The sequence below is a fragment of the Ptychodera flava genome, chromosome 13, assembly GCF_041260155.1.
Source record: "Ptychodera flava strain L36383 chromosome 13, AS_Pfla_20210202, whole genome shotgun sequence".
NCBI classification, from domain to species: Eukaryota; Metazoa; Hemichordata; class Enteropneusta; family Ptychoderidae; genus Ptychodera; species Ptychodera flava.
Genome location: NC_091940.1, coordinates 23,019,643 through 23,083,645, shown reverse-complemented (window position 1 = coordinate 23,083,645; position 64,003 = coordinate 23,019,643). Strand labels below are relative to the sequence as shown.

The window sequence follows — 64,003 nt, the reverse complement described above, 5'->3', positions numbered from 1 at the left end:
ATTATCGTCACATCATCATCATCACCACCACCATCAACAACAACAACAACAACAACAACAACAACAACAACAACAACAAGATTACTAAGTTCCCTGTGGTCTGAAGACTGTCATTGTGTAAGCCTGTCGGCATTTTCCTTGCATTTTTTCTCATTTAATTTTGCAAAATATCGGCGAGTACCTCAATATTTCAAGATAACCCTTTCTTCCCAATCGTTTCCTGGAGTTTCAGAGTCATATGAACGAAAATGAGCGAAAGTTTTAGACAGGAAAATCGGACGTCGGCCACGTTCAATGTGTACGGTACAATCAGAAGTTTAAGTGGAGGAATTAAACCAACAAACACAGGAGTGTTCATGATGCCCGCCCTCTAGAGGCAGACCCTCCTATATGAAGTACCACATTTGATGCTTGTGGAAAGCTTGACCACACAATGGAGCATTTAAACTTTTAGAAAATGACAAACTAAATAAGAAGGTATTCAGAAAATGTCAAATACCGAGGAAAAATGCGCAAATATTCAAATAAACAGGTTAACTGATTGGTCAGCTATAAAAAACAATGAAAATGTTTATGATCAAAAGTTTTTGAGATGCGCACATTTTAACAAATAGAGAAATTATTGACATTATAAATGTAAGACCAAACTATTTTTCAGGGATGGGACAGGTTGGAAATGAGGGGTGAGAGACAAAGGCACTCCTATTGCTGCATGTGGATGCAGCCACACCATTTCATTTACAGCATACTTATTCACTGTGTTGTGTTCAAGTTCCATATTGTACTGACTGTCATACAAGGATAACATAAGCAAATCAAATCAAATTAGAAAAGGATCAATGCTGTTGTGTGGATTTTGCTGAACATGGCTGATATTTCGCCCTATATATTTGGTATCCAGCAAAGGCATATTTTGATGTAAAGTCAAAATTAACACTACATTGCTGACAATATATTTTACCGTTTCTGCATGAATTTTTCTTTTTAAATTATAGTATATTAGTACTTCAAACAGATTAACAGTTATCGTGATGTCAACCCATAATTTTACATCACAAAGACTGTAATTCTGCCAATTTTTTTTGTTTTTCAGTCATTTTATAAATTTTGCACTGCACAAGTTGATTGAACAAATTGCAATGTTTGAATTTGTAAACTCAAAGAATAAAAATCCTTTGGTCACAAATTAAATTATTTTTTGAAAAGAAATTTACTCTAAACACTTTTAGCATATATTCTTTACACGGTCATGTATTTCAAGGAAAATATGCCTATTAAAACATTAATTTCTTCACTTTCAATTTTTTTTCAATACTATGACAATTATCAGCCATGAGGTTATACAAACACAAGACCAGATAGGCGTTTTTCATCATTTCCACAGGACTCTTTGGAAAATCCATTAAAAACAGTTAAAAGTGACTGGAAATGATCACTTGGTATACATTTAATTTACAGATGCCAGGTTGTGTATTTCACATGCACTCAGGTCAGTAAGGAAGTGCGTCATTACTATTTTGGACTGTTAATTCTTATTTCTGAATTGTTTAACTTTTTTCCACATTGAACTATCTTTAGGCAGTTTATACAGTAGCTTAGAATTTTTTTGATTGATGTATTTAATCATCTTTTGGGTTCTTTGGGTCCATATCCCACCTCATGCCCTACATCATCAACTATTTACCAACAACTCCATGCCAACAACCAATTACCTGACCTGGCCACACATTAGAGAAGGTACAGCGTCATTGACGGTATTTTTTTAATTTATCATCATTTGTGATACTTGTTGCTGTGTTTACTGTCATGTGTGTTGAGATAGCTCCAGGAACAGTAAATGTTTATGCATCTTCCATTATTTCCCCATCTTTTTATTTGAAGTAGAGATTCATAGAAAGCATGTCAAAACGTGCTTTATTTGACTTGTCACCAGGTAGAGTACATTGGTAATGTCTAAAATTGTTAATGTTGTGGACAAGCAAATTTTAGTCCAGACTAGAACTCATTTGTTAAAATTTATTGAATGCGTCAGTGAATAGAATCCATGTCATTGATAAATTATATCTGTACGTCATGCGTTGGAGATATGAATGAATTGCAGGATGCTTTTGCCCCGAGGGAACATTAATAATTCACGATGAGAAGTCTGCCATCGTCAAACATGTTTTAGTTTGCAGTTACAAACGCTTGCAAGGTTTTACTCAGCCTATTGATCTTGACATTGGAAGTCTTTTGATGTTCATGAGATAAAATTTTGTAATCTGCTGTTTGTTTCCACAAAATGGACTAGCTTACTTGAAATGTTATATAGTTTGTTTCTCTAGTGCCAAAATTTGCATGGTTACTCCTGATTTTTATATTTGATTAGGTAAGAGAGTTATTGAAAGTTTCAGGAAAGTGTGAGCAAACGGTTAGGTCTCACTTTAGAGGCACACACTACCATATAATGATGATTTGTGTAAACAGTAAAATTTGTACAAACATTTTTTGGACCATGTTTTCTCATTTTCAATCAGAATACACTTGCCCTGAAATGACTTTCAATTTCCTTCTTCATTTTTGGCCAAAACATCTCTGAATCTATTTGTATGATATCTGTCAGTGCTAGTCAAATTGAGGTATCAGTTTTATTGACATTTTTTTCTGTAGATATAACAAATGTGCTGTCACTGAGTAAAAAACTCTGACTTCTTACATCACACAAACTGCAGGAAATTATATTTGTCAGGTTGGTATGTAATGTATTCACACTTGTCAGTGTAACACTACAACAGCGAGATTTCAATTTTATTTGTATAAACGAGTCATAAAGAGCCATCGTCATTAGCTCACCATTATCTTCATTTCTGTCATCATCACCATTTAATGCGATGATCATAAGGAAATTTCAGTAGCGATAACTTTTGTCACATAGCATGAATGAAGGCAAAAGAAACAAAGAGAAAGAAAAAAGAAACGAAGAGACTTGATTGTTGTCTAGAACTTCTCCATTGTTTCGACATCGTTTCCCAAAACTTACTCTAAAAGTTTTAGGGCACGACACCAAAACTACGGAGAGGTTCTTGGCAAACTTGACATTGATGTTCAAAAATTAAAAAAAATAATTCCGAGCTCAATAAATATAAATCACCTTTGGTATAGTACTGTCACTGAGTCAATGTAGCCTCTTACTACGCATAAGCTTAAATGTCAAAAAATAAATTCATAAGCTTATTATTCATAAAGTTTTCGAGTCACAAACGCAATAGTTGGCTCAGTAGGCCTACTTAGTTATTGAGGTCGGATAAAACGAATACCACATTTTCTTACATTTAAATTGAGACTCGGAAACTTAGTCTGCAATCAATGCGAAACCATAGAGCGTCGTATAAAATACGTACATGTATTTGCACGTTTGGAGAAAGCTTCGTAATTAGGTTATCGGTTCAAACGGAAACTCATACACCTTAATAGCAAGGCCCATTATGTGTGTCCTATCTATGTACGCTCGGGCAACAAACCATACGACGTACTGAATCTTCGTATTCCCCATAGCCATGACATATACGTAACGTCATCTCCAGTTACCCGTTTGTTTCTCGTTGCCTTGCTATTATTGATATCATAATTATTTTCATTAGTTCTTGAGTGAAATGAAAGTGTTCATGAAGTGCGCCAATATTTCACTCGTCACCTATTGCTCTCGAGTGCTACAAAACGTCACACAGATCCGACCCTTCACACGAATGTAAACATTCGTACTGTTGTGTACGCCGCAAATTTAAACGATCTTCCTCGTAAAGGTTCCCAGAGCTAGCGATGATACAACGTGATTCGAATAAACATCATTATCGGGAGAAGTTTCCAAGTAGCTCGTATCTGGATTAAAAGTAGGCGGAGCCGGTTCAATGGCGGTGTTACAAAAGCTATTTGTTTGTCTGTCACTTGGGGATTGTTTAATTTTGCATAATTGATCGGTCGGCGCATTGGCCGCTGTGGGTTGCTAGGCTGAGGCTCGTAACTCTGAATCGGCGCATATCGTCTATTGATTTCTTTTCAGCTGGCTTCTACTTAATTATTCATATAGGTGAGTTTTCAGTGATTATTTACCTTTTGTGGAATATTGAATAGAATTTGCTAGGGAGACGGGGACTCGGAAACTTGGGAAGAACGTTGCAACCCGCGTTCGCCACGGGTCAACTGACTGGCTGGAAACACAAACATGGCCATGTTTGGAAGTAGGACGTAAGTTTAGCAAGTCATGTTCTCTCAAATTTCGTGGTGCCGATACTTTTAACACTGTGTAGGGGGTTTCTATGACATTTAAAGACACCGTTTGCCTGAAAAGTAATGGATTTCTGCCCCGAATCTATCCGCATGCGGCGCTTTAAATGTGGTTGAGTGTAGCGTAGAAGTTTCAAAGATGGCGCGCGTTCAATATTTATAGTGTCTGGCACCAGCGCTGAATCCTACCCGGGGCATTGAGGCTTTAGTTATGGACAAGTGAGTGGCGTTTATGTATGAGAAGACTTTTCGAACTTTATTCTGTCAGTACATAAAAGTGAAAAAGACCATAAATTACACGTTCTTGTTTGGTGCGATTGCTGACCTATATGCAATTCTGTAAAATTCGGTTAACCGCTATGTATGGGACGGTGCATAATCCTTTCGTCCGGTGCATGAACTTGTAATTTTGTAAAGGTTGTTGTTGTTGCATGGCAATGTATTATCTTGAGTCGACCATCGAAGTAAACACATCATCAGAGTCCAAAGTCCACGACCGACCACCATACTAAAACGATTTAGCTTATTTTAGTCTGTCGGCCAGAGAAAGCGATATTTTTGGACGTCCACCAGTGGGATATATCACACAGGGAAATATTTTCAGTCCTCTGTCGCATGTGTCGAGAGTGACTTTGCGAACGTTGCCTGGGATCGAAAGCTCGCAAATCATTTTCGGCGTGTTGTTCGGCTTTGCAACGTCTTAGCACCGGAATCCGAGCATAAACCTTCACATCTGGACGTCTTTTGTGCCGGCGATAATAGAACCGCCGTCATGCATGTGTGTGTGTATCTGAACCCGACGTAATTCGGTTGCAGGGACTCATGCTATGCCGTTATCCAGTCAGTGTTTGAGTATTACTTTAAAATCAAATTAAATGATGTTGGCTTACCGGTTTCATCATTTGGATGTGTGCTGGAGTAAGATCTACCTTTTGATATGTTGGCTTCTGTTTGGTAAAAAATATTCCCCTATCTTATCTATCATGTAGAGATTTTAGCATCAATAATTTCTGTTGCATTTCATTTTTTTTTTACATTTTATGAAAAAGTAAAATTTACATTATTAAAATCTATGTGGGTGTGAAATTTGAAGTTATGAACAGTTTCAGTGTCGGCTTTAGACATGTTTAATGCTTTGTACAGCTGTTTCGTTGTTTATATTTAGTTAAATACCAGAGTCCTCGCCATGGAGGTTCAGTGAATACACCCCCCATGCTATAACCATGCCTGTTCAGTGAGGGACTCTATGTATACAGGGTGAACGGGATTAATGTTTAAAATCTTGATTTGATGCCATCAAAACTCAAAATCAATGCACTACAATTTAGTGGAGGGTTTCATATAATTTTTTTTGGTTTGATTATAAAAATTGTTCAAACAGTTTCAAAGAATTGAAGTTCTCAATAATAGTACATACACCTAAAGTTTCTAATTTTACTCTTTGGAAACATTAACCATTTTCTTTCAATATCATAAAGAAAATTTGGTAGTCACTGTCAAATTTCACAAATTTCACAAACTTTCATATAATTCAACAAAATTTCCAAACTTCGCTATTATTTTGAAATTCAATATTGCTGCTATTTCCCCATGTTACTGTGACTCGTTGGAGGAAAATTCAATGATGTGCATTTTCACGAAAAACAAAAAAAAACTTCATGTGCTCAACAGGCTTCAAAATGAGTCTACGCTACAAATTATTGTAACACTTTGAAGGTCTGAACATCTGTCCCCGAGGTGCAATCTAGCTCTGAATACAGGTTTTACAAAAGCTACAGGCATTCGGCTCTGAAAAATCCTTCCAAAGTGGGGTTACTTCTCGCTACAAGGCAGTTTTCACGTCACAATGTTTGTGGTCCAATTCTTTCATATTTTCATTAATGAAGACTAACAAAACCTCTTTGTGCCTTTAATTAAATTAAGTGCTTTCAAAAGTCACAGGTTTGAATACACATTCAGTTTTTGACAAGGGCATCAGCGCACACACAAATTCTAATTATCTGATTTTCTATCGTAATTGAATTTCTGCCCAAAACGATATCACTGCAAAGGTGTCATAAACCACAAGATATTGACTCATATTTCACAATTTTCCACATTTTTGTTACTGACCATTTAGCCACAGCAGGGAGGAATTGATAAATTTTGTTGATGTGGAATAAGTTAATAAAATGCCAGGCTTAGTGACACCAAGCAGACAAGTAAAATAAGGGCACACTCCACCAATAGGTTATCGTTATGTTTTGCAGCTAATGTAACAAGATTAATAGCTCTGAAACCAAAATTTAAATATATACCTCTACGTTACAAACATTTCATTACTCATGCAGAAGTTTACACAATATATCCTGCATTTTTCATCCTATTTTACAGGAAAATAGAAATGAAACAGTTTTATTCGTAAACACAAATGTCTGTAAGTTGTCAGGTAGGATGTGAAAAATATTCTGTTTGGCATATTTATCACATTCCTAGCAACAGAGAAAATGTCACAGTGCCATTTAGTTAATTGACCCAGGACATTCAGAACGATTAAATCTTCTCTTTAGGTTGAAAATGATTAATTTCCACCATTTCATTGTTTATACTGCGAGGCAAGTAAATGTCATAAATACATTGGATACCATAGAGTATGTTCTCTGGTGCCAAAGTATTAATCCTGGCTAATGATGAATCTTCTCAGGGAACTGTAAAGATGCCAAGGAATTATGAAGAATTATGTTTAATTTGCATCAAGTCCGTGATATTTGATGACATTAACTTATGCCGGGGTCAAGGATGTTGCAGGCGCAGCAAAATGCCAGAGAGATCCTGTCCTAAATCTTGTTGATACTTCTAAAGAGTCGCATTATACAGTATTTTCAACATACTTTTGCTTTGATGTGAAACCACTTATATATTGACCTGTTTACCGAAGCTGTAAAAACATTCTTTTTTGAAAATGTCCAATTTCAGATGAAAGCATTTGCCTCGTTAAAATGGAAAAATGTTTTTCTGAAATTTATCAAGAGACTTTTTTGATTTAACGAGTACATGAATAACAAAATTGGTACTATAATTGTACAAGTAATATGATGGTTTAAATTAACTTGATTACGACCTACATAAATTGACACAGGTGCAAAACAGGCAAAATTAGTCGGCGATTTCATCAGCAAATGCCAGTGTTGTGCATGCATTGCTATATTTGCTCACAAATCTGCCAGTACAATTAGCATAATTTCAGCCGAGGATGGATTCATATCCGGTAAACCATGACCAAGTAATTTACTTTAGAGAAAATTGAAACAAAGTTTTCATATTGAAACATTGCAAGGAAAATATTGTTTCACCCAAGGAGTAATGTGTTCAGCCATTGGATGCTGATATGTAGTTGACAAAAACTTTTGTCTTTACACTTTTTACATATCATGGTCGAAAGCTGGGCTTGACTTAATTTGCTCAGTAACGATGTTTAAGTTCGTAGATTAATTACAAAAATTATATTTACTGTGCTGTAAGCATGTAAATTTGTCAGTGTGAGATATGTTTTGTAATTTTCAGCATTGTGTTGTCATGTTTTTTGATTACCGTATAAATTTTCTTTCCTCTTTTAGGGGTGTTGGGACTTCCACTGGAAGGACCTGGGCAAGTGCTGAACAAGAAAAGGACGAGTACGCAAAGGAAAAGGCCATCATGAACGAGCTGGATGAGAAAGGCTGGAGTCATATCCACCATGCCGCTGCCAGGGGTTACAACAAATCCATCACAAGGTTTGTCAGTGCCAGCGAAGATCAACTGGAATTTCCGACAGCAGACGACCGGCACATGACACCGCTGCTGTTGGCGGTGGAAAGCGGGATCCTGGACACCGTGAAGTGTCTGGTGGATCTGGGCTCAGACTTGCGATATGTGAACCACTACAACCAGGGCGTCATTGAGATCTGCTGCGCACACCAGTATGAAACCATCGTCAGGTACTTCATAGAATTGGACCACAAGGACCTGCCGACGTGGAAATTAATCCTGAAGATCACGTCTTCTGACACAGATGAGGAGGCGGAAGGAGGGGCCAAGATGCTTTCCAGGCTAACGGCAAAAGACGATGACCAGACATGCCCGTTCTGGGAAACGTTCATGAACAATAACGGTGTTCCTACACTCGTGAAAGTGATCAAAAGCACTGTATCGGACATAGCAAAGGTTCACGTTTTTCAGGTCTTGCTCAATGTCATTGACCCTAGGGTGATCAAGGAACAAGCGGTGAAGGCAGGTATTATTTCAGCAATACTGAAGCTGTTCAAAACAAGCGACAAGGACTTACTTCTGGTTTCTGCCAAACTCCTGTGCCACATCGCCAGGGTGAGTGACTACGTAGACTTGATGGTGAATAATTCCGCAATCCCTGCCTTGGTGAAGATCTGCCAGACGGTCTCTGATCCGGATGTCCTGGTGCAGGCGGTTACCACGTTGGGTTTGATTGCAGAGGGCAATCCAGCCCACAAGCCTACCATCGGCAACACTCACGGCTGTTTCAGTGTTCTTGTCGGATTGTACGAAGACTGCACCTCCAAGCCTCTCCTTCTGGCTCTGACTCACGCCGTCGCACAGATCGTGAAAAACGAACAGCAGAACCAGACCGCGTTCATAGACGAAGGAGGGGCCTCTCCCATGATAATGCTGGCCAGCGTTAAGAACAGGGAACTGCAGATATGTGCCATCGAGGCGATTCACATGCTGGCCCAGGACAATCCACACTCTCAGAAGGCAATCCTGGAAGAGGGGGGTGTTATGCCACTGATGCAGCTGTTGAAACGGAGCCGAGCGCCCAAAGTCCAAGTGAGCACTGCATGCGCCCTTTGGGCTCTAGCGGGCGAGGACTTAGAAGAACGCAGGACCATGGCTGGCATGATAGGCATCAGCCTCCTCATCGAATTTCTCAGTGAGCCCGAACACGACGTCCTTCACTACATCGGTGCCGAAGGACTAGGTGTTCTAGCGCAGGGACCTTTGAACAAACAAGACCAGATTTCTCAGTCAAACGGTGTGCAACCGCTCGTGCGACTGTTGCGCTCCCCAAAGGAACACATCGTGCTAAGCGCCATACGAGCTCTCAGGTATCTGTGTGTTGGAGTAGGCTATGTTCCCCATGAAGCGAATCAAAACACACTGGCCAATTCCAGGGGTATCCGATATTTAGTTCCATTGATGATCTATTCCAAGAATGAACTTATACAAGTGGAAGCCGCCTTGTCACTTGGATCATCGGCATTAGGTAAGTCATGTTGGTTACAATCTTTGAGAAATCCAGAAATTTTGAAGGATTCTTTTTTGCGTTGAGTTCTGCCAAAAGACTTTTTGTTCAGCTCAGATATAATTATTGATTGAAAACAGACCAAGCGATGTCAGCGGCAGAGCATGATATACCCAGATTGTGACTGAATCCCAAACCTGAATTGGCTTACTTGAAATGTCTCGCCTTGGTTATGTAATCTGTCTAACTCAAACATGAGGCGAGAGTGAGACAGCAGTTTCTGTGAAAATAGCAAATTTGAACTGCATGTGTGTTATCAAGGAGAGAACAGGTTCCAATTGATATTGGTTCCAATATGATATCGGTGTATGCATAGTGTTGCTGTTATACCGGTATGTGCGTGTCTTTGTCAAGTTGATGTGCACATTCTGAATCCAGGTGAATGCAAATGTGCAAGTATTGTACTTGAAATGACTAAATTTCCTATCAAATTCTCCAACCAAGTAAACAATTGTTGCAGTCTTGAAATCACAGGAATGACAAGTGCTACGTACTGAATCATCATCACGCAAAGTTATTAACTAGTTGCCAATACTTACCTTTAGGTATGGATGTTGTATTGATAAAATTATTTAGAAGTTATAGTTCTAGGCACCTCAAAAGGTTAATTTGTAAATTTTTACTTAATCTTTCCTCAAGGAAACTTTTAAGCCAGTCTCTTTGATGATCAAGTAATATAAATCAAAAGTCACCAATCAAGGTTTGGAACCAGAGAAACATTACCTAAAATTGCTGATTTTACATCTTATTAAAAATGCAAAGGGAAAGTTTAATGTCTTCGTGTTTCAAAAGTGTTGGTTGAACTGCCGTGAATATTTACTTCAGTTTTCCTTGTCTTTACCATGGAAGCCTATTAAAATGTGAAAACTGCACTTTCCTAGATGTGATTACATTCGTGAGAAAAGGAAAGGTTATATTCAAAACATGCAAACTGAAAGGTTCTGCAAAGTCACTGGTGTGTAATTTCTAAAAGAGGGAGTTATAGCCATGACAGCTAACACAAAGGTAATACTGTCAAAAGGGTCAAAGGTGAAATTAGGTTCTGAAATGGAAGTTGACAGTTGATTTACTCTCTACACCGTTTGTCCAGATTTAGCAAATTCCACACTATAATTGAAAAATGTATGTTGTCAGTCTCAGAGAATTTGTATGGGCACGCTCAGTTGATTGCCAGTGAGTGTGGTGGAACAGATAGTCTGGTTGGCAAGGAAACAGCAGGTACCTGCTAATGGTATTACCATTATCTCTCTGCTGGGACAGGCTGTCTAACACATTGATATTGCCAAATACCATCCTTTCTATGGAGGCTTCATGAGTCTGAATATTAAAATAAGAATCTTTCCATTTATCAAGTTCTATATAATTTAAGAATTATTAAGATTGGATAACAAACAAATGAATTCCTTCATCCCCGACATCTATCTTGTAAGAGTATTGTAGAGCTGACACACGAAAATGACATGATACTTGTTTATTGCTCATAAAATCCATTATAGCTCAAACATGTGAATGAGAGAATGTAATCATACCCGGTACATATAGCGCTGTTCACGGTTACAGGTGTGTTACTAAATATAGCTGTACGCGCGCGACATCGGACACGCAGCTTGAAATGCGGACAAATTTTATCAATGTTGCATGCGTGGCTGTTTTTGCAGCTTGTACTGTGAGTCGTGAATATGTTTTTTAGTATTCACTGTTACACTAGCAGTCGCCCCCTGAGATGTATTTTCGTCGTCTTTGCATGCGTAATTTTCAAAAGCGTAATCTAAAAATGCGGACAAATATTTATTTTTGCATATTAATGAGAGAACAGTGACGTAAACTCTGAACGGCCCTATTCAGGCTACAGATAATATTGGAGCAGTGTTCATCAATGCACACTGTAATATGTGCAAGTGAAATTCTGTTCTACCAGTGCATGTAAAAACTTTCTCTGTAAAGGTCTATCACACACTGAGCATTCTCAGCTTCTGTTACTGAATGACAAAAGTTTGTGGCACATTTACATACCGGTATGATATTAACCCTCTTAGCGCCAAAGTCAATTTTTGTCACCTTTAGAAAATATACTCCAGTCAATTTTTTTCAGATTTTTGTCAAAATTTTGATAACAAACTGTACCCAATGAAATACGATGTCCATTTGGTCCAAAATTATCAAAAAATTACAGAAAAATTCATAAAAATTGGTGAAAATGTTGCATTAAAATTTTGGTGGGAACAATTACAGAACTCAAAGGGTTAATACACTGCAGTTTTCCAAATACAAATAAAAAAACATACAAATACATACATACAGACAGACAGACACATACACACACACACATATATACATACACACATACACACATCCATCCATCCATCCATCCATACATACATACATGTACACACATACCGGTACATACATAAATACATACCGGTACATACATGATACATACATATATACATACATACATGCATACATACATACTGTACATACATACAGGCCATGTCGATGTACGAGAAATAGCTCTGTCTGATTGAATAGTATTCTGTGGTGAACGCCAAACTGATATGATAATATCTTTCCTTTGCCTTCCCCTGTGTATCACTATCAGACATGGAGGCATCAAAAACACTTGTTTATCCCTGAGGGGAGGATTTTCTCATTTGGGCAAGAAAGTTTTAATCTCCTTAAATCTTTTTCAGTTCCTTTTTAAGAGATGGTGATTAAAAGATTTTGGGAAGAACTGGTAGAACTACTGCATACCACAGATGACTCGTGTATTGTGGTAGATGGTAGCACAGTAGAATAGCTTAGGATAGGATAGGATAGGATAGAGTTAAACTAATCCTACCTGTATGACGATTCTGCTTTTAAAAGTAATGTGTGCATTATAGACTGCTAAGTGCATTGTGTCATTTCAAAAATGGAGCTGACTTAAACATTTTCAAGGCCCTTTGTCAGTATAACAATTCCATCTCAATTCTAACCCAATAAGCCAGTACGTTCCAGGCCATTAAACCGGTCAACATCACTCTTCTTGACTGGAATCGCAGGCCAGTTTAATAGTCCACCCTGTTGACAGTTTGAAAAGATCAAACTGTACATGTAGGTCATAACCGGTAGAATAGCAAAGCCATAAACCATGTCCTTTTGATTCCTGGATCAGTCTAACTGGCAGATAAGGCCAAGGAGTCAGTCTCTGAGATTGACTTCAATCTACATTTTAAAGCTCCTGTAAAGTAATTTAGTTTCCAATTTTGTTCTTTTTTAGAAATACTGTTTACTTTTTTCACTCCCAAAATCAATTTCAAAATGCCTAGTTCAACTCATCGACACAGTGGTATGTGCGTAACATCCAACTTTATGATTTAAAACATTTTGAAGTCCAGACTGAGAATTTGTGTGTTAACAGTAACCTATTATATACTGGTATATCATTGTACACAATGCAACATGCTGGCAAGGCTACCCGTATATATCTGAATTTATATATGCTTTAAAGCAATAGAATAAGAAAAAGTCTGCTCACTTTATAGAGCACAAATCGCAAAAAATCTTACTTGTAAAGTTCAACTATTGTCCCTGAGGGGGAGTGGGGTGGTGATTTATTCTCCTGTTGTCATCGTGAAAAATAAAACAGTGGATATTCTGTGTATGAACAAACCTGACACCTAAAGCTGTACATGTAGATATGAATCAGTGCAGTGCAGCCCACATCCATGAAACACAGAGGTTCATTGTGCCAGCAGATAGTTGGGAGACAAAATGATATACATCAGTACTTCCTTAATTAAGAATAGGTGCAGATAATTTACACCCTTTGGACCAAACAAGACAATTATTCAACATGATAAATCTGTTGATTCCCGATATTAAATTCTCTCCATAATTAAACTGATTAACTCATAAAAATAAATCACTCGCCACCATGGAGTCTATCAGCCAATGCTAGCCACTATTGATAAGATATTCTGGCATGCAGATAAGTCTATGCCCTTTGTCCAAAGGGATTAATGTGTGTCCTAGTAACAGGGCCAGCAAACCAATGTACTTGCGGAATCCAGTAAACCGAATTTAATAGAGTCAGTTTTCTAAGAGCGTTTAGTCCCTCTATTCAATCGGTATATTAGGATCATGTGAACATTTTTTGGCAGCTATGTTTGGCTAGAAGGAGCGTGTCTGTAGATGTTGAGTTTGTCTCACTCATTTTTGTGTTGTCCTCCCCGAAGAAGAAAGGTCCCCTCTGTGTTCATTTGCTGTGGTTTGTTTTGTTGTTTGTGGTGATTCAGTGTTTGTTTTGATGGTCTGCCTGGATCCTAGGGTAAAGGCTAAGTTGTGTGTGTATGTGCGTTATATATCATGTGTTGAATTTTCAGGTTTCAACAGTGTTCCCCTGTGATTTTATGAAAACTGTCTGTCACAAATTTAGCAATGCGAGAGGCATTACCATGAGAGGCTTGATTTTTGCACACCATATTTGATAGGAAAAAATCCTTTGCTCATGATGGTAAAGATTGCAGACAACCAGCCCATACAACCTGTTGATTCACTGAAAGTGCAGCGATCCAGTCACCTGATACCGGTCGTGTGGTGAATAAACTGTCCTGTAGCTTGGTACATATTGTATCACAGTTTGGTTTTGCTCACCCCTTAAAGCTACAACTTTCACAATATTTGCATTATTTTTGTTTCCTAAAATTAATACATTTATTATTCTTCTCCAACAAGTATGATTTATCAACACAAACACAAATGAACACAAATATGTGCAATGTTAAATTGTATACAAAATATATCCTAGTACCGGTATTTGGGACAGAAATTCACTTAACGATAACATTGCACATTAGTCATTACGGACATACATGTACCGGTATACGCTGTATTTACAAGTTTAACACTGAGGATTTCGACGTAATTTAGTGAGTTGAACAAGAAATTGTATTTTTACATGCAGAACAAAAATACTTGGAATTGTATCTAGAGTAACAGATACAGTAATTGCGCTTTAGCTAATAGTAATGTACACATTGGGCTGTGGTAATATTTGCATGTTCACGTCAAAATCCGGCTGCGAATCATCTGTTGTGAAATCAAAATGTCAAAATGTCAAAGAGTGTATACTCTGCGGTACATGAAGCATACGCTTCTCTGTAGACTACCAGATCATATGCATTAATGTAGTGTAAGGACAAACGTTTGATATTTGAATTTAAGTTTACCCACACAAGATGACAGGACACCATTTGCCTGAAAGCAGTGGCTGATGGGTTAAACCCATTTCTGACTAATTTGAATTTCAGTTAAAAAAGTAGCTCCTCTATTTTGCTTTTGTGAAAACTAAAATATACACAGGTGATGATTATCGGTAGTGATTTTCAATATCTTAAAAAAGGTCAGCTTTAGACTAGATACTTGAATGGTGTTTTAACCAGTCAGTGTACTTCTGTGGTATGTAAAATTTTTTCAAATTTTGTGATTTAAAGAACTTGCTTTGCAGTTACAGCTATTTTACATGAGATTGGCAGTTTAATAAAACCATAGGCCCTGGAGAAAAAAAGGGACTTTTTTCTGTCTATGTTTTCTCAGGGGTCTAGTCATTGCTAAATTTTCGTTTTTTTTATTCAAAATTTTAGCCAAAGTCAAGAAAATCAAATATTTATGACCATATTTCATCAGTCTGAATAATTTCCCCCTGGAAAACAAACTAGACTGTACACCACACCATCGTCCTCCATAAATGAACGGATTAATGTAATCGTGTGCAAAATCTTCACTTGTTTGCTGAAGCTGCAATGGAACACATTAATACCTCAAACAAGCCTAATTCTGCCTTTTAATTTACAGCCATAAAATTAGCATTGTTGCCCGTGGAATTGTGTAATTTATTATTTGATAGGAAAAAGTAAATTTGATGTTTCCCTGTCATTGAAAAATTAGTGGGTTTGAATTCTTCGTTATCTCGTTCCATAGGTGAAGTCTTAAATATATATATATATATATATATATATAAATTATGTATGTATCTTACATGAAGGTTGCTATAGGATGGTAATTAGTCCCCACGGACACCGTCCGGGGGGACTTATAGGTTTGGTCATGTCCGTGCGTGTGTGCGTGCGTGTGTGCGTGCGTGTGTCCGTGCGTGCGTGCGTGCGTGCGTCTGTGCGTCCGTCCGTCCGTCCGTTCACGCAGATATCTCTGAGATGCCTGGAGCGATTTCATTCAAACTTGATACAAGGATTACTTCATATGTCATACAGATGCACGTCAATTTGTTTTTTGATACGATCCAATATGGCCGCCAGGCGGCCATTTTATTACGATTTTTTCATGTACAGAGCCATAACTCAGGCATGTTCCAACCGATTTTATTCAAAGTTGGTACAAGGACATTGACCAATGTCATAGATATGCACGTCAATTTGTTTTGTGATACGATCCAATATGGCTGCCAGGCGGCCATTTTATTACGATTTTTTCACGTACAGAGCCATTACTCAGGCATGTTTCGACCGATTTTATTCAGAGTTGGTACAAGGACATTGACCAATGTCATAGATATGCACGTCAATTTGTTTTGTGATACGATCCAAAATGGCTGCCAGGCGGCCATTTATTACGATTTTTTCATGTACAGAGCCATTACTCAGGCACGTTTCAACCGATTTTATTCAAAGTTGGTACAAGCTTATTGACAAATGTCATAGCTGTGCACGGCAATTTGTTTGTGATACGATCCAAAATGGCCGCTGTGCGGCCATTTTATTAGGATTTTTTTCATGTACAGAGCCATTACTCAGGCACGTTTCAACCGATTTTATTCAAAGTTGGTACAAGGACATTGACCTATGTCATACATATGCAAGTCAATCTGTTTTGTGATATGATCCAATATGGCCGCCAGGCGGCCATTTTATTACGATTTTTTCATGTACAGAGCCATTTCTCAGGCATATTTGCATGTTTCGACCAATTTTATTCAAAGTTGGTACAAGGACATCGACCAATGTCATAGCTATGCACATCAATTTGTTTTGTGATGCGATCCTTTATGGCCACTGTGCGACCATTTTGTTACGATTTTTTCATGTCCTGAACCATAACTCAGACATGTATCAAGTGAATTTATTCAAAAGTATTTTATCACAGACCTAATGAAGAGGACTCTATCCTCTCTGAGGACCTGTAATCAAAATACCCATTAACAAGTGGGGACTGTGTCATCAACGATGACTTGTTCTTTTGTTGCTGTGGTTGGGATAATATTATTGCATTCAAAAGCTGTTTGATTCAATCTGCAGTTAACTCTATACCTGTCCCCTAAAAGCCTATCGCGATCGATTTAGTGAGTTTTATTGGAGCAGAACAAAAAAACCCAGAAGTACACAGCCAACTGAAAGCATTAAGACTGCGGAATTAATGTCAACAAAGGTATAAAAATCCCCGGCTGAATGTGTTGTTGGCAACACAATGGCTGAATCACAAGGAGTTTATGGTAATATGGCACTGGCTTGAGAGTGTATTCAAAATGCGCTTTGCCGAGCACAGTGGATTTGCTTACAGTTGCTGAAATATCAGAGCAGAACGCGAGGAGTCCGGTCACACTGAATTTGTGGCCTGACAAACAAACGCAGCATTTTAATTGCATTTGAAAAGTTGGGTATAGAAGTAGCGGTCACAGTAGATTTGTAAAACTGAATGGCAATGCAGCAAGACACGGAAAACAGATTTCCAAAGAGCACCATTCCATCACCGAGATACCTTTCAACGTGATCACAGCTTCTTTAGAAACTGCAAATGGGTTTGTATAGATTATACCCCATAGATACGCACACCGTGCACCTCTAAATGGTGTAAGTGAAATGGAATCTGAACGAATGCCATTATACTCCACCAATTAAAACGCTGTGCTCCATTCACTCTATAATTGCAAAAATAGGCTAACTGTAGGGAGAGAGTGAATGCTCAGCTCTAGTATTTTCTCAATACAAGCTGGTACAAAAGTGTCATTGTGCTTTCACAGTGCAAACAGTTCTCTTTCATGGTTCCCTACAATGCCATAGTTTTTCCAGTATTCTCAGAGTTCATGTCTTTTCTGTTCTCGTGGCCATTCTTCCATCTTGGTTTTATACGCTGCCCTATATCAGAACAAAAAAAATTATCAGAAATGCCTTAGGGAGTTTTTATGTTTTTCCTGTCTTGCTGTGCATCAGAGTGGGGGGTTTTAGGGCTGGAAAAGGTTGGCCACGGCATCTGGTTGTACTCGGTGTGTGTGAGTGATTACCAGTACGAAAATTAAATTATGGGTCGAGATGAGGCTTGATTGAATTTCTCTCCACACATTGACAATAGAAAATTTATGTACAGAAAGCAAACCAAACACTCTTGTAGCATCTCTGAGCCGTGAAATTGGTTGTCGCCATGGAAATAATCAATCAGACAAGCATTACCTACATGTAGCTGTATAGCATTGGTGTAAATTAGTCCCCTGGAATGCATAATGCTGCCTTCAGCAATTTTCACAGATAATGCATCAGTCATAGTTAGTGAAGCGTGATAAATTTGCTCAGAAAACTTGTGAAATTAGAAGAAGAACTGCAAGCCGAAGGTGAAAATAGATTGATATCATAAATGTAATTGAACCAGCAGTCCTTGTTAGCAGTAACTCTGACGCATCGAGTTTTAAATTATTTATGAATGGTGTGCAAATGCCTTCCAAATATCCTAGACTGTCCACCAGGCTTGCATACCAGACAATGAAATTGATTGACAGGTTTGAAGGACAGAACAATTCTAGCATGTACATTTCCTGTCACCATGGAAATCATTTAAGCATCAATGTACTTTACATATTAAGGCTGCGTGTTTGCAGTCCAGATTATTACATTAATCAAGAAATATTTACGTCTTAATTTCGATCGAGTTTGGATGGTATATTTGAGACTCTTGTAAATATTGGAATAACCAGCTTGGTGTGTGTTCAACTAATAAGACCTGCATGTCACCATTGTTGCAATTTTGAAGAAAATTGTAAATAAACACCCCTTCAGAGTGTAGACATTTGCTCAGTAATAGGAACAGTTTGTTTTGCATGGCTGCCCAGAGAAAAGATAGTTTATATAGAATGTATGTGTCTCGCATTGTAGGTTTTGTGATTATTTAAGTGTTAGCAAAGCCTTCTACAGTAAATCTTTGAAAAGGTTCAAGTCTTAACTAATATGACAAACGTATAAAGATCACAATTCTTAGAAAAACTGTTTTCTTGCATCTTGTGAGTTTTAATGGTGTTTGTTTTTGCATCGCGTGAATTTTAATGTTATTTAAAAATCAGTAATTTGTAATTGTTAGATTTTGTAGATGATGATCAAAAAATCTGCCAATGAGAAATACAGTCAGTACTTTTTGTTCCAAACACAGGAAAAAGCACAAGTGTATAATAAGAGTACATTGGTCATATTGACCCATAATGGTTGTGAATCGTTTTTAGCAACTCATCTGAAATTTTCTTGGAAACGTAGAGACGTTTTGGACAAAATGATGTCTCCTTACTTAAATCTGATGGCAATGATATGTTGTGATAAATATTGCAATATCATATGATCTGTGTTTTATTTTGTTTCAGGTAACCATGACGTGATGACTCAGGTCATGGACAATGTCGATTTCAATTACGTCCATATTCTACGTCTTCTGTACTCCAAGGATGACCTGGTGCGACTGCTAGCTGGGTCAGCCTTAGCTGTCTTTGCATATAATAATTTACATCAGCAGAAGAACATCGCAGAGTCTGGGGGTGTTCGCTATCATTGCTTCGTGCCCTTTCTTGAATCGGAAGACGAATTCTATCGTTGCAGTGCGGCGTTTCAGGTCAGTGATCCAACATCATTATGTTTCCATATTTCTTACTCGTTTGTATAATTCTCAAAGGTTATTCAAATAATGTTAGTTTTAGGCAGGCATTGATGTGAGGGAGTTGCAGATATGTCACCATAACGGATTGGAAACTTTCAATCGGAAAATTGTAAGCTGAAACTATTGAATGGCTTGTCTATTAGCCCAGTGTCTGACTAAATATGAACACAATGGTGTTGATTTTTCTGTATTGCACAACCAAGCAGACACAAAGCAATTCAAATTTGAGGATTCTGCCCCTGACAGTTTGTTTTTGTAAGGACAGCTAACTTTGTTTGCAATGACAACAGACCCATAATTAATGTGTCAAAGTTCAAAGGTCAACTCTAAGGTGAAGTTTCTGAAGATAGGGGACCAAGAGACATGGACACTGAAATGTTTGCTCTGAGTTTGTCTTGTCTCAAGGATGTATCATACATGTATCAGATTCTATGCCCCCCCTCATTTGATCATTTTGACTAAAAATCAAGATATACTATACAAGACTAAATATGAAAAGACTTGGAAAAAAAGTAGTCACTTTAAACACCACCGTAAGTGAAATATTGCCAGTGTTAATTTGACTTGATATCATTTTGATATAGTGAAATTAAGTTTATCCAAATGCATATGAATGTAGAAAACAATATTCAAGTGATAATGTACCCCCTCCCAACCCATAATGGATGAAGACAAACTCTGCAAGACTACGAGGTGAAGCGGAGTACATTATGTAATGCAAAATTTGCTTAAGTCCATTATGGTCTTGAAGGACGTACATTATCGCTATTATTTCATAGATTTGGCAATGCCAGTGAATTTGTAGATGTAGAAAACATCTTGGGCCATAATGTTGGATAATCTGAAACATCAGTAATAATCTGGGGGATGACATCACAAAATTCACTGGCATTGACAAGGCTATGATAAATTTGCAGTATCATATATTTGGCAGAGTTCATTTAATATTTTTACCAATGGACAGGGCTTTGAAAACTTTTCAAAGGTAAAACAGATATTTATGTTAGTGTTTTGACTGGCTGTTTCAATCATATGGAAATTTTGTTTTGTAGGTGGTCACACTGGCTCGTATAATCCCAGATGAAGATCAGGCTTCATCGTCAGCCATTGGGATTAAACTACTGGTGGATCTCCTGGAGGACTCCACAAATGAACAAATCCAGGCACTGGCGTCTGACTGCATTGCTAGACTGGCACACACCAGGGCAGGTAAAAATTGGCATTTTAATAGTTTGACAATATGACAATTGTTTGATATGAAACCAGAGATGGTTGTCCTTGGTCGGTAGTTTGTAGAGACTCGTGTCTAACAGAACTTAATGCTAAAATGATTTTTGCAACTCAGCAAACAGTTTCTGTTTATAGTAAATTTGGTTTGATATCTCATAATGCTTTGAGATGATGCACGCAAAGGTATCATTGAATTTATTCTTTGAACCCCTAAACATCGACCAATTTAAAAAGGACTGTAGCTGTAACTATTGACAATAATTTTCATTATTTCTTGAAAACAAGTTTACTTTTTATCCCTAGGGTATGTCAAAATACTAAACACAAGACCAGTCAGCACAGTGCATCATGTACAATATGCAATGTTACTGTCGACAAATGAATTCTGATCCTGAATGAGATTCAACTGTCAAAATAATCTAGGACAATACACATATATAGGGCTGTATTGGCAAGTTGAATACATGCCATGTCCACATGATTTGGGAAGTTGAATAAGAAACTGTATTTCACAAGTAGAAGAAAAATAATTGAAAATACTTCAAAGTGATAACATTTGTATGTGTTGTGTTTATAGCATGATCAAAAAGTTTAAGTGGAAACCCCTCTAAAATCTAAATGAAACACGTACAGGCACATTCATTAACAGTGTCATATTTTCCGGATGGTGTACAAATCAATTCCATCTCTTTCTGTACTCTAGGTGTTCCGGCAGCGGTGGTTTCCATAAATGCCATTAATCTCCTGTGTTCCCTCATGTTGAAAGAGTCGGAGCAGGTGCGTGGCTCGGCCGCCATCGCCCTTGGTTACCTGAGTTTCAACCACAAGGCAGAGAGACAACTGTTGAATGAGTAAGTAAAAAGTGTTAAGTGTTCCGTAGAGAATCAGTCCAACTACAAATATTGAAGTTGTCAATGGAGCACGGGAGACCGCCTCAGTATAGAACACAACAGTGTGTAGTGAAATAAGGCAGCTTCGACCAAGGAGCTCAAACTTCAAGTTTATTAATTTAAAAGTACCGACGTTTTGGTAACTCACAGATTGCCGTCTTCAGGGTCACAGTGGACAGGAGATCACAACACAAGGTGTTCAGCCTGTGCAGACAGGTTGTAGATGTACAAAGTAAAACCCAGAACAATGGTAATGAATGTCAACTGTGTCATAAATGTTGAAGTCGGTAGTAATGTCGGTAGTACTAACCTCAATACTGAAAAACTTAAACTTTTGTTCAAACATTCCCAAAAGAAGCTTTCAACCTTTCTTTTTCAAAATTGAGAATAAAAATTTTACAAATTCTAACGATAGAGAAACAAATCACCAAACGTTTACCAGGTCTTGAAATTCAAAACGGCCGCCATCCCTATGTTAAGTCTATGCGGAAAAAATAAATTTTAAATTTTTCACAAAAATGTGAAAGTGAAACGTTCATACACTTCCAGAGCTTTAAAACAAGCCCACAGAAGCAGTAGACTACAAAAGTCTGAATATCTGTCTGGGAAGTGCATTCTTCCTGCAAGTACTACAAAAATACAAATAACGTGTGTCTTTAGAGTTGAACTTTTGTAGCTGTTCACAAATGACATCATTGCTCTCTCATTGGCATGCAAAAACAAATATTTGTCTGCAAATTAGATTGCATTTTTGGAAATAACAAATTCAAGAACAACGAAAATGTATCTTAATAGGCACCTGCCAATATAACAATGAACAATAAAAGATACGTTAATGGCTCACAGTACAAGCTGCAACAACAGCTAATGAGACACTGAGAAATTTTGTCCGAATTTCAAGCAGCAGTGTCCGATATCGTGCATGTGTAGCTATATTTAGTAACAAACCAATTACCGTGAACAGCACCATTGAGAGATCCTTTTACTTGCTATACAGAAAAAAACAAAGCAAAACAAGGAGTGATGTATCCTCTGTCATCGTAGGTATACATTTCAAGTTGAATGTGGTCAGAAAGAAGCTCAAATTTACACACTAGTACAGAAAATTGCAAGAAATGGACACTTTCTTGCTTGTTTGCGTGAAGTATGCGAGAATGCATACTATCCCCAATCCACTAACTAATTTGCTGGTTGATTGTTAGAATTCAAGTTCTCGCAGATACAGAGCAAGAAAACAGTTCTCGCTGACTGATTGCGAGAAAACAAAATTCTCGCAAATTAAGTGTCAGATAGTATGTATTCTTGCATACTTTTCACAAACAAACGAGAAAGTGTCCCTTTCTTGCAAATTTCTGTACTAGTGATAAGTTCTTGCTTGACATCCATACTATCTTTCACAAGTTTCATTTGATGTGAGGAATCATCCGTTCAATGGCCAGCAACAGTTAGAATATTATTCTTTGTTTTTGAAATGTCAAATTAACCATACACTTAGCGTTGTTTCTTGTTTTTAACTTTTTGAAATATTTTATTGATGTCATGATCAGAAAATACATCAGACAACTCGTATAATTTGTTCACTGTACGGTATGTGATTATGAATGCATTGCAGATGCAGGAAAGATCCCTACTTGATGAAAGTGTTGAGGTACCACACCAAGAAAAGTAAAATCTCAGCTCAGTTCACTGACGACTGGCAACACTACAGGAGAATAGGTCTGCCACCCATTGAGTAAGTATTAGTATTCGTCTGTTGAGTGTGTACGGTATTCTGTTGTGTCTCCCATCGAGTGAGCAGTATTCCATTGTGACACTTCTGCAGCTTTTTTTAGCTGAAAACATTTGAAAATACAGAGTCTACAAGGCTTTTGAAAGAGTTCCTCTTAAAATTTCTTGGCCCCGGGGAGGCATTTCTTGGCAATGAATATCAAATGCAATGCTTAAGGAGTATTATTGAGAAGGTTTGTGCTCAAGTCAGGACCAGTTGAAGACATATTATGTGCTCTGAACTGTGGTACTTGTCATTTTGATCGGGAGATATTCCATGATTCCAAAATGTCTTGCATCGTTATGTAAATATGCACTGACTTTGACTCTCATAGCTACTCATGACTATCACTCTCTGATGGTGAATGTCATTTTCAATTTTGAGGACGTCATGATAATAACAGTCAGTTTACTCGTCAGAATCCTTGATGGGAAATTCATGTCTGATTTCCATGCAAATCAGGCTGTAGATTGAGGAAATGGCAGAAACGTTCAGGAAATTTATGACCTTTTACACTGACATTGTGCTCAGTGTTCTGTGATGGAAATGCAGCCTGTCAATCATCATGGACGGTGTCTCCGTGACTACAAAGGAAATTAAAAACAGCTCAGAGAAAAGATGATGTGGTTATTTCCACAAAAAAAAATCCAGATGTATTACCATGAAGCAGTATTACCCAGACTTATTAGCTTTAATAATTGATGTTGAAAGGTTGCCGAGCAAAAATGATGGTTACTCAACAGTTGCCAGACGATTGTCTTGATAGCTCTATCAAGGAAAGAAATTCTCATAAATATTTCATAAATTAAAAGTTGGGACAGAGTTTTGAAGGTAAAATATGTAGTATGGATGTGCATTATGAATAGAAATGAATTAAAGATTTCCTTCACTACACCACATTTCCTTGAAAACTATGATTTTATGGTCACATAACGTTTTATGATTCTATACCTTCAATATTTTATCTTTCTTTTCTGTTTATTATTGTGTTACACAACTCCCATATCTGTATTTTCAAAGTCAAATGTTAGAAGAAAGGACAAATTTTAGAAGGCATTGCATTGAAATTATCTGCCGACTGATTTTATTTACTCTGTTGTGATGGTATCCGAAAAACACATACTACCGTATGTTTGAAAGCAGTTTACATTGTAGTCTGGAAACATTTTTGCTCAAAACCAATCAAGAGTTGATTGATTCACAGCCACTATTAAACTGATTCATACGGTAATGTTATTTTGAAAATTTGGCCTCTTCACTATAAGTCTTAATTTTTAACAAGCAATAAATTTACATAATAATGCAACCTGAATACCTGTGTCAGTAAAGTACAGCCTACTGAAGTGAGTGTTTCTATTCTACTCACGATACAGCTACAGAGCCCTCATGTGGTCACTAGTGAATATGCTACCGGTACATGCTACGTCACAGTGACAGGCTGTTGTAAAATAGTATCATTTCTCAGTGTTTTTGCTAAGGTCGGGGTACATAATGGTTTTAGAACCCTAGTACCATTTCTGTCATCACGGAATAGGATTGCATCAATAAATTTACAAGGGGCTGGGGAACCTTGGTAATGTGACTCTGGAACATAGATAAAATTTACCAGATACTGCACTTAAAAGTAGGAGAGACCACAAAAGTGAAAAGCTAAAACTTTTCCTAAAACTTTCTTCAAGAAAACTTTCAACTGAGCAATGAGGAGTAGAGTGCCCTGCTCAAAAGCTCCACACTGTGCTCGAGTGTCAAACTTATCATGCTCTGATGGTTAGTCTGGCCACACCTGGGTCTCAAACTCACCACCGATCCTTTGATGGTGTGTCTGGTATGTTACCCACTGGGCTATAATGCCACCACTCTGCCTTGTGCGTGGCTGATGAGAATGATGTTCAGGCTGAGGTTGGTAAATTTACTTAGCTGTAACAGCACATGAATTTCACACAGCCGACCCTAATATTAGCATTTATGATTCCTCCCCGTGCAACACTCATGGCATTTATGTTGGTGTAAATTTTACTTGCAGTGACCGACCAAGTCTAGTAGGCAAGAAGACAGACTACTGGACGCAGGCAAAACATCAAAATGGTAGGTTCATTTCCAAAAAGAGATTACCGTACTTCTCCATTTCAAGTGCACTTGTTCAGATTTGTTTCTGTGCAGCGTTCTTGCGGTTTTTTTTGTGCTTTTCCTTCCTACACTGCTATGTCAGGGATCAATATCTGCAAAGTGTGTGCTTTTTTTTATTTTGCACATTTTGTTGCCTTAACTGTCCTGAAAATCCCTGCGTGCATATGTTCAAAAAAGCTATTTTTTTCTCTATCTCTCTCTCCAAAAATTCCCATGTTTTGCATGATCCATTTCAGCTGCTCCGTGCGGAGAGAATTTGAATGATATGAACACTGATAAGAATCAGCCCCAGCAGAGCGGCGCATCCAGGTAACGGAAGTGCACAGAAATGCGAGAGCACTGCACGCGGCTGCCCTGATTGGCACGATTTGCAATATTGCGTGAAGCAACTTGCACAATGCACGACTTTGCAGGAAATTAGCACCTGGCTCCTGCTTCTTCAAACATGCAAATGGAAAGAGCACTGCAGGTGGCTGCTTTGAATACGCACAAAATGCAATGTGTTAGAACGTAGCATGTGCACAAACTTGCAAGAAATCGTCACCTGCTTGGTCAAGCGTGCAACTGAAAAAGAGCACTACACATGACTGTTCTGAAAACGCACAAAAATGGCTCATGCAGAAACTTGCAAGATACCGACATCTGCTTCTGCAAGCTTGCAACCAGAGAGAGCAATGCACTTAGCTGTTCTCAATGGCACAAAAATGCAACATGTGAGCGTGTGGCACCCGCACAAATTTGCAAGAAATCAGCTGGCATAAAAATTGAGCAAAAAAAAGCAGCTTATATTATCACTAATATTCGCATCGTCCAAATATCAAAATAGGAAGTTTTCCTTTATTTATTTACATGCACATGCAAGAAAGTGGCATCACATATTTTGTATGTGTGCAAGCCACCAAACAGATTTCTGCAAAAGTCACAAATCTGCAACAATGTGCACTTGAAATCTTTGCCATTCACAATTTTTTCATTGACTCTCTTTGCTTACAGAATAATCAATCTTGTTTGACACATCACTTACCTTATACCAAACATTATCTTTAAAGCAAAATTTTTTCAAATTTATCTCCTTGCCTCCACATAATCACAGGTAATGCCAAACCATTTCAATGCTATAAAAAACCCTTATTCATATTTCAATCACAAACAATGCAGAAAGCTTGATAGAAATACATATTAATCATTTTATTGGATAAAAATCAGTTTATTTGACAAAGCATGTAATAACCAAAGTGCCTCATTCAGTATCAAACCATAATTCTTCACTGATACTATGGAGAAAACCTGGTGGGTGTTAATCATATGCAAAGGGAGGGTACAAAGTATCAAAGTATCAGCATATTTGGGGAAAGTCAGCATTCATCATTACCATATATATTTAAATGATATATTGCCATATATGGAAAATCAATTGCCATATGTGGAAAGAGCAGGTGAAAAATATTACCATGGATCAATGACAGACCAGGCTTTCACCATGGCAAAGATTTTTTTCAAAAACCAGTTCTTCTTGATTACTGTATGTCTAGCAATGAAAGTTTTTGTGGAGTTAATTTTGCAGTGTTCTTCAGTTTATTTTGTTTATATGTAAACGAAAATAGTAGAAATCAGTTTCACACAGTATGGCTTTTAAATTATTCCAACTGTATGAATCTTCAATTTACTTATAAAATGAGAACTGACCATTGCTACACATAGTAACGATTTTGAACTGGTTGTTACGGGGAATAGAAATTGAATTACATAGGGATTTTATCATTCGGGATAAGTAAAACTTCTTTCAGTAGGTTTCTCACACCCAGCTAATTTTTTTCACCGGCCACTGTATGCCAGATATGCATGTTTGTATGTACACACTTCAGCTTTATTGCCATAGTGTTAACCAAGTCAGGAGTTCTCCACAACCATATCGGTGACTAGTTCATCAAATTATGGCAAAATTTGTCATTCTGACAGTGTGGCAGTATTTTTGCCACCTTTAAACCGGGGGATTTCTACCATTGGACAAGACAGATCTGAATCAAGCAGTTCTCTGAAATGCACAACAGCAACGTAAATGAGTCACGTCACGTGTAAAGGTTGTGTGACAGGTTGATAATCTCAGTCATGTAGTTCAGTGGAACGGAATATTATGAAGTGTACCTCATCATGAATTACAACAACCTGTTACTCAGAGAATTTTTGGAAGTATGAAGAAAGATGAAACTACCGAGTTATAATTATTTTATCATTACACAATATGTGATAAAAGTCTGCCTGATTTGTAAAACAGGTTGGAACGGGATATTGTTTCAAAGTTTAAAAAATTTGTATATTTATGGACAGCAGAGAATCTGAATTGTTAATGCCAAATTAAAGAACTCATATATGCATGTGTGCATGACAGGTATAGATGGGATATACCAGCCATATTCATGACATCTCCCTGACCTTATATCCTGGTATATTTGATGGTGAAAATCCTCCAGTTTGACTTCCAACTCTATGGCAGCTAACCATACTCATTGAGTACTGCAAGTATTTGCTACAGTCACTCACGGTACTACGGTCTCATGTCTAGCCTTCCATTCAAAATCAAAACTACCATCTAGCCTCATTCTCTCAGTTTTGAAATGAGAAATGGTAAATTTTGCAAAGAAGAACTGCTGATGCTACGTGTATGGCAATTTGGTAAACATACCTTACCGTATACAAGATGACAATCCCTGACTTGAAAGGGCCAAGTAGGAGAAACTTTTGCTGATATTTTCACTATTTTTGCTTTTTTATAACTGTTTCTTGTTGTACTCCCAAAGTATGTTGAGATACACAGAATTCAGCTTGTCAGTTCAAGCTGTGTATTTGTTAAGTGCATTATCATTACAGACAAGTGAATTCTGATGTGGACTAGAACTCAAATGTAAACAATTATTGTGCAATCTATATGATTATATAAACGCTGTGTTGGCAAGCTAAATAGTAGGTGTTTCACCATGGCTTTGGGAGAAGAACAAGAACTTTCAGTTGATGTAAAAACAAAAATTGTCAAAATATTATCAAAAGTTACAGCTGCTGGCCCTTTAAGCTTTACAGTGACCGGTTTAAAATTTATCGGGAGGACTCTGTTGAATATCATTACGTCCAATTAGGACACAATAAATTCTTTATAGATATTAGAATACTTGTCAGCAAGGCATCTTTTTATGATATGATATTTGTGTAATACCAAAACGTAGCATTTATACCACAAACCAAAAATACCAGGATGTAAGGCTCGGGTCAGAGGTCATGTAAATGCGAGAGAACTCTGAACTTGGTGATAACAATGCGATCACTTCCGACAGCATCAAGTGTGCTTATATGCATGCAATCTGTTCCCCCCCCCATTCAATTGCCATGGCCCCCACATATGTGAGTATAGCATTTTCACAACCCCCCTCCCCAAAGCCCATCACTGTGCTAGCTCCACAAAACTAACAAAGTTTTGTATTCCATTGCTGCTTCTGCAAAAATTAAAGCTGTTGATGGGTGAGTAGATTTACTGTGCAAACATTTCTCTTTTTGTTTTGCATCCAGCACCTGCATGAAAAACATATCTAATCTGTGTGCAAATAATAATTTCTTACATCGCACATTGTGTCACTAACATGCACTTCAACGAACATTGACACTTGTAACAAAAAAGTGAATTTATTCTCACACTGAAAACAGTACCATGCCTAATATATCAGTTAATATTATTTTAGTGTACCAATATTTTAAAAAATTATATTTTTATATTATATTAAAAAAAGTGGATCAGTTCAGTGTCAACAGTTTCATTGTAAATATATGTAAATGTTATGCTAAAACATGAAGCTTTATGCTAATTTATAATTATGTATGCACATTTTGATGCAAATATTTATACCGAATTCTAAAGGTATGCTCACTCATGTATAATTATGCAACAGGAAGTAACTGTGACATCATAGGTTTAATTTTGGAAGTAACAAGTAAACGTAAAATCACCATTGCATAAGGGTTGACCTACACTGCATCTAAAGATATCATGTCATTATTGATTCATGTACCTGTGTAATAAATACATGTATGGTAACGTCACAGATTGGTCTAATGAATAGAGAAAAAGTTGTAAACGTACACAGACAATCTTGCAAGAAGGCTGTAGGCTTCTCATTGTATGATGGTCATGGCAAGCATACAGACTGATGTTCACTTTGAATTGTTAACCAAGAAATTTTATCATCAAAGCCTTGCAGTATTAAAAAATGTTCATGGCATAATCCTTGGGCAGTCGTTCATGACTATCAATTGCACAATTTCAGACTCTTTTGTTCATTTCATATTGCTAAAGCAAGCACTGTAGTATTCAGGAATGCACAATAATCAGGGAGTTAAGGGAGCCAGTTTGGGTCAAGTAAAACAACTGACTTTAATATGCTAATATTTGTGTATAACTACCAACAATGAGTAAGTACAACTGATATCTATCACATACATGTAGCAACAGTGATGTCGTTTCTTTGATTTCACACTGATTAGAGTATGCGTTTTCTTCAAATTAAAACTTGATGATATTCATAGCGTGATGCACCAAAATTAACATTCAAAAAAAGAACACCTCTTCTAAAATGAGAAATTCCACCATTTTTGTCCCCTGCAGTATGTCAAAATGGCAATTTGTCTGCTGGTGTCTTGAAATCTGCCTGAGCAAAGATTGGTGCAGATGATTTTCAGTTGAATGTTTCCAACCATTTTGTTCCTTGTCAAATGCATATCATTTTGGATACATTTGTAAATATTATATTCTGCAAAAAACATTTCAAGTCAAAATGTTCAAGAGAAGTGTTTTGTTGTATGGTATGTAATGAAAAAATGACGCACTTTTAAAGTACCTGATTTCAAAGCCTATGGTATTAGTTATTCAGTGTTTCTGCAACACACTGATCAGACACTAAATATATCATACTGCTGCCATATGGTGGATGTCAGTTGTACGTGGGTTTTGATGACAGGGTTGCTGGGTTCTAACCATCAAATCTAACTGCAATGGTCATTTCAGTGTGGTTCATTTCACACCAGTTTCAGAGCAAAAAGCATTTATTTGTAATACTTTGGAGTAATGCTGACCGCTCATCTATTACCAGACAATGTGAGAAAATCTGTGACAGATTGAGACAACACCAAATTAAAGAATACTCAAAAAGTGTGTTTTTGTTGCAATAGTCAAAGTTTTTCAGGTGATGTCATTGAAAGAAAGTTGTTCAACTTGTGCACAGAAGAGTATAGTCATCTCTTTTAGAGTATCAAAGATTCATTTTGCCCGTTGAACCTGTGTAGCTTTTCCTGTTATTTCTACTGAAAACCATTTGTGACAAAGGGTCAAAGTAAACTCGCTTATAAAACAAAAATTCTAAACAATTATATAGCTCTAAATCTTCTGCTCAGTTGGATTGAACTTGAACTGTGAAATGAGCCATACAAAAATCTTTGTTTTAATGTACTGAAATCAAAGTTCAGGATGAAAGCTGAAGGTTGATCTCAGTACAGTGATATGCTGAAACCAGTGGTGAGCAAATTCAATAGTCATAGGTCTGGGACGTACTGTCAAATATTTGCTCAGACCTGTGAAGTTGCCGTTCCTTTAGTCCGATGACAATTTAATGCAAATGAATATGTCAGCTAGCCTAACAAAATAGACCACAGGCCTTCTAAAGATACCTTCGTTGGTATTTTGACTGTCAAGGACTCACGTCTTGCTCACCTCTGAGAACTTAGAAGAGTGTCTTTTAATCACTGCACTGTCACTCACAGGTACAAAAATTTGCATATTTTTGAGCGTAATCCATTGATGTTTGTAAATCAGGGACATCCTGACAATGGTTTGTATTGTAAATAAAATGTCAGCAAGCATTTATTCTCCGAAAATGAAATCTCAGATCCAGAGTAAAAACATAACATGACATACTACGTGCCTAGAGACAAGAACGACAACATCACCAATAGTTGTTTCACTGTCAGCTGGATACTACCTGTGAAAAAAAATGTTGGCAAAAATCCAAAAGATATATAGATTGACCAACATTTAATCAGTTTTTTGGAACAATATTGTTCTTGTGAAACTATTGGGAGGATGCACTGTAAAAATGGAAATAAAGGTGTTACGTGCAGAGAAAACGAACAAAAGGGTGAACTCAGCAGTTAACGTTTAAACAAAATTTATTACGAAAATAAAACTAATTGCTAAGTCAGGGATAGAGTACAAGCTTTAAAAGTGTACAGACTACTTATCTCAGCTGGGACGGCAAAGCTCCAGTCTCAGAGTTGTAACAGTCAGTTGGATGAATGAACAGTCCTTGCAGGCTTGAAGCTGCACAAAGTCCACAGTATAAATCCAGCGTTGGCAGTGAAGGTCTTGAAAAGTCTTGAGAATGACTACTGCTGGAGTTTAGTAACACACAAGAGACACGATCCCAAAAATCTGACTGGAAGCTGTGCACGTCCCTTTTATAAAGGCATATAAGAACAATCTAGAACTTTTATTGACATGCTAATTACTGTTCTAAAATTATCTCCCTTACACAACTAATCAACTTTCCTAGAACATTCCAAACATGACTAATTGAATTCAAGGTTGTGAGGTCATGAAGGGCAGTGACCTTGAGAATGTTCTAGACTAATTGAACTCAGGTCATGATGAGTGTGGGGGGAAATGACCTACATAACACACCCCCTCTTCAAAAAAGAAAATTTTTTAAAGAAAAATCTTTCTTTTGCAAATGTAATCTTGAAAAAGATTTAAGTACTCAACTTGTTTTACTCTAAAGTAAAATTCTTGAAAGTGAACAACAATAAACTCTAAATACGAGAGAGACAGTCTGCAATTAAATTGTCTCTGCCTTTGATATGTCTAATGTCAAGATTAAACTCCTGTAACATTAAACTCCATCTTAGCAATCTCTGATTTTTGCCTTTAAATTTCTGCAGAAAAACAAGAGGGTTGTGATCAATATAAACCACTATTGGCTGATTTGAAGAAGTAACATAAACTTCAAAATGCTGTAAAGCTAATATCAAAGATAAACACTCTTTTTCAATTGTAGAGTAGTTTCTCTGGGATTTGTTAAATTTGCGTGAAAAATAGCAAACAGGATGATCTACCCCATGACTATCCTCTTGCAATTTGGTATTGGAAAACTTGAAATGGCACTGAATTTGGCATAAAGTATGCATGGCAAAGTCCGGTTATTTGTATTGAGTTCTATAAAGTCATTGTTCGGCAAATACTTGGCTTCCTCCTGGAGATATTCCGCTTTCGCAGGATTCAGTCTGTCTCGATGTTGTTCCATTGAATTACTGTCGCAGACATCTTCGTTGTGATAGATGATGTTTGTCCTTGTTGGAATGTCTGGGAACAAATGTTCATGGATTGGTTCTTTCAGCTGTTGTTGTTGTTCTGGCTGGAGGTGTGCCAACTTTGTAGACTCCAGCTTCTCCAGGATTTCTGAGTTCTGAAGCTTGACCGAGCCCAGCTTTGAGTTTAGAGTATTTTCACTCAAGTCAGTTTCAGTATCACTATCTTCATAATGGTTTGAACTGACTGCACTGACAGGCTGAGTTATAGTAGGATTATCCCTATCCAAATATGGCTAAGCATATTTATGTGACATAGCTGTTTTTGTTTTCGCCTGTCAGGTGTTATTATGATGTAATTTAAATCACTTAATTTCTTATCGATTAGATATGGCCCAAAGTAACGAGCATGGAGTGGTTTGCCAGGAATTGGAAGTAGAACAAGAACTTTTTGACCTGGTTTAAACTTCCGTTTTGAGGTGCTTTTATCATATTTGGTTTCATTGACTGCTGAGATGACTCAAGATTTTCTCTGGCTAATTCACATGCTTTAGAGAGTTTGTACGAAAATCTGACACATATTGCAAAATATTCAGACAATCATCATCGTCTGATAGGAATTTCTCTTTAACGAGCTTAAGTGGGCCACGGACTGTATGTCCAAATACAAGCTCAAATGGGCTAAACCAAGAGACTCTTGAATTGACTCTCCAACAGCAAAGAGCAGAAAATGAATTCCTTCATCCCACTGCTTCTCTGTGTCAAAACAGTAGGTCCTAATCATGTTTTTCAAAGTTTGATGAAATCGCTCAAGAGCACCCTGACTTTCTGGATGATAGGCGGATGACCTATACTGTTTAATGCCTAGCTGATCCATTACTTGTTGAAAAATACCAGACATAAAGTTGGAGCCTTGATCGGACTGGACACATTTAGGGAGGCCAAATAAAGTGAAAAATTTGACTAGAGCTCTCACTATAGTCTTTGTCTTTATGTTTCTCAGTGATATGGCTTCTGGGAAGCGAGTTGATGTACACATTATTGTCAACATGTACTCATTTCCTGATCTTGTTTTTGGTAGGGGCCCAACACAGTTTATTAGTATCCTACTAAATGGTTCTCGAAATGCAGGAATTGGCTGTAAAGGGGCCTTTGGAATGGTCTATTTGGCTTTCCTACCATTTGACATGTGTGACAAGTTTTACAGAAATGTGCTACATCCTCCTGAGATTAGGCCAATAAAAGTGACTGAGAATTTTATGATAAGTTTTCCTTACTCCCAAATGACCAGCCCAGGGCGTTTCATGGGCCAGGCGCAATATTTCAGCACGATAGGGCTTTGGAACCACAATTTGATGTTTATAGCCCAATCGTCATCAACCAAAACGTCTGGAGGTCTCCATTTACGCATGAGAATACCAGATTTTGTATAATAGGAAACAGAGCTATCTGAAGTTTTACCTTCATCATCTACCCTGTCAAACAAACACAAAATATCTGGGTCTTTGTGTTGTTCTGCAATGAGATTTGATCTAGAAAATGTCTGACTTTGGTCAGCAGAAGTTTTACTGGAAGTTTCAAATCCTCGAGGGATAACGGAATGATCCGTGTCAAACACCTGACTGAGAAAAGTGTCATTTAAGTCAACGTCTGTGACATTATTTTTGAGAGTATTTTGATTCTCAGAAGTTTTCTTTGACATGGCTCGAGTAAGGCACATGAAAGAAATAAATCGGGTATCTCTTGTTCAATTGGCTCTGGATCCTGATCTAAACTAGGATTATCAGTCACAAGTGGATTAGTAATGACCTTGTCCCCAGCAAGGTCGTTTCCGAGAAGAAGGTGAATCCCTTCAAAAGGCAAAAAAGGCCTAATACCTAAAGTCACAGGTCCAGAAACAAAGTCCGAAGACAAATAGACATTATGGAGAGGAACAGGAATGTAGTCATTACAATCTACCCCCTAATAAGAACTTTAGAACCTGAAAATGACTTTTCAGAAAACGGCAGGGTATCTGCCAACAAAAGAGACTGGACGCCCGGTATCTCTTAGAATTTTGACAGGGGTAGCGGAAGAGAAATCACTAGAAAGTGATATAAAACCATTATGAATAAATGGCTCGAAAATACCCATAATGCTATCTTGAGAAGAATCGACCTTGACCTCATTAATTGGGGATGAGAGGGGTTAACCTCAGAAAATGTGTTACACACATTATTAGACTCTAATTGAGTTGATGAAGAAATAAAGCCGGTGGGCTTAGATCCACTTTGACCACTTTGACCTTCACGTTTTCTTTTCAATTTGAAACAATCTGACATTAAATGGCCGTCTTTCTTACAATAATTACAAGAAAGTGTACCGAACTGTTTGTCAGAAGGAGATTGAGACTTGGATCTGATGATGTGTGAGTGTTACTTAAATTTTGTGAACTGTTGTCATTTGATTTTCTACTGTCCTTTGAGAAATTCTTAGATGAAAAGGAGGAGTTAAATTTACCTGCATTGTTTCTGTAGGAAAAGGACTGGGATGGTTTGCTGAGAAATGAAGATTTGTGGGTCAATGAATAATCATCGGCCAAACGTGCAGCGACCTCCAATGTATCTGCCTTTTGTTCATTGATAAACGTCTTGATGTCACTCCGGATGCACCTTTTAAATTCCTCAATCAAAACAAGTTGTCGTAATTTGTCATAATTCTGACTGACCTTTTCCGAAGAACACCAACGATCAAACAGTTGTTCTTTTGTTCGAGCGAATTCAACATAAGTTTGATCTTTCACCTTCTCACAATCCCTAAATTTCTGACGGTAAGCTTCAGGCACCAACTCATAGCCCTTGAGAATTAATTCCTTCACAGAATCATAATCTGAAGCCTGCTCTACTGACAATTGAATGTAAATTTCTCTGGCTTTACCCACCAAAGCACTCTGCAAAAGCATAGACCAGGACTCCTTAGGCCAATTCAGGCTCTGAGCAATTTTCTCAAAATGGAGGAAATATTTATCAACATCCTTTTCTTGGAAAGGGGGAACTAACCTGAAATGCTTAGTGATGTCAAACTTGTCTGAAGGGAAGAATTTTCTGACTGTCCAAGCTCTAAACGTTTATTTCTACCTGCAATCGCTGTTCTTCTAATCGCAATTCTTTTCTTTCTGTCTTTCTTCCATTTCTAACTGCATTTGTATTTTTTCCTTTTCTAATGCCTGTCTCTCTTTTTCCATTTGTAATTCTTTTTCTTTCATTTGTAATTCTTTTTCTTTCTGTCTTTCTTCCATTGCTAACTTTTCACGTGCCAAATCTGCCTGTATTTCTAACTCTAATTTTCTGAGTTCAAAGGAAGACTCAGGTTCATAATCTTTTAAGGCAGACTCCTCAAAATGGCCAGAATTAACTAAATGTTTTGCAATCTTGAACTGTATCTCTCGCTTGCGCATAGATCTTTTGACATCTACTTTAAGGAAATTGGCCAGTGTTATGAGGTTGTCTTTTCTGAGGGAATTAAATGTGTCCTGATCAAGGTCATCCATAAATTCGTCTGGTTTAAATTCCGCCATGATTAAATTTCGCTGAGTTCACAGTATACAGTAGTTTTGAAAAGGCTGTCAAAATGTTGTCAAACGGCTCAAAATATTCGTATCCCGGACGAGCCCCCAATTTTGTTACGTGCAGAGAAAACGAACAAAAGGGTGAACTCAGCAGTTAACGTTTAAACAAAATTTATTACGAAAATAAAACTAATTGCTAAGTCAGGGATAGAGTACAAGCTTTAAAAGTGTACAGACTACTTATCTCAGCTGGGACGGCAAAGCTCCAGTCTCAGAGTTGTAACAGTCAGTTGGATGAATGAACAGTCCTTGCAGGCTTGAAGCTGCACAAAGTCCACAGTATAAATCCAGCGTTGGCAGTGAAGGTCTTGAAAAGTCTTGAGAATGACTACTGCTGGAGTTTAGTAACACACAAGAGACACGATCCCAAAAATCTGACTGGAAGCTGTGCACGTCCCTTTTATAAAGGCATATAAGAACAATCTAGAACTTTATTGACATGCTAATTACTGTTCTAAAATTATCTCCCTTACACAACTAATCAACTTTCCTAGAACATTCCAAACATGACTAATTGAATTCAAGGTTGTGAGGTCATTAAGGGCAGTGACCTTGAGAATGTTCTAGACTAATGAACTCAGGTCATGATGAGTGTGGGGGGAAATGACCTACATAACAAAAGGCAACTTACTCTCAAGACGTTAAGGTACAGTTTACACAACCAGCTTCACTTCAAGTTGTAAAGAGATGGTGTTCAGAGTCTGGAGAGTGCAATGTGCTAACAGTTTAAGCACTATACATCATCAAATAGAATACTTCTAGTTGAGGAAAAATGTGGTTTATCTGTGAAAAATGACTGTCTTTCCATAACCGCAGCATCTATAAAATTTAATTCTGTCATCTTCAGATTCCAAACCTAGGTTTTATATGTATCACTAATAAAAAAGAGACTATTATTCGTTATTTGCAAAAAATCACCAAATTTATGTGCTCAGGAAAACTGACAAGTTCATGAACAATTCTGCATAGTTACTAGTAATCTCAGCAGAAATTGACTGAGTGCTAAGTTTGTGTGCTGTCAGCAAGCATGGCTTCAGTGCATCCACTCTTGTCTCAGTGTATAGGCTGCCAGTGGCCCCTCCCCTCCCAAATCTCCCTTAGTTCCCGCCAACGCAATGATAGCAGTGCCAATGGGCCATAAACAAAAGAGATATGACAGACAAGAATCAAACTCTAGAGGGCGATGATCATTTGAAATGAAGATGAAAGTTATTGGAACTCTGACACTTATATCATAAATTTTCCTGCTACAGCACAACATCCGTTCACGATACTGAGCTATGGGGAGAGTGGAGCGAGTCACCAACGAAGTTCACCAACCAACCAGTTGAGTACAACTTACAATGAGGAGAACCCCATCAACGAACACACCCAAGTCGCCATGGAGACCCCAGCCCTGAACAACCTGGCGACCAGCCACTCACCAAGGATGTCCCGGGCCAGTGGACGAATTTCACATGCAGTGTCAAGCGGTCACACTAGAAGGTCAATAAAAAGTGAAGGACCGTGATAAACAAAACTAACAAAAAATTAAAAAAAAGAGTGCAGCTGATTAGTTTTAATAATTTCTACTTTCAGTAATTTTGATTTAAATCAAAAATTGTACACTTGTAAAATTTGATACATCAAGACATTGCATTATGGTGTTTGACACCAATAATAAGAGATTTTTAGTCTAATGTAATAATATGATAATATGAGGGCATCTTATTTTTGCCAAAGGGTTTTGTATGAATGATATGAAATCTGTTTTTGACACTGAAGTGTGATTTTTAATGTAAAAGTCTACCCATCATGTTATCAAATGGCACAGATGAAGATTCATCGACACAGACCTTTAGATATGAATGAAAAGGGGGTTGCTTAGGGGTCTTTAAGCCATGAAATCTATCTCTAACCCTGCCCCCTAATTCTAAGGACTCCTTAGTTTACCAGTGATTAATGCAAAACACTTTCTGTGTCCACTAATCTTCACTACTGCCACATCAAGTGTGACAGGGTCTCCAGAGCACTTTTACACACCGATTTGACACAGAACAAACAGATTTGAGTCGCAAATCTGACCTGTGTTGGAATGTTTGGGTGTCAGATAAAACTTCTGATGCAAAATTTTCAAAAAAAACAAAACAAATAGTGATTACTGAATTTCTTGCACGAGTTTGAGTTTGTGAATTTCAGCATTGAAGTCAGGGATATATGTATACCGTCCATTAATGTAGAATTTTCCTTGAAAACCAACTCTCACCAGATAGAGTGTTAAAGTGTGTATATGCATATAACCTGGGAAAATAGTTAGATGATCTTCCATGAAAAATATTTTTTGTTTTGTCAGTTTTTGACAACATATTTACAAGACAAGATAAGGATATGTGAATGATTGCTTTTAAGCATAACTTTGCTTGTTTTATCATATATACCAAATTTTGGTTGGGAGACTCCAGTATTTCCTAGAGTGTATGCTACTTGTATCCGTTACGTGTAATACAGCAATATATCTTCCACTGGCTCTATTTTTAGGACTTCCTTTATGTAAAAACTTCTGTCAAATTTTTTTGAAGCTGTGTGATGAAAATAACTGCTCATATCCATATTACCCCGCAATTTATGCACAGCAAATCCTCAATCTAACGTGAGATATTATGCATGTCCCATCAACATACTAGTTGTGTGAAAAACAAAACCTGAAACATTGTCCTTTTGTTTTATGTAATCCATAGCCGTGTGTGTATGTAGTCTCAATAGTGCATTTAAAGCTGGTAACACTGGCGATTTATCCCATTTTTATGATCTTTTGTAAGTGAAAAGAAAGGCAGTTTGAGACATATGCTGTATCTGATTTTAGTGTTACCGCTGCCTGAATAGAAAAGATTGTCTTTGTCTTTTGTCACTTTTGTAATGAAATGTCAATGTGAAATGTGGTTTTGTTTCCCTTTATTTGTATGCAATCCGTGTTATACCATTTTATTTCATTTACAGGGCTGTATACGTAAATTCAGGAAAGTTCCTGTTGGCTGTTTTCCCAATTTTTTCCAATATGCAGTTTAAACTGCAACATATAGAATAAAAAGCAAAGAAAGTTTATTAAGCCTAAAAGAAGACTGGCCACATCGCAAGTAAAAGAATTACTTCACAAGGCCTGTCCTAAACTAACATGTCTAATTCACTGTTTGAAAACAATTCATATTGAGAGTTTGGCCAACCTTTGACCTCAATATTGCACGTAAAAACTTTAATGAAGCAACCACTTCTGCCATTGTAATTGTTGTGGTTATCGTATTTATGAATTGTGTTGCAATTATGAGGCTTACATATACAAAGTCAGAGTGATGTACATAATTTATGTTTTAACATTGCCCTAGTGCAAAAGAGCATGTCACTTCTGGTTTGTGAGTCTCTGTTAGAATTTGAGATGGACATGCACTCACCATGACTGCATTGAAAAAGAAAAGTGTTTATAAAGTTTTCAATCACAAGCATATGGCACTGCACTTTGAATACAACTGAATCACTTTTCAACTATGCAAGGTTATGAGGACAGTTTTCTCCATCATGTTTCCCCTGAAGCCAGTTTGGTCACCCATTCACGCAAGATGTTAATGCTTGACTTGGTTTTAAACACAGTCTCTCATCACCAGACTGATGTTTCAAATTCTTCCAACACATCATCATTATCACTGAAAGGTGAGACGTATATAACTTGCAAGTGAGTAGGGTTGCCAAAGGATTCACACTGCAGACTTTAGGTCATGGTTGACTATAACAAATGCTCAACAAAACCTCATTTGACACTGAGATATATTTCAACAGTGAAATTTCATGTGAGGTTCTCACTGCAGTGAAAACTCCTTAGGCAGCCCAAAAATTGAAAATATAGATGTACAAAATTCTAGTAAAGGCTGTTGCCCTGTTGGTAGTAATCCCACCGCTGCCACCAAAATGGAATGTTTTTTTAAAGGTGCTGGCTTCGCTCTTTCTCAGTCCCATTTGGAAAGGAATATCTCGTCAGTGGCCTTGTGCAATCTTTGTGATTCTAGGATAATGCCTGTGTAAGCATTTCACAAAATTTATCATGCAAAACTGTGTTGGTACATATTTTTTGAAACGTTAGGCTTGTCTTAATTTTTAATGAGCACTGTCTTATCATGGATGTCGAGGTTAGGTGACTGTAGTCAATTTTGCCATGTATGACTAATTTGGTCTAATTGTGTTGTTGTATGATGAATTCTACACAATAAAAATGGTGCCTTTATTTACCACAACAGGGTTTCTTTGTTGTGATGTTGTTGTAAATGTTCTTCAGCTAGCTGGGATATTATTTTATTCAAAAAAAAGATTTTCCAAAAATAATTGGCTCCAGAGATGACATTGACATACCAGTAAACTGTATATACAATTACCTCATATGCCATTCCCTTGTAGATTTGCCTCAGTGAGTCTTAAAATACCACATTTTCAACCATATTCTCAGTTTGATTTTTTCACAGTTTTTGCTTCAATTGTCAACTGCAGTTTCTTGTGCCACTACCTGAAGAATGTTTAGATATGTAGTATTCGGATTATCAACTCAACCTGTACATGTGGACTACAGGTTAGTATTGTCAACAAGTGAATTCTGGTCAGGACTACAATTCTAATGTAAACAATAACTGCATTTTCCAGGTATAGGCTCATTGGTACATGTTTCAACATGCTTTTGGGAGTAGAACAAGAACTTTCAATTGACCTACAAAACAAAATTTGCGAAATAACATAAGAAGTTGCCAGCAACTTGTCCTCCGACGTGTTTCTATACAAACAACAAAAATCTCTTTTTCAGTCTTTTTAAATAGTGGCATTAATATGGAGGGTTTACGCATTACTTATCAGAAATCTAGTTGAGCAAACTTTAAGTTCTCATTTTCATTTGAAATATGTGATATGATCAAACATCGTTGATGTAATGAAAAAGAGACCAATATCCCAAAGTTGTAACATATTGATTTATTTGTAACTCACTACGATGTTAATATATATGTTAAGGTAGCATGCACCTCAAAAGTGAAAGACTTAAACTTTTGCTCAAACTTTCCTTAATGAAAATTTCAGCAATTCTCTCACTAAATCAAGAATAAAAATATAGGGGTCACCGTGCTAATTTTGATACTAGAACAACAAATAACCCAAGATTTACCGACATTTACAATTCAAAATGGCCACCATACCTGTCTTAAGTCCATGGAGAAAATATAAAATTTTCGAAAAACCAAGCCAGTAAAAAGTTTTCTTACACCAAGAGCATTAAAATGAATCCCTACAAGTGATATATCAGAAAAGAATTGTAAATGTTTGAGAGTCCGAATATCTGTCCCCGAGGTGTGTTCTACCTTAACTAGTGTTACTCTTCAAGATTTTCATTCTAAAAACTCTGATGGCGCTACTCTTCAAATCAAGTGTTTCAACATCCACGAATTCCTCCCAGAGGAGGTATTTCGAGGTATCAAAACGGAGGAGTGAGGGACAAACTGCGGGACACGCAAACTGCAATTTATGGCACTCTGAGGGACGTCCCGCACTGTGCAAAATATTGGACTCTGAGGGAACGTCCCGCAGAGAGTTAAAAACTGGACTCTGAGGGACGGGGGGCGCCCACAACGATGTGCATTGGTCCGGTACGCGCTGACGCGTTACTTTTCAGTTTGGGTTTTTCGTTTGCAATGGATCGCCAACAGCGTCGTCGTCATTTTGAATCCTGCCAACAGAACGTGAAAAGAAAGATGCAGCTACGCCAGGAAATCGCTTCTAACGTTTATTTCGTTTTTAGCATAGAAGAAAATATAACTTTCTATGTAGCCCATTCTTCACGATGTCCTGTCTGATGCGGCGCTTGGATTGCCACCACTGTCATGGCGAGAAATGGTATAATATCACAAGTAGATCGTGCCTCGAAGTTTATCGAAATGCTTTTACGTAAAATCTGTATGGAGACGTAATTTCTGTGTGAACAGATTAGGACATAGCAACCACAGTCCTAGCCTTGCGTACAGGTCTGTGTGTTCCCGGCGTTATACGGCCTCTCACATGTAGTCTGTATAACGTCGGGAACACACAGCACGGTACGCAGAGCTATCTCTCAACCCACTTATAGACACGGTGAAAAAGACTATCGATATGTCCATCAATATCGATAGGCAGTAAATAGTAGTCCTCGTTTGTATACGTTGCACAGGCAGACTCACTTTCTACGTTATTAGACACACACGTTTGGATTATTTGTCCCGAATTTACTAGTATTGTGCTGTCTGGAACCCTGATATACATGATATAAGGCGTTGTAAAATGTTGCAAATTGATAAGTGCTGAAAAATTCTGCAGTGTAACCACGGCACTCGAAGACATTGATTTGGTTGATAAAATGTGACATTGTTGTCGGGTTTCTTCGACTAGGCTTTGACGTGATTTTGACTGAAAGGTTTATCGTCATGTCGTTATGTTTACTTGAAGTCATGTGCATGTTATGAAAAAAGGGTACTGAGAACATCGGACTATCGTCAAACCAGAGGCGTCTTACTTATTTCTTTTCCGCATACACGTTGTTAGTTGGAACCTGATTGAAAACACCGTATAGTCACGGTAAAACAAGCAGAGTACAGCTTGGAGTAACTCTTCAAACAAATGTCCAGACGCGATCACCGTAAAATACCGATCAATTCGACCACCCTATTTTTTTCATAAAACATAATTTTATTTGGCCCCTTTCAATTCGACCACCGACGGAAACTGGGACTTTCTCAATCCCTATTAATTCGACCGAATTACATACCCTTCAAAAAATTCCTTCAGTTGGTGATCATGAATGAACGATATTTCAAGACATCGAAAACCACCGTTACGAATACGATGAACCACGGGTCAGACAAAAAGGCAGAAATGAGAACTACAAAGGGCTTTGTAAACGGCTTTCAGATTGGTTTTCAATGGGTCACATGATTATTTCGCTGAGTGGGAAACCTCAGTGATTTTGTGAGCTGGATCTCAGTCGCCGCTTTCGAAATATGCGTGAAATTTCAGCGTGTGTGATGTACCAACCCTCTAGTCTCTGGTTTTGTAACTATTTTCTCACCTTAATATTGAAGAAAGTCAGAATAAATTACCTACTTTCTCCTTTCTCATCGTCTTTTCCGAATTCTTACCATCCCGTGTCGATTGAAATTTACAGACTTTTTCTGTGTGTGAATCAATATCCCTTCCTAATTTGACAGATATTATGTTCTGAACCACATGTTGCTTGTTCCTAAAACACATAGACAGATGTGCCCCGTGCACTAAAAGGACGAGTTTGCGAAATCTTTTGCGAACGCTGAAAAAATTGCTGAGAAAAATCAATGTTACATGTCGGTAAGTACGGCCGACGCTGCCGTGCCATGCGTTCTTATATATACCGACTGGGAACAGACTACTATTTTCAAACGCAAATTGGGACAGTGTCAAGGAAGAGTAAGACGACGACTTATTTTTTCAAGCCGAAGAAAATGCTCTTTCTGGTTGTGTTAATGACGCAATCGGATATTTTGTTCCCAATAAATAAATCATAGACAATCAGTTTATGGCAATTTTTGTCGACCGATAAGTCTTTTCATCTTCAATATTCCATTCTAATTTCACCTATATAATATCCTAACCTCCTGTGACTTTCCTTCTAAACGTTGATTTGCCTTGTGCACCAAAAGAGATGCTGTATTTTATGCCAAACGATGAAAAAATAGCTGAAGAAATAACCATGTATCAGTCAGTACGGCAGGCGAAACCCGGACGGCCATACCGATTGGGGACAGAGCAGAGTAGATCGAAACGCAAACGGGGTGTTATTATAGGAAAGGCAGTGACTTATTTTAAAGCTGAATAAAATGCTGTTTCTAGTTGTGTAAGTCTGTCGATCGAAATATATATTTTGTTCCCAGTTGATTAATCATGGGGGGATTGCAGTCTCGATCTCCCCTTTATGGTTCGATATTTACTGACTCATTCCTTCGAGATCATTTTTGTCAATCGATGAAAGCATTTTCGTCTTCCATATTTCAATCTTACTTTGACTGATGTTATATCCTGACCTATAGTGTCATTAGTTTTGACCAACGTACAAAAACGTGGCCCATGCGCCCGGTTGACGAGATATTTTGCAAAACGGTGAAGAATTATTTGAACACGTACGGCCATACTGTATGCATGGGGGCCCGGGAGACATCGATGTCAGTCTTTCCGGACTGTTTACATGTAGCTTAGGGGATATCAAAGGGAGATGAATCAGTTAGTTGAATAAAACATAACTTTTCGGGCATATCTTATGTCAACTTGTCAATGTCGGACTTTTGATTCGATTGAGACACCAGAATCACCTACATTCGATCGATGGTGATGAACTTTCTCCAGACCGTGACATGTCACCAGTTACGAACTTTACCGGTTTTCGATACGAATGATGCAATACATTACCAGCGTTGTTCACGTTGTGTTTTGAGTCTGGTATCGAATATAACAGGAAAATAACGATTAGAGTGACGACAGAGACCATGCCCGATACAGGAAATTGACATCAACTTTTGCATTGAGCAGTGACTTCAGATTGATATATAAATATCGAGAATATAAAACGTTGAAAAATGCCAGAGAGAGAGAGAGAGAGAGAGAGAGAGAGAGAGAGAGAGAGAGAGAGAGAGAGAGAGAGAGAGGAGCCCGGCGGTGGCAGTCCCCGGGTTGGTGGGTACCCATGCTTGTAACCCAAGTTTGAAAAGTACCCCCTTTCCTAGAATATTTCTGAGAAAAACACCCCCTATTTGTGGCAAATCTGGGAGAAATTAGCTGTAAAAAACATACCCTTATTTTCGAAATCTAGGAGGTTAGTATATGTTGACTTCCAGGGTTGACCCTGGAGGTTGACTTTGTATACATGTACATACATCACAAATGTTTGTCCTCACCTGATTTTAGTCACATTCATACACAATCATCTTCCTTATCCGTTTGGATCTGGAGTTCTCTGCTGGCTCCTGTGTGACAATACACCTCCCATCATCTACTGTCCCTAGTGTTTCTAGGATTCTTTGCTTATTCTTCACATTGTCAGTCTTTTTTCTGGATTTTGCATTTATGTTTTTCACAAATTCTTTTAGTGACTACCCCTTTAAATCTCGGAGGTTACTCTGAAAAAGTACCCCTTTTTCTCGATTTCACGGACCTAGAATCTCCGAGATGACTGAAGAAAAACACCCCCTTTTCCGTGAATTTGGTAACGCGCTTGGGTACCCACCAACCCGGGGACTGCCACCACCGGGGGAGAGAGAGAGAGAGAGAGAGAGAGAGAGAGAGAGAGAGAGAGAGAGAGAGGTTTACGCTGTCGCGAACTGATACTCTTTCGGATATGACTGCTGTATAGACGATACACAGACATCCAAAATGTACACCTATTTTCCAGAAATTCGACAAGTCTTATAATAAGAGTAGAACAAATCCAAAAGTGTTGGTTGAAGTAAATCTTCAGATGTTGGTTTTCCAAAGTTAGACAATACTTACAGAAATATGGTAGTCATAGTCTTCTCTTAAAAACTATTATCTTCAACACCACGTTTCTTATGATCGGTGATGTCATTTTTTTATTATTTTTACAAACTTTCATAAAGCTCAAACGCCATTAGACTATCTCATCTGCCTGCCAGGGAGTTACAATATATTTCCAAGGGCTGGCACACGATGTCAACTTACGCGTCGTCCGTCGAGCGGCCGGTGCAGTGTCACAGATCGCTCCGTCTGTAATCGCGGCCACTTTGATTTTGATTGTGACACCCACGTGCGTTTGAGTTTTTTTTTGTTACCTAATTTGTCGACCTCACAAAATTTCACAGTCCATGCTTTGAAGCAGTATAAACATGGCAAACATGTCTCGCGTAAATTTCATCCTCGTCGTTCCAATTAATTCAAGACTGCCCATAGCATACAGCCCCAACACGGGGAACACGCAACTCTCTTCACCTACACGCCTTTCGATAAATTTTCACGTAGTACATGCAGTTTCAGCGACCTGCAGCGCAATGTTTAGTAAGCCCGATCTCCATGGGCCCGATCGTGATTTTGTGCTACACCAATGCACATCGTTGGGGGCGCCCCCAGTCCCTCAGAGTCCAGTTTTTAACTCTCTGCGGGACGTTCCCTCAGAGTCCAATATTTTGCACAGTGCGGGACGTCCCGCAGAGTGACATAAATTGCAGTTTGCGTGTCCCGCACTATGTCCCTCACTTCTCCGTTTTTGATACCTCGAAATATCTGGCCCAGAGGACATTGCAGGATGAACTATAGCTTTCGTTGGTGGCGCTATTCAACGATGGGGAAAACAATATGAATACTTTCAGTGTCGTTCTGTCACTCGCTCAGCGCTTTAAAGGAACGGAAAAATTCAAATGTTCAATTGATGGAGCTAATGAACTTGACATCGAAAGAAAGCAAGGCAATTGGTATAAAAAGCCGGCAAAATCAAGACAATAGGTGTTGTTTGAATCATGCATTACCTCCATGTTGGCCCTACAACTTGTTGTTGAAATCATATGTATACAAGTTGAAGTACAAAACAGGTACTCTTCCAAAGCTCTTGCAAGTGGCCAAGTTGATCACTACACTCCATAATTGTGATGTTGTCAGATCGCAGAGTCTCCATGCAATTATACGACAGAAAAGTGATTACCACTATGTCACAGTCAGAAATATTGTGACTTAGCTCAGTTAATATTGAACCACTCTTTTTACGAGTTGGGATTTGGCCGAGTGGTTTTGACTGTGATTCCTCCGCTAGGTGATCCGGTGCCATACGCTGAGTTCTAATCCGATCGAAAAGCTACTGAATATTATACCATTACATTGCTTGCAAAAGTACTGCGATTTGAGTTGCCAAGACACGAAAGTAACAGCGCTATTGTATATTCACGATATACCACATTTGGAACCTGCCCAAGTGGCCCCAAACATGACTCAAGGTAAATACTTGATCAACAAACTGGAGAAGTTATTGAGAACGGAACTGCAGATTTTATTCACTGCAATCAATAAATTCGCGATGTAACATGCTTGCAGTAAAACTATTCATATTTTACAAGGGCGCGTTCAAATTTTGGGGTTTTTTTTATGTCGTCTGCAGCATAAGTCGTACAGCCACTGGTGTGCGTGAAATCAGCTGTGCAGAACATGTTTGTCTGCTTTAGTTAATCATACTTCGTGGTATGTGCGATAAATAAATTTTATTCAAGCTTTTAGTTAGAGAAAAAATCACTTTTCAAAAGTTTAGTTGACGTCATGATTCAGTATACTGATATGATATAATGACTGTAAGTATAAACCTGCCCAGCAGGTAGGCATACCACTCTGTTTTGACCAGTTCACTCCATGTACTCGCTCGCTCTCGCTTGTAACTAACAGTAGAACGCACCTCGGGGACAGAAATTCGGGCCTTCAAAATTTGTCAATTTTCTTCTGACCTACCACTTGTGGGGGCTCATTTTGAAGCTCTTGGTGAAAGAAAAGTTTTCACTGTCTTAGTTTTTCGAAAATCGGAAATTGTATTTTTTCCCATAGAGTTAACAAAGGGTGGCGGCCATTTTGAATTTCAAATATCGAGAAATCGCAAGTTATTTGTCTCTCTAGTACCAAAGTTTGCACGGTGACCCCTGATTTTTACCTTCTCGTGTCTATTTATAGACAGAGAAGGTATTAGAGTTGAAAACCAATATGCTGCTGTCAAGAACTTCCGTCTGTCAAGACTTCCGTCTGTCAAGATCCGTGGACGTCATGCTATTGTGATGGGTCATATCATAAACTGGTGGGGTGTTCATGGCTCAGGTTGAGGTGTGGGAGAACGATTTTGAGCTATGACAAAAATCAAAAGGGACTTAGCGGCATAGCCACAGTGTTAAGCCTTCCTCCAAGGTTTCTTAGTTGACTACAATCTACTGTATTACAGACTACTGAGCTGACGTTAGGGGTACTCACTTTGTGTTTGCTCACTCTGTGAGCGCCAGTGTTTGGTACTGAGTTGCGTGGATATCCCCTCATGGCCTCACGTGATCTGGGCCTGTTGCATAATCTGCAGAGATGATCATATGCCTCCGAGTCTGAAAACTGTCATCGTGTAAGCCTGTCGGCATTTTCCTTGCATTTTTTCTCATTTAATTTTGCAAAATATCGGCGAGTACCTCAATATTTCAAGATAACCCTTTCTTCCCAATCATTTCCTGGAGTTTCAGAGTCATATGAACGAAAATGAGTGAAAGTTTTAGACAGGAAAATCGGACGTCGGCCATGACCATGTTCAATGTTTACAGTACAATCAGAAGTTTACGTGGAGGAATTAACCAACAAACACAGGAGTGTTCATGATGCCCGCCCTCTAGAGGCAGACCCTCCTATATGAAGTACCACATTTGATGCTTGTGGAAAGCTTGACCACACAATGGAGCATTTAAACTTTTAGAAAATGACAAACTGAATAAGAAGGTATTCAGAAAATGTCAAATACTGAGGAAAAATGCGCAAATATTCAAAATAAACAGGTTAACTGATTGGTCAGCTATAAAAAACAATGAAAATGTTTATGATCAAAAGTTTTTGAGATGCGCACATTTTAACAAATACAGAAATTATTAACATTATAAATATAAGACCAAACTATTTTTTCAGGGATGGGAGAGGTTGGAAATGAGGGGTGAGAGACAAAGGCACTCCTATTGCTGCATGTGAATGCAGCCACACCATTTCATTTACAGCATACTTATTCACTGTGTTGTGTTCAAGTTCCATATTGTACTGACTGTCATACAAGGATAACATAAGCAAATCAAATCAAATTAGAAAAGGATCAATGCTGTTGTGTGGATTTTGCTGAACATGGCTGACATTTCGCCCTATATATTTGGTATCCAGCAAAGGCATATTTTGATGTAAAGTCAAAATTAACACTACATTGCTGACAATATATTTTACCGTTTCTGCATGAATTTTTCTTTTTTAAATTATAGTATATTAGTACTTCAAACAGATTAACAGTTATCGTGATGTCAACCCATAATTTACATCACAAAGACTGTAATTCTGCCAATTTTTTTTGTTTTTCAGTCATTTTATAAATTTTGCACTGCACAAGATGATTGAACAAATTGCAATGTTTGAATTTGTAAACTCAAAGAATAAAAATCCTTTGGTCACAAATTAAATTATTTTTTGAAAAGAAATTTACTCTTAAACACTTTTAGCATATATTCTTTACACGGTCATGTATTTCAAGGTAAATATGCCTATTAAAAACAGTAATTTCTTCACTTTCAATTTTTTTTCAATACTATGACAATTATCAGCCATGAGGTTATACAAACACAAGACCAGATAAGCGTTTCTCATCATTTCCACAGGACTCTTTGGAAAATCCATTAAAAACAGTTAAAGTGACTGGAAATGATCACTTGGTATACATTTAATTTGCAGATGCCAGGTTGTGTATTTCACATGCACTCAGGTCAGTAAGGAAGTGCGTCATTACTATTTTGGACTGTTAATTCTTATTTCTGAATTGTTTAACTTTTTTCCACATTGAACTATCTTTAGGCAGTTTATACTGTAGCTTAGAATTTTTTTGATTGATGTATTTAATCATCTTTGGGTTCTTTGGGTCCATATCCCACCTCATGCCCTACATCATCAACTATTTACCAACAACTCCATGCCAACAACCAATTACCTGACCTGGCCACACATTAGAGAAGGTACAGCGTCATTGACGGTATTTTTATTATTGCTTTGGTAAGAGAATGGTTGAAAGTTTCGCTGAGGAAAGTTTGAGCAAAAGTTTAAGTCTTTCACTTTCGAGGTGCATATTACCTTAATACTGCAGATGTGTCATAATGAGGTACCACATTCACACTGATTCCGTTAAGGGAGGAACGGTAAGGGTCTGGTGGTGGGTGCGTTGTCTGATCAGAGGGAGGATGCCCAATTTCTTTCATGTTCAAAAATTGTGACATTGCATTCGAAACTTGATGAGCATGCAAATATTCACCCCGAATTCATCGAGATGTGATCTACATGGTGTAAGCTGTACTTTTTACAGCGTTTTGCTCAACAATTATTTTGGTTTTGGGGTTTGTTTTTGTTGTTTTTTTGTGTTTTGTTTTTCTTTGTTGTTTTACAACCACCCCTCCCAATATGTAAAGGCCGATCCCTAATAAAATTACCTCGTTCCCTTTGGACAATTGCTTAACTTCTCATGGACTACATGCACACACATTCAAGCCACTTGCTCCATCAAATGAGGTCTTTTCAATCACTAATAAATAAAACTTGTCACACAACAGAGCTTCGCAAAGTAATGAATCACATTATTATTTCCCATGCTCCATGCAAGTACAGATACAATACAAGGCATTAGGATTTTCATTAGAATCCGAACTATGTAAAAGTAAACAATCACAGGTTCAAGTTTACACTTACTTGGCACTGACATGATGACATGATTGTACTCGCAGATAACTTTAAACGGCGCATGCGCCATGACGACGCGCGACAACATGGAAAATGCAAATTCGACAGAAATTTGGTGTTCTTTGAAAGGAGTGAAGTTAAATCAAATTGAACCCAACAATGTAAATTTACGCTTTCTATGACAAGGGATTCATGGCGCTCAGATAATTAGAATTCGCATTTTAGAGACATATACTTCGGGGCTCTGCATCGAATTCTGAAACTGAGAGAATTTGGAACACGATCTTTCTAGCACTTTCCGGTACATCGGAAAGTGGCAATGACACCTTGCAGAGTTTAAAAGGATGTTTTAGGGGGAGTGTCCAATGAAAGTTTGTCCCGCATGTTCTTCAAGTCTAGCTCTCTCCTTATTTGTCAACTAGATTTAATTGAATATATCGCATGTTTGAACCAAACAAGTTTGCGACTGTATTTACTTCAAGAATATCCATGAAATCCCTTTGCTTATTTTGAAATTGATTTAAATCGCCTGACGAATAATAACTTGAAAATAGACGAATAAGACCAAATTAAGTAAAGATGAAAGCGTGCCAGCATACAGACTGAAAGATCCGCCGCTCGAGGACGATCGCTAAGCTCCCCTCAAGAGGGGGAGCGTAGAGAGCGCCCTCGAGCGACGGATCTTTCAGTCTACCTAGCATATTGAGAGAGTCGTAAATATTCAAGTAGTCATAGTTCATCAACTGATGATTGTCGGCTCAATCGTCGAAACGTGCCTTGTTTCTGAGTTCTAATTAGACAGTGTTTGCACAAATGTGTCGTTCTTGTACTTTTAAAGTCTCAATGTCTACGTGTACTCGAAACGATTACGTCACAATGTTGGCAAAAAGTGTCTATGTCACCTTGTTGCTGACATTACACATCAAAATCAAAATTGAGAAGTTAAATTATAGCACAATTTACATCATGATAACTTCTCTAAAACGTTCCCTGTACAGCATTTTAAGTCATTTTGTTTGAACTATTAACCTCAACTTATCGCTGAACTAAGTAACATGACATAGGTTTAGCCGCTGAATAGAGAATATTTTCTCACGAGTAAAACATTACAATTATATGGAGTTAGTGTATCTAATACAAAAATCACCTTTTACTTAAATTAATGTTAAACTTCATGATTTGTTCATTCTGCATCAAAATATTTGAGTCAGCTACGTCACATACATTACAGTCTGTCATTTATTGTGACGGTCACATATCAAATGAGTGCGAGCGTTCAACACCGACAAGGGATGACGTTTTTGATGATCTTTTTCGCTGTGGTGAAGTGCGCACAAAGACGCGAGCGCTCTCTTCGACGGTCCCCGGGGGAGTTTCCATGGCAGCAACGCCCACAGGAGTGGGCGTGATGGCGCCGCGATGCTCCTTCGGCGATCGTTTCTTCGACGCTTGCCGAACGGGCGGCAGTTTCTTTCTCCGCTTCTTCCGCCGTGTTTTTTCCATTTTGTCCAATTCGTTGAGTAACGGCGGCAAGCCCCTGGTTCCGCCATGTTCGTACTGACTGCTGTGCTGGGAGTTGGTCTCCCAACCCAGCTTGCGTGGACTTTCCCTGCTAGGCGTACTACCGTTCGTCGCTCGAGAAGACGTCTTATGTCTGGCTGTCGACGCAGTCCCCTCTTCTTCGTCCTTCATACTCTCCGGTGCCGTCTGGTTTCTCTGGGAGATTTTCCAGCGGACCGCAGCCTGTACACCGATTATTGCCAGCACACCGATGGCGCAAATTAGTATAATTCCCCAGAGACTGAAGGCCATCTTCCCACCTGAAATTGCGTGAACGAAACGAAGTTGAAGGATATTTAGAATCAATCATGTTGTACACATTTTGCGTTCACCTGAAGACATGAGCAGGCGGAGAAACGAATACAGAGAAACAGAAAGAGGACACTAGAGCAGAATCGGGGACGTAAAGGTGAGCTCGATAGGCATCTATATAATATAGATATGAATATATGATAATATATAATAGTACAAGTTTGCATCTCAGACGATGAACGGGTACACTTATAGATGTAAAAGGGTAATGATTGAATGGAGAACGAGACACATTTTAAGCTCTTTAACCCTTTTTTCGCGCCGCATTTTTACCAACTGTTATGATTTCTTCTGTGTTGTTGTCATATTTTAGAACAAATGGACACATCTTTTTATTGGATACAGTTTTTTATCAAAAATTTTGGAAAATCTAACAAAACATTGTGCCGATCTGAAAAAAAAAATGATTGTATGCCTTGTATTTTATAAAGGTGGCCAAAATTGAGTTTGGCGCTCAAAGGGCTAAATGGGATGTAGATATGTTTATGCGTCCTGTATTACTTGTATTGCCTTCCACGTCTTGTGTCCTTGCATCTCTTCACGGGGACCAACCGACAACGAACACCAGGGACAAAGACAGGGGAAATACACATCGAGCAGATCTCGATGATTGTGGTATAAAGATTTTTAGAGGGTAGACTTACCTTCTTCGATGGGCTGCCCTCCCGGCGCGTAACGTTGCGTGGTGCCATCTATGGGTGGAGAAGAAATACCAAAAGTGAATTGTAGTTGTATGAATAAAGTTGTATAATGCCGAAATAAAGCCATGCTCATATTATAGTAGTACGTCGGTGTTTGAAATCTGTGCAAATCGTGTACACATCTGATCAAGTCTAGATTTTGTAACTTTTGAAAGTGAATACTAAAGTTTCATTCATGGTGGTACTGTGTGTTCCAGGAGCATCCCACTTTCACAAGCAATAACTTTCAAGAAAGTAGCTATAACATTCCCCTTGTTATTAGCGAAACGCACATGACCTTGAACATGGTCATGCGATGATGCTTGGCGATAACTAAGCTCATCACGGTGCCGATCGGGACAACCTGTGACAAATTGGCCCGTTGGCATTACTTATGATTTTTATGAGACGCTTTTCTGTCGAAAGGAAATTAAAGGTCAGTATAACGCTTCAGATACTTGACAATGCATGGATGTTTCATCAAGTCTCAGTCAGCTGAATTCAATTTGTCAGAGTGTGCACGTGTGGTAAGGGTCTTGCACGCAATGCCAATCTAAGAATTCAAATGAGGGTTAATGCAAAATAAAAGCAATTTTTGAGTGAAGTGTGTGGAAATTTGATGTGTACATGTGCGTTTGATCAAGAAGAAACATTTTTTTGAGTCAGTCAATTTCTATTCTTTACTAGTATTACAAGTACGCGCATTTTCCATCGCCATGCCGTTTGTACATGTTCACTTCGAAAGTTTGCAGACATCTATCGGATTTCTGTGTTTTTCCCATTTGTGTCATTTTCATGAATACTGGGATCTGTACACTTAAAAGGACAAAGTCGGCCATTTTTCATGAATTATGTTTGATACGAGATACTACTTATATTGTTTGACATGTTGAAAGATACCAAATGAATGGGTGGCCATGCATAGTCGACCCCGGTTTTAGACAAATTTAATGAAACCATGGCGAAAATGAATTAATGGGTCATGACCATTAATTAATTTTCGCAGCCTGTGGTTTCTACAACTGGGGTCGAATACACACATGGTCACCCTTTTATTCAGTATCTTTCAACATGTCAAACAATATAAGTAGTATCTCGTATCAAACGTAATTCATGAAAAATGGCCGAATCACTCTCCTTGTGGATGTTACTGTAGCTGAAGAAACTCCAAGTGTAGAGCTAAACATTACAACAAGGAATGCATCACATTGTCTTTGAATGAAATACAAGAGTGATGTCGTGTTTCTTTTGTATGTTGTATATGTTTGTATTTTGTGTATAATCATGCCTGCAATTATGCCTCTCTCTTCCAAGTGCACAAGAAAGTTTGAGTAGAAAACACTCGTGGTGGCGCTAAATTTTATGGGCATGTACCTACCTATGTTCCGCTTGCAGACAAATGCAAAATCGTTGTAACAAGATTGTACAAGCCAGGAACCATCGCTTATATCGAAGACTGCACATTTTTCATCGCCATCCCACGCTTCTGGGTACCCTGACGTCCAGCTGTAGAGTTAGATAGGAGAAATTATTTAATATGGCAAAGTCTCTCTCTCTCTCTCTCTCTCTCTCTCTCTCTCTCTCTCTCTCTCTCTCTCTCTATCAGTCTTTAAGATATACTGTCGAATATTTATATTTATATAATATAGGAACGGTTTACTTTTACCTTAACGATCAAACAATAAGTCGTGAGCAATGTTCAGGAAAGCCTGTGCCAATTCGAAAGTGACTTGACATTCAGCTAATAATGCATTATTTAATGCCCCACCCCCTTCCCTGATATAAATTTATGTATGAATAAAACTTGGAACGAAGAAACATAAGTGAAAATTAAGTGCTTGACTATTGTCCTTACTTGTGATACTCATACACTGAGCGATCAATCCATTTTAACTCGACGGTGGAATCTGCCGAGTATCTTTCAAGCCCAATCCATGTGTAACTCCAAGGCGAAGCAAATGTCGCTGCATGATGAGGGAGAGAAAAAAGAGGTGTGTCTTTACTGTGCTGCAACAAAATTGAAAATCTCCGTTCTAAAGTTAGACTTCTAATTACGTTCTGTCTATTACTTGGTACAGCTTAAGCAGATCAACGATAATCGCTTAATCCGTCAGTCGGTACACCTGCCACGCAGTCTCATTCCAAATCTGTCTGCCCCACATTTGTCGGTAAAGCCATAAAATTAAAGCGTCTGCGATCTCTCATGGTAATATAAGCCAAACGATTTGATCAGCGCGCCACCAACGGTCACAACTCTGCCGCCCATCATCAATTTCGTTCTTGTGTTATGTCAGTCGCTTGGTCTGACAAACGAAGAATGTTGAATCGTTTTGCCAAGTGAGACGAACACGCGAGGAGGAAACTTACTCATTTGTGGCAACCAGTAAATTGCCTAATAATTCGACAGAGTTCAATATGAAGTTGTTACAAGTATATACATCATGGAACGGAACGAGACACAAAAGTATTGTTTCCGATAAATTAATTTGTCATGTTGTGAAATATCAAAAAAAAAGATAACTGATTTGAACAACGAGAAAAACTGCAATGGGGTAGCATTTGTGGTATTTTCCTCATTGTCAATAAGAATGATTAATGCGCCAGTCAATGTAAACCCCCCCCCACCTCGGGGTTTAGTGGGGGATTTGGAAATTAGTCCTGTGAAATCTGCCAAATGCCCCACCCCCTGGGGCAAGACAATCCGGAAAATCCCCACCTAAACCAAGTAAATCCCCCACATACGGGGGTGGGGAATTTGTAAATTCCTACACACATGTCACTCTTTGGAATTTTCATGTCGTAAACAACCTGCATCAATATAAAAAGTTCATGTTCAACTTTAGAACAATTTTTATCATTTAAAACAGGGTTTTGTGACATTTATGCTGTTCACAAATGTCTATCACAATCAACACAAATAGATCCAGGAAAATAACATACTTTTCGCATTTGTTTTTCAGCCACTTATACTGTGACCAGATAAAAGTGTTGAGGTGTCACTGTCACGTCACCTATTTTGGAGCAAACATTTACAATATTTTTCAGTCTAGTTTGCTTGTATGTTGTCAGGCATAAACATATTTCAGGCTAGAACAAATGATTTAATTAGATCAAAACACCAGATGTATCACACAAGACATGTCGCCTCAATAAACTAATTAAAGCTGATAAACAAGATACATGATGTCCAATCTCACAAGTTCAGCTTTTTTGTCTTCTCTCTCTCATGTTACAAGCACAATGACACATTCTACATCAGTCATGCACTGATTTAAAACAAGCAGAGGAATGAAAATTCACAATGATCCGTGTTTATTCATCACAAAACACGGCAGAAAGATACTGTGTAAAACTCAACAGAACAGATGATCAGAATGATCACACTGATGAAACAGAACTGTTGTTTCCCTAGCTATATGGGTCATCATGAATAAATTTGATAATACATTTAGCGGACATAAAAAGGAATCCCGTCGTGACCGAACATGTTTTCCAAATACACAAGCAATTTAAAGGGACAAAGTCAGCCATTTTTCATGAATTTTGTTTGATGTGAGATACTACTTATATTGTTTGACATGTCGAAAGATACCGAAAGAATGGCTGACCATGCTATATTCGACCCCGGTTTTAGACACGATACATGCAAACCATCGCGAAAATGAATTAATGGTCATGACCATTAATTCGTTTTCGCGATGGTTTTACTTAATTTGTATAAAACTGGGGTCCAATATATGTATGCTCACTCATTCATTCAGTATCTTTCAACATGTCAAACAATATAAGTAGTATATCGCATCAAACAAAATTCATGAAAAATGGCTGACTTTGTCCCTTTAAGCTTTATCAAAAATAAAGTTGACCCGGAGGTCTTTTTAGTGCTGGACCATGTCGATGACGCATCGTGAACATCCGAAATGTCACGCTCACGTGGGAAAATGTGGGGAATTTTGCGTATGGTATGTTCAGTTTTCCAAAAATAAGAATACACGGCGGATGAAAATCATTATTTAGTTATCGATATTTAAGCCATCAATCACAAATATACTGTCATACACACCTCTGAATATTGCTGCATCGCTTTCATCAATAGCCAGTTGAAAAGCTGCTTACCGGCCCACAAGGCCTTGACAGCCACCTTTCGCCATGCTACCGCTCTGAACTACAACATACCATTACCAGGGCCTGAAAATTTCTGTTTTTTCCCACTGGTCCCAGGACCAGTGACCTGTTTTTTTTCACTGGTCCGAAGGTTAAATCCACTGATCCTCAAAAATTTGCATAACAATACAAGAATGATTCATTTCTCATACTCATGTTATATATATGCATTTCTATCAGATTTGCTTGAGATTTACAATAAACTGCCAATCTTTTTAATACAGACACACTGCATAAAAATTTACTTGGTAGTTTTCTCAAGTTCTTGTACACACACTTGACATGTTTTTACTATTGCTATAAAGTTCACTTCATTTTTGTAATTGCCCAGCGGTTGATTCTTTTCCATTTAAATTGTAAAAAATAGGTTGAAAACACCAAATATCTGAGAGGGACTTCTTTTACCTTTGATAGCAATAGCAAATTGCCATAACGCTGTTTTGACAAGCTAGGCGGTTCTTGTTAAGATCAACTACAATCGAGCTAGGGGGTCTTGACTATATAAGAATTCAGCATGGTGACCTTCTACTGTGAATTGCTTTGAAGCATTGGCATTAGACGAACTAGACATATTGTCTAAATCGAGGTGTTGCCAACACTGTCAGGTGCAATTAACAGCTAAGCGGTAACATGAGTCGATCATAAAAAAATCAACTCTGCAAAAGTTGAAACTTGTTTAGCAGGAGGTCAGACGTAGTCAAAACAACACCACCCAATTCCACACACATCACATCTGCCTTGAACGCAGTCACTTGTTGTTGCTCAGTTCAACAAAATATAACACTTCGACGAATTTATTACAGCATTGCAAGTTTTAACCGGCACGCAATCCATACACTGCAAACGCTAATAAATAAAATTATTGGTATTTCACTTCAACACAACAAACTTTAATGCTAAAGGGCTTTATGAAAAAGATACAACTCGTTAGTAACGATGCCTTAATTTCTTAGGCCTGAACAAAAAACTTTAAACACCAAAACGTCTTCATAAAGTTTAGTCTTGTGCAATTTTGTGGAAAACGATGCACAGGTTAAGAGCAAAAGATGCATTTATCGCGTTCGAAAAGTATCCCACTGTTGACAGTTCAACATTTCGTACGTGAAACAAGAGCTGTTTAATAGGAAAATGTTTATCAAACCAACAATGTTCAAGGAAAGCGACAGCCTGCCTTTAAGTTTACGCTTCTTCATCATCTGTCAAGGGTGGGGGAGGAGGAGGATATTGCTGATCTGGGGGTGGTTCCAGTGGCAATGGTGGAGCTGACCCGGCAGATTGGTGCGTACTTGCAGCTGATGACATCTTAAATTTGTGACGTACATCGAGGGAGTATGAGCAGAAGTGGTTGGTGAACTCCAAGCAAACTGGTACGGGTAGTATGGGTACACGTATGGTTGTGGGTAATACTGAAAAACTGGAGTTGTAGGGGTTGACATACTGCCATGCATGTAGTTTTGATCACCATTTCCGGGTATTCCCTCGTTTACGTTGTTATTCTGTGGAGAAACCGGAGACGTTGTAGAAGGCAAGGTTGAAGTACGCACTGAAGGCAGCTGCAATCGGTACTTCGTGGGGTTTTTGTCAATCAGTATCTCAACTGGACTTTTCTTCTTTTCACCTCGTTGCAAATCAATACCTTCTGTGAGACGGCGAGTTTCGTTGTCAATGATGGTTTTGAAAGTTTTCATGGCTATATTCAAGTCGATTGGAAGTCTGCCCTTGTAGTGTTTATTCAGGATGCCTATGTCAGTCTGCAATTGCAGATTGTAGAGACGCCGTCCTGAGCGGTCGACCATATACTTTGCAGGGTTGGAACGCAGTAAATATGGCTCTATCCTCTTGTGAAAACTATTATTTACTCTTTCGTAGGCTTTCATTTTTACGTCAAGCTCCATCTCGATTCGCTTCACCTCCTTTTGTATTTTCTCCATTTCCTGATACACCGAATTAACTTCACTCTGTTCAGCCTTATGATTATCAATTTCTCCGCACTGTACCGCCGATTCACATGCTACACTTGGACAGTTGTTTTTATTGTGTCCTGTACCACGTAGGTGGCAGTTCAGACAGCGTTTCTTGCGTTTATCAACATGAATAGCAGGTTCGTATTTTCGTTTTAAGCTATCATAGATCTCTCTGTACTCTCCATATTCAATTTGCTTCGTATTCAATTCAGTCTTTTTCATGTCGATGTCTATTTCCATTGGCGACCGATACGTAAAACATTCATCCGATTCAGACAATGTCGGGTCTTGATGTTGACGATTCACCTGTAACGGTGGAGCAGAGGACGAATGTTGCTTCTGCGGAAATAAACCACGGCGCGTTGTTTGGCATTCATCTTTTCCCAGATTTTGCGTTTTCTTGTTGAATGGAGACGCACCGTCCACAACGCGGAAATGAATGGTGGCAATATCAGATGACTGAGATTTGCGAGCAACTTTTAAGATCCTTGAAAAAGAAGAATCGGTTGCGTCGATCCAGAGTCCGTTGCTTTGATAGCATAACCGAATACTCTCCATGCGGCCAACATACGATATTCTCTTTCTCAAAAGTTCAGCGAATCCTTCGCATCCCATTTTTACAAGGTCCATGGCATTTACATCAAGGGGTGTACATCTCTCCTCGCCATAATAAGAATAATGGACGATGATTTCAATTTCGTCTTGCTCTACTCCCAATGCTTTCGAAAATGCCATGATTACTGGCATCGACAGGATCCGGTGTGGCTGTATTTTGAGAATGTCCCGCGCTAGACTATTTGCATAAATAGACCATACCATTATTTATTTTGGGAGGGATGCTCAGAGAACAGCTATTCAGAATACGAATACCAGATATAAAAAAAAAACCATTCATTCTGTTTCAATAATTTCTTTCAACACGGAAAGTTGTACTTTAACTATCAATTTTTAAATAGCTGATCTTCCTCTTCACCGATGGTGTGTATGCTGCCGGACGACAGAGGCCCATTACCTCATTTTAAAGTGTGATCACCTTCAAACCTGTCAACTTCTGCAATTCAAACAAGTGCCTCTCAGCGGCGCAGCGCCGCAGCGCTACACATGTTCTAAGCATAGACTGCGAAGCGGACTTCCAAGTAATGATGGAGCTGGTCTCGAATCGAGGGAGAAGGTACATTTCAGGAATCCCACTCAGTATAGACTATAGAAATATGGTTTTAAAATCGTTGCAGGAAGCCGGAGCAAACGCCATAACTGGAGAAGTCCCCAGAGGTAAAGTTACAGAAGTTGCGCAACAAACAAAAGTCACAAGAATGACCGTGATGAAAATATGGAAACAGTTTGTGAAAGAGGGCAACATCAACCCTGCACCGAGACGTCATTCTGGTGGGATAGCACAGAAGCTGACCGATCAAGATGTATTATACATTGAAATGTTGAAAAGGGAGAGACCCTCCATCACTCTGGCTGAAATATAGGAGCGACTATTCCTGAATGCGAATGTTAGGATTTCTACCTCACGTCTGTGTCGCTATGTGAAGTACAAGATCGGCGATAAAGAATGGACACGTAAAAAAATGTGTAAACTAGCCGTTGAGAGATTTACTGAGCACAACATGGCTTATACACAGGCATACTTGGACTTTTTGACACAGTGTGACCCATTTAATGTCAAGTTTATGGATGAAACGGGCATACAGATGCCAGCAGTAGGGAATCGATCATACGGCCATTCGCCGAAAGGGGAAACTTGCATAGAACTGCAACGTTACGCTAAGTCCCCGAACAAGACACTTAATAGCTTGTTGGTATCAACGGAATCTGCTACGCTAACGTTATTCAAGGGCCATCAAATACCGATTCTTTCTTGCAGTTCTTTGGAGAAGCATCAAACGCAGCAGCACCAGACGGTGAGCCTGCAATTCGACCGGGTGACATTATCGTAGTGGATAATTGTCCCATTCACCACCATGATGGAGGCCGTGCACTCGCCGTGTTTCTGGATAACATGGGAGTAGAGTACGTTTTCGCTCCGGTGTATTCTCCAGACATAAACCCCGTTGAATATCTGTTTAACGACTTGAAAATCCGGCTGAAAATGTATCAATACAGAGACACGCTGCGACGGAACACCGAATTTGCTGTTTACCATGCACTGTCCACTATCGGTGCTGCAGAATGTTATGGATATTATCAGCATGTTGGAATCTTCCGCTTGTGACTGAGATTTCTTATGGACTTACGAATTTGTCTATAGGATGCTTTCAGTGTTGGCCACGTAAATTCAACTGTGCAAATCTAATATTTCTAAAAAAACATGCTATTACGTAAAGTGTTCCAATGCCAGGGAAATTCTTGCAGCTTACAACTACATGGGCTGGTGGTAGAGTTACATTGAGTTCCACTGTAAAGCGACGCAATATATACCAACACTCCGAGTTGTATTTTTTTACAGTTTTCTCGCATTAAAGTTTGTGTGTTGAGAAAACACCTGCTTATTTATTGAGGATGCATGTGTGTATGTTTTTAAGTTCCAAAAATTGAAAATGCGAAAGGCGTTCTGAACCTGACAGCATACGTACACGTCCTGGGCAGTTAGCAAGCTGTGTGGTGTTGTTTTGACTACGTCTGACCTCCTGCTAAACAATGTTTCAACTTTTGCAGAGCTGATTTTTTATGATCGACTCATGTTACCGCTTAGCTGTTAATTGCACCTGACAGTGTTGGCAACACCTCGATTTAGACAATATGTCTAGTTCGTCTAATGCCAATGCTTCAAAGCAATTCACAGTAAATTCAGAAGCTTGCTTGCTACGGACGATCGGAAAGTTGTAATGAGACTTCTTCCAGAGAATTTTACTGCAAAATACTACTTTGATAGACAGAGATATAATATTTTCACACAATTTTGGGGTTGCTGATATTTTAGCTGAGGCTATGGTCTGATTTTTACCACATTAAATTTTACATGTAAAATGAGTACGTGGCCCGTCATTTGATTTTTGCAGTGCAGTGGACGCACATCGCCTGGCTCATATCATGAATCGCAAACTGTAATAGAGTAACTGATTTTCCTGTGATGAAAGAAATAGACTAAATTTTAAATGTTTTGATTGACTTAAAGACGCGATAATTATTGTAATTTTTGTAGCTAAAAGACGTAGTCTCTCAATGGAATGGGCTCTTGGTTTTAGTGTAACTGGCTTTAGGCCTAGTGCGTCTCTGCTACCTCCATGGTTTCAGTAACTTCGGTATTTTGGGGGGACGTAGTTTCTAATTTTTCGTCAAAAGACACTAGAACACAATCTGGGAAAAGTACTGGACATTCCCTTGCAAAATAAATTGGCTCCTTTTTTGTATTGGTCTGCGGACTTTTTAGGGGTAATTAGTACTGGTTCGGGGTAAAAAATCACTGGTCTGGGACCTCGGGTAATTTTCAGGCCCTGCATACGTGCGCATGCGTAGTTATTTACGAACATCTTCTGGGTCTGTCCGTCAAAGGAATAGGGGGATCAAAACGAGGCAATTGCCCCACCCCCTCGGGCACAGTTTCATGGCACACACGGTCTAATCCCCCACATTTTTCCGTATCGCCCGAGGTGGGGGGGTGGGGTGGGGGTTTACATTGACTGGCGAATAAAATCGGCAAAGCTCCGTGAAAGCCCCCGTGACTCCCCAACCTCGCTGCAAAAAAAATGAGTGACCTATTTTCCAAGATAAATTGCATGGACGAAGATTCAATCTGAAGGGGAAAAAAAGACTGTGTGGCTTACACTGCAGATATTCGGCCTCTTCGTCATCCAGCACGGAGGCAAGATTCGACGCGTCGTTCATGCAGTGAGTCTGCGCAGTGTCCCAATCTGTGACATCGGTTCTCATTCGATAGCAGTGAGTCGAATTTCCATACCAATTGAGAGGGCAGCTACCCAGCTCTGGAAGAAGGGATAGACAAAGGACAAGTAAAAAAGTGACTCGAAAATAACAATTTAATCAGTAAAGGTTCATTAAAAGACCGAGGGGAAATTACGTAAGGTAGTATAAATAATAGTTTAGTTGAAACAACATTTTTGTTGAAATAGCTTGTTGTGAGAGATTCAGCGGAATTGAAATTAAATTGCGTTTTTGTTGTTGAAAAATTGTACGAGGACTGGGCGCCCTGACCAACCCATACCTGTCCAGTATGTTGATACCGTTATCGACGCAGAACTTTAAAAATCACCGGTGTATTGGAGACACAGTTTCGAAAAGGCCCCTGATACATTTTCATCTTATAGAGATTCCATCAAATCTAAATCTATCCAAGTCGACGGCCATACTTAAATATTCGGTTATAATGTGTGTCTAGGATTAAAGGGATATAGGCCTAGTCGTCGGAACTGCGCTCAAAGGTCGTATGGGACCCATATGACCCATGGCA

General features: G+C 38.4%; 2 protein-coding genes across 4 annotated transcripts in view; one reads left to right on the top strand and one right to left on the bottom strand.

Moving 5' to 3' along the window:
- The first annotated feature begins 3,939 nt into the window (after positions 1-3,939).
- LOC139147863 (ankyrin and armadillo repeat-containing protein-like) lies at positions 3,940-40,678 on the top strand. 3 transcript variants are annotated; one of them, XM_070719078.1, is made up of 9 exons: positions 4,073-4,224; positions 7,860-9,517; positions 19,170-19,414; positions 20,512-20,668; positions 21,393-21,540; positions 23,192-23,311; positions 25,371-25,432; positions 25,711-25,783; positions 37,673-40,678. In XM_070719078.1, the coding sequence occupies exons 1-9, from the start codon at positions 4,202-4,204 to the stop codon at positions 37,764-37,766; spliced, it is 2,580 nt and encodes an 859-aa protein (XP_070575179.1). In that variant the 5' UTR covers positions 4,073-4,201; the 3' UTR covers positions 37,767-40,678. The 3 variants fall into 3 exon arrangements, with proteins under 3 accessions (XP_070575180.1, XP_070575178.1, XP_070575179.1); XM_070719079.1 differs by lacking the exons at positions 4,073-4,224; positions 25,711-25,783 and adding an exon at positions 3,940-4,066; XM_070719077.1 differs by lacking the exon at positions 25,711-25,783 and having other exon boundaries at positions 4,053-4,224.
- A 10,104-nt stretch (positions 40,679-50,782) lies between these two features.
- LOC139147861 (uncharacterized) overlaps positions 50,783-64,003 on the bottom strand; it is an 18,782-nt gene continuing 5,561 nt past the window's right edge. The window contains exons 6-10 of the mRNA XM_070719075.1: positions 63,360-63,518; positions 55,314-55,422; positions 54,837-54,964; positions 53,423-53,470; positions 50,783-52,726 (exon numbers count right to left, since the gene is read on the bottom strand). Of these exons, the coding sequence (XP_070575176.1) occupies positions 52,158-52,726; positions 53,423-53,470; positions 54,837-54,964; positions 55,314-55,422; positions 63,360-63,518 (1,013 nt within the window). The 3' untranslated portion in view covers positions 50,783-52,157. The remainder of the gene's footprint in view (positions 52,727-53,422; positions 53,471-54,836; positions 54,965-55,313; positions 55,423-63,359; positions 63,519-64,003) is intronic.

Bases quoted from the DNA above. Each gene is read 5' to 3' on its own strand.
- LOC139147863 (XM_070719077.1), top strand. From the start codon at position 4,202: ATGGCCATGTTTGGAAGTAGGAC. The intron at 9,518-19,169 runs GTAAGTCATGTT...ATTTTGTTTCAG, and splicing joins ACTTGGATCATCGGCATTAG to GTAACCATGACGTGATGACT. The intron at 23,312-25,370 runs GTAAGTATTAGT...TTTTACTTGCAG, and splicing joins ATAGGTCTGCCACCCATTGA to TGACCGACCAAGTCTAGTAG.